This window comes from Panthera onca, chromosome X (genome assembly GCF_046562875.1).
Source record: "Panthera onca isolate mPanOnc1 chromosome X, mPanOnc1 haplotype 2, whole genome shotgun sequence".
Lineage (NCBI taxonomy): Eukaryota > Metazoa > Chordata > Mammalia > Carnivora > Felidae > Panthera > Panthera onca.
The window spans coordinates 118,793,670-118,865,758 of NC_138357.1; the positions used below are offsets into that span (position 1 = coordinate 118,793,670).

Here is a 72,089-nt window from a genome sequence, read left to right on the forward strand (position 1 = left end):
AGATAATCTTGGGAAACAAAGACTGCATGAAGCTAACATGTCAATCTGTATGTCTGGAAGATAACTCTGCAGTGGCTTTAGCAAAACACATTAAGATTCTGGCATTGCTACTTCTAAGAGGACGTGAGCAGAAAGTGGCTTTTTTGTTTTGTCTGATCAGGATAAGCTGCCGTGGTCATCAGGTTCCCAATCTCTCCTCCCAGTCACTGTCTCCCTCCCTGTTTCTTCCCTTGATTAAATGAAGTTGGCTACACTCTGATGGGCCATGGAGATTAATTCCGGATATGTGCAGAATCCACCTGGCAAACCCGATAAAGGCAGCTTCCAAGAGTGGAAACGGAACAAAGGCATGAATAATAACATAGGAGGATTTACAAAGGACAAAAATATGGGCCGCCATTTGAAAGTGACAGTAATTACTTAAGTAAATGTCAAAACGCTTGAAAGCAACAAGAGGAAGACAAGTCATGAATATTTCAAGTTGAAACATGCCATTCTATTGATGTGCCATTTGGAAAGAGATCTTTCTCATGTTAGCTCAGGTAGTGTGTTTTGGAAGCTCTCTGTCTCTATAATGGGCAAACTGACTTATAACTGATACAAAATCATCACACATTTTATCCGGTCCCTTAGTGCCTCGCTGCTCAAAGGGCTCTCCGTGGACCAGCAGCATTGACTTTAGCTGGGAACGTGCTATAAATGCAGGGTCTCAGACCCCATCGCAGCCCTACTGACTCAGGACTTGCATTTTAACAAGATTCCCAGGTGGTCTGTGTATGTTAAAGTTCGAGCTGCCCAATCCCGGGAACATTTTCAAATGGCATCCTTTTAGTGATTATTCCAGTCTTCTGCATTTAGAATGCTTTAGTGGATAGCAAAAGGGTTGCAGTTGCCTTGGAGAATACAGCTATGTATAATTTGCTAACCGACCTGGTCTGGTCATGAATCAACGCGTTAAGTTCCTAACTATCCAAACCATGGTCATTTATACGAGAGCCTCTGGAGAATATATAATCCCATAGAGGTTCACAGATTAGGTTCCAACAACAAACGTCTGCAAATTATTAATGCATTAAATATAAGATTCCTACTACATAAGAACAGTCTTCAATCTCCTTATTTTTTAAAAAACATTTGCATAGCATTTTCTTAAAATAAATTTAGACCCCAAATGCTGATGAAGAGGTCATCAAAATCTTTATGACCTCAAACGAGACCCTGAATCTAGTCAATATCAACAAAAGTGCAAAGTGCTCACGATCATCAACTATTAGACCTAGTGATCACTTTCAAAATAAACTAGTCTGCCACCACCCCATTTTTTGCCATGCAGAAGATAAATCCTCCGTGGTAAAATTACATGTTCACGACTTCAAATATAATTGACGATAGAGCCAGAATTATAGGTCCAGTCTTACGAATCAAATCAGTGCGGTTTCTCTGCTCAACAAACGTCTATGTGATCTGCCTGATGACTGAGTAGTGCGAGTTCAAGAAGCCCTCTCAGCCTTTCCTATCTCCGATTGCATCATGCAGTGCATTCAACAGTGCCTTTACCTGCTCGTTTGGAAACCGTTATTTTTAAATGAATTTCAAAGGCAGCGTCCAAAAATGAAAAGGGGGTGTAGCCCTTTAAAAAGGTTTCAAAAGGAGCCAGGTGCCTGTTTGAATGGTTAATGGATAACCCTAAGCATGTGATTGAAGTCAGCATTTATAACAATCGTGCATGCCAATGTAAGCTTCTTTGAAGAAAAGAAGAGATGGTTTGCGTAAATTACTTTCTCAGCCTGGGACTTGGAAAGTCACGAGGCCTGCTATTTTCCTCCTTGCCTTTGCCAACTGGAGGAAAGGACAGAAGGGGGTTAGAAGGGCAGGCAAGTTCTCTCCCCTGAACGGCGAGAGGGTATGTACTGAATACACAGCTAGCAGAGGGACAGGAGGAAGCCAGCCTCCTGCTCCGAGACCACAGAGGCCCGGGTTGGCAAGAGAAACAGTAAGAAAAAGCCCATAATACGTTGCTTTATCCAACTTTCGAAGACCAACAAGTTAATACCACAGTTAAGTCTGCTGTTAAAGTTGGTATTACTTTGGGGCACCCTGGATGGCTCAGTCAGCTGAGTGTCCGACTTTAGCTCAGGTCATGATCTCACAGTTCGTGGGTTCAAGCCCCGCGTCAGGCTCTCCGCTGACAGCTCAGAGCCTGGAGCCTGCTTCGGATTCTGTGTCTCCCTCTCTCTCTACCCCTCCCCCACTCATGCTCTGTCTCTAAAAAATGAATAAACCCTAAAAAAATTTTTTTTTAATTTGGTATCACTTCTCCCTAATCACCAATGAGTATTTCATTAGTTTTGTTCCCTTAAAGCATTTTATTTACTTTAAATGAATAAATTAAATACATTATGTGCTAAGCTATAATATTAGCCATCTTCAACAAGAGTAAGCCCTAACCACATCGACAAGTAACTGTTTTTATTCCCCTGGTGGTACTTACCTTAAATACGATATAAAGGAATAACTAACTTCCTAAGGATTAGTCATTTAAATTTTTGGTGACAGAATATCAAAATGAAACTGTCAGGTTGGGCTGAGAGACTGGAGCACAAAACTAGCGTTGACAATATTTCCCACCTTCCACAGTGGAGAGCCACACCACTTCTGCAGGACCTGAACAGGAGGAATCTGAAACCTCAGTGAGTTACCTTCCGGTCCAGCTGTCACCACTGACGAACTGGCCTTGCGCCTCAGAAACTGGCGTTTCCCATTTGGTTTGGTCTCCCGCGAGCGAATCCATCGTTACTGAAAATGGAACTCTTAGTCAGCCTTAACCAGGACGGACGTACATCAAAACCAGTGATAGAGTGACTGGATTTGGTTGCTCTGGTAGGGAGCCAGGTATCGGTCTTTTGGGAAAATACCGCAGTAGTTCTGAAACAAACTCTAGGTGAGAACGCCTGCCTTGGTCCAATGCAATGAAACTCTGAATATGGCTTCTCTGGTAACACAACAAAGGGAGATTTTTTTTTTCAGTTTGTATTTCAATTCCAGTTAGATGACATACAGTATAATATTAGTTTCAAGTGTAGAATTTAGTGATTCAACACTTCCATACAACGCCCGGTGCTCATCACAGCCAGTGCCCTCCTTAGTCCCCATCACCTCTTTCACCCATCGCCCCACCCACCTCCCCTCTGGTGACCATCAGTTTGTTCTCTGTAGTTAAGAGTCTGTTTCTTGGTTTGCCTCTTTTTTCCCTCATGTTGGTTGGTTTTGTTTCTTAAATTCCACATGAGTGAAATCATATGGTATTTGTCTTTCTCTGACTGACTTATTTTGCTCAGCATAATACTCTCTACCTCCATCCACATTGCTGCAAATGGCAAGATTTCATTCTTTTTGACCGCTGAGTACTATTCCATTGTATGTATATACCGCATCTTCTTTATCCATTAGTCAATGGACATTTGGGCTCTTTGCATAATTTGACTATTGTTGATAGTGCTGCTATAAACATCAGGTGCATGTATCCAAAGGGAGATTTTTTTTTTTTTTTAGAGAAAATGCCTTCACAGCATTCCCCAAGGCAAACAGTGTCTCCCACTTTCGTCAAACGGAGGAGAGGTTGTGGTAGATTGTTAAATAATCGATCTCACCAAGAAGTGTTGCCCTGGGTAATCCTCTCCCACTTGGATTCTGGACTTGGCCATGTGCCTCCCTTTGGCCGGTAGAACTTCAACAAATGCAATTCAAGTGGAGGCTTGATACATGCGTGTGCGTTGGGTTTTGCCTTCCCAGAAGCCTGAGACCGTAATGGAGAAGCCGACATGAAAGACCATGTGAAGAGAGAGGCCAAGCCATGCAGGCAGAGCCACAAGCTGTGCACTCTCATTAGGGCAGCAGAACTGCCCAGTCAACCCACAGATTTGTGAGAAGTAACACACCGATGCTGTTCTAAGCCACACGTATTTTGGGATAGCTTGTATGCAGAAACACATACTCACAACACAATGTGGGGAAATTGTTCAGTGCATCCATTTTAAAAACCAACTAGTCAGCAAATAAATAAAAATGGAAGTTTTTTTTTTTTTTGTGGTGAACACAGCACAACATATAGAGATGTTGCATCACTGTGTTGTACACCTGAAACTAATGTAACATTGCGTGTCAACTCTACCAAAAAAACATATAAGCTTTAAAGTTGATCTAAGAGAAGGAATATAAGATATCTAAACCTTGAGTGAATTTACATCTCTACGTAATGGATTCCCAAAGAATGAAAAAACAAAACAACATGCACACACATCACACACACCCTCTTGTTCGTGGATTTTTTTGTGTGTCAACTCTTTAATGCCTATATAAGACTCTGACTTCCAGTCTTTTATAAGATCATACAAAATTTTTTAATGTTTTTAGTATGAAAGGTCCCGCAAATAATTTTTAAAGTTGATTGATTTATTTATTTTGAGAGAGAGACAGGGAGAGCGCAGGGTAGGGGCCGAGAGAGAAAGGGAGAGAGAGAATCCCAAGCAGGCTCCAGACTGTCAGCACAGAGCCCAGCCTGGGTCTCAAACCCACAAACTGTAAGGTCAGGACCTGAGCCAAAATCAAGAGTCGGACGCTTAGCCGACTGAGCCACCAGGCGACCCCCCCCCAATATCATTTAATATGTATGTGTTTGTGTGTGTGCATGCATCCAGAAAGGTCAAGTTATTTACGAAGGTCACTTCAATAATTAGTGGTAGAACTGTTTAAATCTCAAGTCTGATAATTTTGAGTCAAACCTCTTTGCTCCCTATGCTTCTTAAACTGATATACATGTTTCTCAGAGATGTCAGGCAGAGTAGCAAGGGATATGAGGAACCACAAGAAAACCATGGTACATTTTTCTGGTATGTTAATTTCACTTGATAGACTTTAATCTGATGCTACTTTTTAAAGTAATCAAATATAAATATATTGTGCAAGTGTAATATTCGCAAAAGGCTTGGTTCAAAAAAAAAAAATAATAAGCCTGCTAATTCCCTGAGAATAGATTTTTTTTTTTTTTGTCACAATGGTGATCTCACATTATCATCATGGAAAAGAAAGAATTCCATGTGGAGACCCACTGGAATTGTGAACTTTTCCTTGATAAGTCGTTTGTCTACAAAGTATGTACATAGGGAAGGGAAGACTTGAACCAATTAGATAATCTGTGTGCAACACTGTGTATAGATTATCGCCAGTCATAACTCATTGCTTATTAAATATCCAGATTTGTATCAAGCACCTAAGAGAGATCAGTGGTTTTCACACCCAGAGATTCTGATGTAATTGCACTTGAGTGGGACACAGGCATTGGAATTTTTAAAAATTCCATTATTTTTTCTTACCCTTAGGGCAACATGTTTATGATTATACTAGATACTGAAAACAAGAGATCTTCAATTTGTTTATTGTCTTAACTAGGGGTGGCAGTAATTTCCAAATCTATTTTATAATCCTTCTTCAAGTCTTGAGAATACACAGCGTAAAAAAAAAAAATCACTGACATGGTCTCCTTTTTTATTGAAAATGCCTTTCTACTAATAGTGGGTGAGGCTTGAAAGTCAAGAAGTTTAACTTTTCATGACCCATCTGAAACATCAACCATGTCTTGAAGCTGCCCAGACGATCTCCATCTTCATTTTGTTTCCTACAATGCCTCCAATGGTATCTTTCTAAAAAACACATATTGTATTGTGATTGCCCATCTCAGTAGATAGTCATCTTCCAATATCCAGGACAATTCTTTAGTCATAGAGACTCCAAAAAGTCTATTAAATTGTAGATTTTGAAAGAGATAAAATTTACTTCGTTGGCGATATAAACCACCACCACCACTTTTTCCCACAGACAGATTTATCACATGTATTGTGCACTTTAAAACACAGTCTGAGTTATCTTGGTTGGCATGAGAATGGCAGATGGATAGGTTTTCAATAAAGGTATATAAGGGGCACAAAGAAGTCTGGGATGGGGGAGAGGCCTTGAGAGAGACTATTCGATGGCGTTAGATAAATTCTTCTTTCCCACAAGACACATTTAGGTAGCAGTTTAGTTAAATAGACTAAGTGACCACGTGTATTTGTGAAGGGCAAACAGTGAGGTCATCCCCTGTTTGGGAAACTCAATTATCCATGTTTGATGTTACTCCCATGAGTGCAACAAGCTGACCCTAATTGAAATTGCTAGAATTTCCACATTGACATTCAAAACGAGTTGGGCATGTATAAAACACCGACCATCACTCTGAGGAAATCAAACTTGGAAGAGAAAATTTTCTAGATACTGTACAGATCATGGTCTCTTCTGCATGTGGCATTTGAATAGTCCATCTGTCGTTTATAGTCATGACAATGAACCATGACACTTCTCCGTGCCAGATGTGCTAATTTAGGACTCGAAGAATAATTACTACTGAATACTGCCCCGAGGAGGAAAGAAGAATTTTAGAATAAGTTTTGATAGGAGAAATTCATCTAAAATTGAGCTGTTTAATGTATGTTTGTGTAATCTGTGATCTGTGTGTGTGATTACAAACAAACCACCTGAAAACAGAGACCAAACATTGAGTTTTATGGCTTCTTAGTACCCTTTAGCTAAATTGTTGTGCTTCAAAAGTAAGATACTTCACAGAATAAAACCACAGAAATCATCTTTCAAGGTTAGTGCTGTCCAATACAGGAGCCACTTGCCAAATGTGACTCCTAAATATTTGGAAGGTGGCTAGTCTGTATGGAGATGTGCTGTCAAGTGTAAAACAACAGATTTCAAAGACGTTGTGTGAAAAAATTATGGAAAATAACGAATTAACAATGTTTGATATTGATTACAGTTTGAGATTAACAATATTTTGGCTATACTGGATTAAATGAAAAATTATCAAAATTAATTTCACCTTTTTTTTTACTTTTTTCATGTGACTACTAGAAAATGTAAATTTTCTTAATACATAATTCATATCTTTACATACAACATAATATAAATATAATTTACATTATATTTCTTTTGGACAGCTCTGGTCTAGATAAAAGGCTCTGACTCCAGCATCATATTGTCTGGGTTTTTAAATTTTTTTAATGTTTATTTTGGAGAGAGAGAGACAGACAGACAGAGCGTGAGTAGGGTAGGGGCAGAGAGAGAGAGAGAGAGACACAGAATCTGAAGGAGGCTCCAGGCTCTGAGCTGTCAGCACAGAGCCCCATGCAGAACCATGAGATCATGACCTGAACTTAACTGACTGAGCCACCCAGGCGCTCCTTGCCTGGGTTTTAATACTGGTTTTATCACATGCTAGCTGTATGTCAGCAAATTATTGGCCTTCTCTGTTTCTTAAGTTTCCTTATCTGGAAATGGCGACAATAATGCTACCTCATAAGGTTTCTGAGAGGATGAAACAAGGTCATGTCCACAAAATGCTCCACTTTGTGCTTGGCTCATGGCGAAGGCTCAATGATGGTTAGGAATATTTTAAGCTTTCAGGAGTAGCATAGACACCAATCGTCTCCCTGTCAAGAACCCTTCTGTGGTTCCATTTGCCCACAGGACCCTAAGTACCTCAGTGTGGTTGAAAGGAAGAACCCCCAAAGGCTGACCCCAGCCCAGATCTCCAGCCTCCCGTCCTACTACACCCGACCTGGGAATTAACATTGTCAGCTCTTCCTTCCAGGTCTATTCTTCCTCATTCTCAGCCTGCAAAATTCCCTCAACAGCTGTGTTGGGGTTATTTCCCTTGGAAAGCTCTCCCTAATTTCCACCTTCACACTGCAATCTTGAAGAGTTACACATTGTACAAATGTAAATTGTGTGTGTGTGTGTGTGTGTGTGTGTGTATGTTACTAAAAATGTCATACTACATCATAGTTAGGAGTTTACCTGTCCACCTCCCTCACTCAACTGTGATGTTCTTCAAGGTAATAACCACGTTGTGTGTGCGTGTGTGTGTGCACACACCCACAAGCCAGCACAATTCTCAGCTCACTTGAGAGTCATCTATTGGTGGAATGGGTAATTCTCTGCTAGGATATATTGTAGATTCCTAAAATTCCCTCTGCCCCCCAAACATATCTCAGTTTGCTTTCTACCTTTTATGGCTGACATGCTTCTCTGTGACTAATCCTGGCCAATGCAGCTTGAGTAGAAGTGTTGTGTCACATCCAGTCCCAGGAAATTAAAAGCAGGTTACCTGTGTCATCCTTTCTCACTCTTAGGTCCACACAGCTAGAGGCAAAGGTTGCCAAGATGTCAGAGTTGCAAAATAAAAGTCACTAGTCCCTGAGTCCGCATTTGGAAGAAACACAGGCAAAGGAAGCCCCCGACCCACGTGAATTTGTGCCCTAAGTGAGGTATCTGCCTTTACTGTATCAATGAACTGAAATTTGGAGGTCTGTTTTTGTGGCAGAGCTTTGCCTGTCTTAACTAATAAACCCAGTATGGGAAACGTAATTAGAAAATTTCATCCCCATGATGTTCGCTTAATTGCAAATGCTCTTGGGAAGAGGAGTAATATATGAAACTAATTCACCCTGGTAACCATAGATCTGCCTCCCTCCCAGAGAAATCCAAGAAACAGATGTGTTAGATTTTTAGGGTGCTAAAAAGGGGGTTTCTAAAGGGAGTGGATTGGGAAGAGGGCATGGGAAATGATAGCTTGGGGTTTCCAGACACCAGAGACAGTCATCATCTACTTGAATGGTTAAAAATTACACCAAAGGAAAATAAGTTATAAGCCAAAAAGAATTAGTATGCACCACCCAGTTCACTCAGATATATGGTGTTGCTTCCTTCTATTTTATTTTATGCTAGATAAAGCTAGGCAGTTGTATAAATAGAAATGACTGGAGCCTTTACGTCTAATAGCAGAACTCATTTTTATTTCTTTTTGGCCTCTTGATAAAGCTAAAGGATAAAGTCTTTTTTGGAAACCTTTTATTTTGGATCTGTTAGGCTGTTCTACTGTAAAATGTCATCAATATTCTTTAAGGTATCAAAACTAATTTTAGCAAAAAGCCCCGGGAATTGACTGTTGCTGGTCTCATAATGGATACCAATTTTTTAAACTGAAAACAACTAAGAGCTCCTAAAAAAACCCCATAAACCAAGCAGACTTTTCTCCTCAAACAATGGGCTTCATGCTTTTATCACTTCCCACAGTTGTGCCTCTGCTTCTAAGCCACGAGGGCTATATCTGAACCCTGGCAATGGTATCATCTTTTTCATCTAGGACTTCTCACATTTCCCAATTCATTTGATCTGGCCAGAGGAGAGTGTAACCCCAAAACCAAATCAAGGTTCAGATTTTGATTCCAACAAGCCATATTGACATACGTGTATATACATGTGAACTTGTCAGCTGTGTTCATCTTCTACATCTTTCTATTCTAGGCATACTCTTTTCCCAACATGGTTGTGAGGAAAAGAATTTGGCATGGCTCAAAATGAAGGTCTGCCCTTAGTCCTCTTTCTGGGAGGTAATCTCTGGGCTCTTGTAATGCCTAATAGGAGTGTCATTGTTTGCCTGGGTGCCTTGACTATTAGTACTGAATAGTCTAACAAGTGATAGAGCGTGGAGGCTGGCCATACCCATACAGTCTTGAGGTGGGAGCTGGCCATGCCAGAAAGATTGACATTGTGACATAGGGTGTGGGCTTTGGGTCATATGGTATCAGTTGACCTAGAGACTGAGATCAACCATGTGGGCAAGCAATTGCCCAGTCATGCTTACATAATGAAGTCTCAATAAAAACTTCAAAGTTTGAGGTTTGAGCTGGCTTCCCTAGTTGGCGGTACTCCACGTGTATTTTCACATATTGATACCTGGAAACTAACATATCCTGACTCCACAGGGAGAGGACAATGGAAGTTTTGTGTTTGGAAGCTTCCCGGCCTCTGCTCTATGCACCTCTTCCATTGACTGGTTTTAATCTGTATCCTTTCCCTATAATAAACTATAGCCATGAGTATGATAGCTTTCAGTGAGTTCTGTGAGTTGTGGTGAATTATTGAAACTGAGGGTACTTTGGGGAACCCACTGAAACTTACAGTTGGTGTCAGCAGTATTGGAGACTGCCCTCCAACTTCCTATTTTGGCCTAAACTCTTCACAGTGATGTGATGTAATTAGCAAAGGATTTGGGGGCAGAAAATCCAGCTTCAAGGGCAGGTTCCATGACTTACCAGAGTGTGAATTTGGACAATTTGTTTGTTCTCTTTGTGCCTCAGTGTCCTCATCTGTGAAATAGAAATAATAGCATCTATGTACAAGAGGTCTACTGCAAAATTAAATAGGATAATGTATATAAAACGTTCAAAAATTGTAAAGTTTTATATGCATGTTAATTATACAAATGTGTCCTTGTTGTCTTTGAAATTCTTCCATGTGAAATCTTGCTCCCTGGAATTTGCCACTCTGTCAAAATTATTTTTTTTCCTAAACCAACTGTTTTCAAATTATGAGTGTTACTGTCAATATCTGTCATCGTATATCTTATTTCAAACTTATAATGCACTTAAAATGAAAGAACACTAATCATTTACTGTAGTCATAGGACATAAACCCTTATATGTGATGAGACAAACAATCCGGTAAAATTAGATGATCAGATTAGAGGCATTAGAGGGGAACCACACAGCCATCAATAACAGCACCTTAAACTTGTACAGTTATCTCTAGATTGAAAGTCTTGACAAACATACCGTTTGGCCTGTCCCAATACTTTTTGAAATTGTCAGAATTGTTAATATAACCTCATTTTGTAGCAACTTGAACCTAAAAAGAGCTATATGGCTGAAAGCTTCGTTTTTCATTCATTAAACAAATAGTTCTTGGGCAATAACTCTGTTGTGCAATGCACTGTTCTGGGTGTACTGTTCTACATTGGTAAACAAAATCCTTGCTCTCATGAAGCTGATATTTTAGGGATTCTGGTTTCATAAGTTTGCCATACAGCTAAATATCATAGAGGTGATGGAGACAGGACTTGAGTGTAGCTTTTCTGAAAACTGGTTTTGTGCATTGTCTTTTTTATCATTCTACTTCACTGTATGGCTAATATAGAGTTGATTTTCCACTGGCTGGCAGACCATATCTTTCATTTGTACTTTAACTTACACAATGAAAGAATGTCTGTGGTTTTTGACAAGAGACAAAGAAGTTAAAAAAAATCAAAATCTTCATAAATCCCATCAGACTGTAAATGAAAAAATATATAGCTTTTGAACCTAACGGAAATAACTATTTGTTTATAGTTCCAAATTAGTAGAAATGTATACAACCTTCCAGAGTTAGAAAGTTGGTCAGAAAAAGAGAAAGAAAAATAGATATGGAGTCATTGCTCATTTGGAACTAAGTTATGAATTTGGGAATTTGTGATAATAAATCATTCATTCATTCATTCATCGCATGGTCTCATATCAGGCTTTATGGAGACATAAAATTAAGAAAATTATGGACTCAGGGAGCCTGAGTGGCTCAGTTGGTTAAGCGTCCAACTTCAGCTCAGGTCATGATCTCACGGTTCGTGAGTTGGAGCCCCGTGTCAGTCTCTCTGCTGTCAGCACAGAGCCCTCTTCAGATCCTCTGTCTCCCTCTCTCTCTGCCCCTCCCCCACTTGTTCATGTTATCTCTCTGTTTGTCTCTCTTTCTCTCTCTCAAAAATAAACAAACATTTAAAAAAAGAAAATTACGGACTCTGACATTAATAACATTATAGTCTAGCGAAAGATGTAGTTTTCCCCTGTACCTCTCTCTGAAAGAATTTTTTTTTTGGTTTTATTTAAACTCCAGTTAGTTAACATATAGTGTAATATTAGTTTCTGGTGCACAATATAGTGATTCAACACTTCCGTACATCACTTGGTGCTCATTACAACAAGTTCACTCCTTAATCCCCATCACCTATTTAACCCCTCCCCCACCCACTTCCCTTCTAGTAACCATCAGTTTGTTCTCGGTAATTAAGAGCCTGTTTATTGGTTTGCCTCTCCCTGTCTCTTTTTCCCCCCTTTGCTTGTTTGTTTTGTTTCTTAAATTCCACATATGAGTGAAATCATGTGGCATTTGTTTCTCTGACTTATTTCACTTAACATAATACTTTCTAGCTCCAACCAGGTCATTGCAAATGGCAAGGTTTCATTCTTTTTGATGGCTGAGTAATATTCCATTCTGTATATACACCACATCTTCTTTATCCTTTCATCAGTCGATGGACACTTGGGCTGTTTCCAGCCATTGTAGATAATGCTGCTATAAACATCAGGGTGCATGTAATACTTTGAATTAGTATTTTTGTATTCTTTGCATAAATACCTAGTAGGGCAATTGCTGGATCATACAGTAGTTCTATGTTTAATTTTTTGAGGAAACTCTGTATTGTTTTCCAGAGAGGCTGCCCCAGTTTGCATTCCCAGCAACAGTGCAAGAGTGTTCCCCTTTCTCCACATCCTCGCCAACACCTGTGGTTTCTTGTGTTGTTGGCTTTAGCCATTCTAACAGGTGTGAGGTGATATCTCATTGTAGTTTTAATTTGTATTTCCCTGAGGATAAAGGATGCTGAGCCTCTTTTCTCTCTGAAAGTAATTTGACAGCTCCTACCAAAGTCACATATAGTGGCGTAAATTAAGTAGTAATTTACCCGCTCAACAGTTATCTGTGGAACATCTGTTATGTGCCAAGAGTGGTGGGAATGAGGAGCAGCCTCTACCTTCTTGAGTAATGCAATGATATTGGTAAGACAGAAAAGCCCCTCTGAAGAGAAGGAGAGTAGAGGAGGGAAGCAGGGGTTGGAGGTTGAAAAAAGGTTAGTGTGGACACATGGGTGTGGGGAGACAACAGTAAGTGTGAGAACATAGAAGCATTGGTGCACCCAAGACAGCTCAGAAAGGCTGAGCAGAGTGGGCAAAGTGGAAAGGTGAGGCACAACAGGCAGGCTGCAGCTAGATCATCGAAGGCTTCATGAGCCAAGTTTAGGCATAGGGCCTTGGTTATGAAGGATTTAGAAAGCTTCAAAGGGTTTTAAACAATGCTGATATGACCACATTTGTGTGTATGTCACTGGAGAATGGAGAATGTGCTGGAGGGAAGCCAAACTTCAGGGAGGGGACCAGTTAGGAAGCCATGACAGTAGTCTGTGTCACCAAAAAAATCACGGCTTGAACCAGGTTGGTGGTATATATGGAGTGAAGATAAAGTTGAGAGAAGTGTAAGTGGAAAAGTACACAGGACACAAATCAGTTGAACATGGAGCGTAGCTAGCTCACTTGGGTGGATGGTGGCTCATTTCTAGAGATATGAAACTCTGGAAGAGCAATATTTATGTGTACGTGTATGTGTGTGTCAGAAGTTGATGGCTCAGTTTTGGATTTATGTCTGAGACATCCATGGAGAGATGACATGACTAATGGGAATATGCTAATTTGTAGCTCACATGAGAGGCATAAAAAAAATTCTCAAACCACCCGAAGAAAGGGAAGTATTATATCCATTAAACAAACTAAAGTGGTCGACATTACCTCACCACTTGAATTATTTGTCCCCCACCCTCTTCCTGTTCTGATGAGTAACTCAAGTTGGTAGGCAATAGGAATATTCTCTTGAGTACATATTTTGTTGTTTGCCTTTTGTGAGTGTCAATCTGGACTTAATGCCATCCGCAGGCTCAGCTGATCCCAATTTAGTGTAATCATTGCTTACTTTTTGATGTCCAATTTGTCACAGCATGCCTGAGAGGGACCCTTTTAAGGGTCATCATCTCCACACATTTAAAAAATATATCCTCAATAAGATATTTTGGGTTCATTTTCAGTCCTCTTGGCCCAAAGAGATGGACACCTGGGTACCAGAGAGAGTACATTGTATTATTTTACCAGGAAACTCAAAGCAGAGCAACATGACACAGGAGCTTCAAACCACTGACATAAGGCAGAAAAAGTACTTTTTCTCCAAAGTTCAAGTATTCAGGTATCTTTTTTCCCTTTCCCTGGTATGAGAATTCATTAATCCATTTTATTTATCCCTTCCAGGAACTTCTGGCGTACCCTGCCACATTTTACAACTACAGACAATGCTTTTGATTTATACTGTTGCTCTCAATTTAGAAGTCTTTATTTTCTCTTCTGTCTCTTTTGCTCAGGCATCATGGAGTTGGCACCAAGTATGAAAGTCTAGATCAGGGGTCAGCAACCTACAGCCCATCAGCCAAATCTGGCTCATTGCCTGATTTTTTAAATAAAACTTTATCGAATTGCAGCCAAGCACATTTGTCTGCATGTGGTCTATGGCTGCTCTTGTACCGAAAGGGCAGAGTTGAATAGTTGTGATGAGACTACCTGGCCCAAAAAACCTGAACTGTTCATTATCTGGCCCTTAAGAAAAAAGTTTGCTATCCCTTAGTCTGAATGATCTCCCTTGTCTATACCTGTCATCACCAGTTGTCCAAAAAAAAAAAAAAAAAAAAAAAAACCCAAAATCCCAATATCCTTCTAAGAGAACACCAAAGAATACGGAGACACGGGCTACCCAGTAATTCAGCTAGATTCCCATAAATCTGCCAGCAGTAGCATGGAATTGGTCAATACAGATAATTATAAACGTTTAAGGTTTTTACTAAAGCTCTCTAACTTTTCATTGTTATGGGTCATAGTGTCATAATTTAGTATTTTTCTTGAGGACCTTAATATTGAACTGCAACTTTTTAAAGGCCTTTGTGTTTATATGCATTGAGCAGATTGATTCTGTCAAGAGTCCCAGTTTTTCACTTGCATTTCCCTTTTTGTGTCCATACCCTTTACCACATGACTTTGCAATTTCTGTCACCGAAGGAGTGGAAGGTATTTTTCCATCTTTTGTGTCTGACTTGGTCTCGTGACATGCTTTAGCCACTAGAATGTGGTGAAGGTAATAGTGTGCCAGTTTTGATCCTAATTCTCTAGAAGCCTTGTATGTTTCTGCTCTCTTCCGTGCATCTCTGCCATAAAACATACCCGGGAGAATGAAAGATACATTAAGCAAATATGAGTCTCCCCATTTACCTAGCCACAGCTAGCCAAAATCAACCAACAGTGAGCAATATCCAGTGAGTGAGCCTAGCCAAGAATGGGAGATCCACTTTTACCAACCACTCCAGATGTATAAACAATAAACACTTAATGTCTTATGCTACTGACTTTTTTGTTCATTGTATAGCATTATTATGGCAATAGATAACTGATACAGAGTATATCGAAATTATTTATCTCAGTGTCATACCACCTTTTCAAAAACCAACTAAAAGTGGTAGAAAATACAACCAAATTGATATTGAGAAATTTGAGACACATATAAAACTTAATCCCAAGAGTTCAAGTAGAATACTTTCTATGGATTGTCTAAATTTTACAAGAGTGAACTCAGAAAACGCGAGCTCATTTGGATTATGGCACATTTCCTCTGTAATTCTGTAATCACATTACATTTAAATATCCCAAAATCCCTGTACAATCAATTCCCCCAACATCTTTGGACATATTCCAAAAGTTTTAATCCACACATAAAACAAATATGAGAATTTAGCAAATTGTCGCTATAGAATATTTTGATGCAATTATTCAACATTTTGCAGGGATTTTAGCCCCTCTAATGTTTAATTCAGTGTATAATTACTATGGACAAGGAATAATCAGTCACTTTCTTCTAGAGAACTTGCTGAATAGGGCATAATAAGATCTCCAAATGGGAGATATAACTTTGCCCAAATCTAAACAAGACTGTTGCATGTTGAGAGTCCTACTTAGATCTAGAAGAAGCCAGAAGCAAGTAATTTATTTTTAATAGTTTGGTAGTCTATGTGTTTCAGAATTCAGGATCCGCAGTAATTTTTTAATGTTTATTTATTTTTGAGAGACAGAGACAGAGTGTGAGTGGGGGAGGGGCAGAGAGAGAGGGAGACACAGAATCTAAAGCAGGCTCCAGGCTCCGAGCTGTCAGCACAGAGCCCGATGCCTGGTTGGAACTCATGAACTGTGAGATCATGACCTGAGTCGGACGCTCAACTGACTGAGCTACCAAGGCACCCATAGGATCCGCAATAATGTAAATGTTGGATGCCTACTTGCTTGGGATATGGTAAGAGATTTTCATACTACATGATTAATTAGCATATGGATTTAGGTAAGGGCAATACCAATACCCGAGAGCCATGTGGCTTCACTCACGCGTATCCTGAGGTATTACAACTGTTAATCGCCACTGCTCTGCTGGAGGTTGGGATGAAGGTTCTATCTTCAGTCTATCTTGCAGAAGGGCTTCATCCCACTTCCCTTTGGGGGATCCAGTATCCTCAAAAAATTCTTATTTGAGCTGTATTTCCTGTTTGCCTTCCCCTCTCCCAGGATCTTTCTTAATTTGTCTAAGGAAGCTAGAGAACTTTTCTTTCCAAGTATTTTTAAATCAAATTTCACTTAGCCAAAGTTCTCTTGGAGAACTTCCCCAATTTTGAATCACCTCTCATTGAAAAGGTAGAGGTAGAGGCAAACCATAAGAGACTCTTTTTTTTTTAATTTTTAATGTTTATTTTTATTTTTGAGAGAGAGAGAGAGAGCACAGGCAGGGGAGGGGCAGATAGAGAGGAAGACACAGAATCTGAAGCAGGCTCCAGGCTCTGAGCTGCCAACATAGAGCCCAACATGGGGCTCGATTTCACAAGCCATGAGATCATGACCTGAGTCAAAGTCAGATGCTTAACTGACCGAGCCACCCAGGTGCCCCAAGAGACTCTTAAATACAGAGAACAAACTGAGGGTTGCTGGAGGGGACATGGGTGGAGGGCTGCACCAAATGGGTGATGGGCATTAAGGAGGGCACTCATTGGGATGAGTACATATGTGATGAATCAATGGGTTCTACTCCTGAAACTTTTCCTACACTGTATGTTAGCTAACTTTAACTTAAACAAATAAATTGTGTACCCTAAAAAAATGGGAAAAGAAAGAAAAGGTGGGGGTAGAGACAGAAGCCCTTACCCACAGGCTCTGCCCCCACACCCATTCACCTCTTACAGTTTCAAGTCACAATTCTAAATGTTCCAGACAGGAAAAAGGACTTGATCTTATCCCAAGATTTGAGATCTGGGCTTTGTGCCAGTGTCTTGTTCTTTATCTCAGTTGGTTCTGTCCCAAGAAGGTCATCTTTTCTTAAACAAAATTTTCTGCAAGTATCAGTTGCTAAATATTTTGATTGGATTGTCTTGAGACAATTTCAAATCAGTAAGTATGCTTAGGGACCATGTCTCATCTTGGACATAATTATGAATATAGTTTGCAGCTTCTCAGACATTCTTAGCACTGTATTTCACCAGGTTACATGCACATCTCTTGAATAGAATTTTTACAAAGTAATCATTTTTCTAATTTTTATCATTGACAGTTTCGTCTTAATTAAATCCTTTGATTTCCACATGGAATGTATCTAGCTCACCTAGAAAATTATTTCTGAGACCCAACTTCTGTATGCCATTAAAAAATGTGGGGAAGCTCAAATCACATAGCTTCAAGTTCATAACACTTTTTCAGGAGATGAGTTTCAAAAATCCAGAATACAGAGATGAGTTTCTACACATAAGAAACTCATCCTAGCTTAAAGTAATAACAAGATTTTCAATGTTATTTTTCCCCTTTGAGATGTGCCTCCTTGGGTTAGTGACCATAAGCATATCTCAGCTCCTTTCTTCCCGTCTCACATTTAAACCCAGTTTTTCCTGATAAAAGTTTTTCATCAGTCTGCAGGATGCTTGGTTGGGAGGTACTTCCCTCACGCCAGATGTTACCGTTCCTAATGGATCTCTTCTGGGAACAGTATCATGACTTCAGTGTCAGTTCTCCTTAACAGCCAGACACTGAGTACTGATACATGCTACAATTTCCTCATTTCCTCCCAACGCCCTCTGCCTTAGGTAACAACGAATCTTTCTATATCCGTGGACTTGCCTGTTTTCGATATTTTATATAAATGAATTAACCCAGTTTGTGATCTTCTGTGACTGGATTCTTTCACTGAGCATAATGTTTGCAAGGGTTGTGCAAGTTGTAGCATGTATCAGTCCTGCATTCTTTTGGGTTTTTTTAAATTTTTAAGCAATATTCCATTGTATAGATATACCACATTTGTTTATCCATTATTCAGGTGATGATGGACACTTGGATTATTTCCACTTTTGCCTATTCTGAATAATGCTGCTATGAACATCAGTGTACAAGTTTTTGTGTGGACATATGTGTTCATTTCTCTTGTGTATATGCCTAGAGGAGAATTGCTAAGTCCTATGGTAACTCCACATTCAGCACTTTAAAGAATTGCCTGACTTTTCTCCAAAGCGGCTGGACCATTTTATGTTCTCACCAGCAATGCATGAGGATTCAAATTTCTCTGCATCCTCAGCAACACTTATTATTTTCTGTCTTTTTGATTATAGCCATCCTAGTGGGTTTAAAAGTGCTATCCCATTTTGGTTTTGATTTTGCAATACAATTTTAACGTCTTTGTCAGTTACAACCTGGAATGCAAGCATTGAAGTGGGTGCACAAATCTAATACATAGGACCTCTATAACTTTGTGTGGTCGTTAGCGCAGCTCTGTACTCTTCTGCCTTCCAAATCCTAAGTCACATTGCATTTTCTGAATGTTGGTGGGTAGGTGGGACCAAGTGAGTAGCTCTGGCAGATGAGCTGTGAATGGAAGCATTTAATTGCTGGTACAAAACCATCCAGAGCCCTTTCCCTCTACCTTGACAACCAACAACTTTCAAGTTTGTGACATCCTTGACAGCTTGGGTCATGGGGTAAGGGGACATTTAACAGAACTGACCAATGATGCACATGCCGTATGAGAGTGAGAAACAAACATGTGTTAGTAAGAGATGGGGGTTGTTTGTCAGTGCAGCCTAACTGGGCATATCCTGACTGACAAAATGATCTTTATTTGTTTAAGATATTAGAGTTCAACAGATCTGGCAAAGCATTTAGCAGCTCTAAGACTCAGCCTCCTCCTCTATAATATGGGTGTCATAAATTTACCTCACAAAATTGATTGAAGATAGGCAAGACCATGTATTGTTCAGTAATGTGTAGCCCAGTGCATGGTACATAGCAGGTTCTTAGGAAATGATTGTTATCAACAGGAAGGAAATGAATCAAGGTCTATAATATTGGAGTTAACTTTACATAGAAGATGATGGGTTAGACTTTGAACCACCAACTCATAGAAGCACGGAGGCAGGGAGAAGGGTCATAATTTTTTCTCTGGGTAGTTAGTTTGAGCCTTGTGGCAAGCCTGCCTAACAAACATTCTTGTTCACGTACGGATGCATGCCATTATTACAGGGTGGGAAGACCTTTTCTGAGTCTTGATTTCTCTTTCCAGAAGAGAAGAAATGGCTATGCTATTCTGACTCATTTCACAAAGCACACAATTTGAAATGTAATTACATTTAAAATATGCTGGAAAGTGATTTCATGAATCCACAATTATCAATCACTCTTCAGAATGACAGGCAAAGGGGAAAATGCTAAAACAAGTTCCCTGGGGAATGTTTAGAACCAATATAAAACATATTTTTCTTTATGTGCATGCCTTCCTTGAAAATAATGAGGCAGGGACCTGGTTCAGCCTGGCAAAAGACAATCAACGGAACCAGTTAATACCATGCAAAGGGTTCTATACAGGGTGAGGCAAGGAGAATTACATAAACCGGAAGAGTCATTTCCACCCATTGGGTACTAGTGGCAATGAATTTCCCCTTTCTTGGCTTCATTTCTCTTCTCTTCTCAGATGCTTGTCTGTTCCTCCTTGTTCTTTAGCTGACTTGCTCTCCTACTCTGCCTGCACTTTAAATATTGATATGCCACCAGTCAAGTATCAGTCTTACACTTTCCTCATCCTACAAACCCTTTCTCAAAATTCTCATTCTCTGCCATGGTTTTACTTGCCCCCATGGATTGACAACTTCTCCATCTGAGTCCTTGTTTCTGGGTGCATGTTTCGCTCTGCATAGTGGAAACCTCTGCCTACGGTATTTAACCTGCCTCGTGCCTTCTATTTGAAGCACTATTCTCTGATCTTCTTCAGCCTAGTTACTTCACATTTACTCTTAAACTTTACTTATTCAAGGTAGTGTTTCCTGAGCCTGAGATCTACCTGAGTGCACTATCCGAAAACCCTTTAGTTTTACCTTAAGCAATTCAGAGCCAGTTGTTGTAAATTACACATTTATAAGATTATCCACTTTTCTCTCTTCCCTACCAGACTTTTTACTCTGTGAAGGCTATCATGGTATCTACTTTGATCTCCATCAGATTCCCAGTTCCTAACCTATGGAAGACACTCAGTAAAAATGTGCCGAATAAATCAATCAATGATACAAGCTGAGCTCTTATGACTCCCCATGTATCCTGTTCCAATTCATACATTCCTGGACATAATGCGTGTGCGTCAAAATCATTCCATTATTTCAACCAGAATCTTGGAGCCATCCTATATACCACCATCTCCCTCACTCATAACATCTAAACCTTAACCAACAGCTACCAGTCCTCTTAAATATTTTGAGAGTCTGTTCCCTCCTCTCTATTTCCCTGCTATTACTGCTTTGCTTAGGCTCTTGTCAGTCTTTCTGTATTCATTATGCTCTAACCCTTCACTATCACTGCAGGATATTCTCTTAAAATGCAAATCTGACCATTTTACCCTGATGCTTAAAACCGTTTATCAGACTCCCTATTGCTTTGAAGATGCACAGATTCTTAGGCCTAATCTACAAAACTTTCCACAGTCTGACAAGCTAGTCTCAGCCTTCCTTGCCTTACTGTTTTTCATCCTCCCTTGTTCCCTCTGGTCATCCGGAACCCATGATTCCCAAACCCACCTTCCTGCCTTTGTAGAGATTCTCTGTCTAGAATGTTCTTTTACAGATGTTCATCACTTAACCTAACTCTTCACATTTCAAAACACAGCTTTAAGTTCCTCTCATCTGGGAGATCTTTCCAAGCTCTCTCAGGGTGAAATTTATCATACTCTCCTCTACACTCCCATGGCCCACTGCAAAGGTCTTGATTGTAGCTCCCATAGTCTTCAGTGATTACTGTTTATTGTCCTGACCTCTTCATTGAAATGTGAGCTCCTATGAGCAGCATCTACCTCTTATTCACCTATGAATCCCATGAAGTGCTACCTCTGTATTTACAAACCCTTTCTCTAATAAAAAAAATTGTACCCAAAATATAGTTTAAAACTCCCAAACTTAATAAAAAGTAAATATCTCAATATAAAATAGGCAAAAGATTGAACAGATACTTCATGAAAGAAAACACTTCACACAGATGACAAATAAGCAATAAAAATGTGCTCAATATCATTTGTCATTAGGAAAATGAAAATTAAAACCACGGTGAGACACTACTACTCTCATTCAATGTCCCAAATATCAAAGACTGAGCATGTCAAGTGTTTGCAAGGATATGGAGAAACAGGAATTTTCATACCCTGCTGCTGGGAATGTAAAATGCTACAGCCACTTTGGAGAACAGTTTGTGACAATTTCTTAAAAAGTTAAACACCTACCCTATGATTTGACCATTCTGCTCCTAGGTATTTATCCAATAAAAAAGAAAGTATATACCTATACAAAGACTACCATCAAAGCATTATTTGTAATAGCCAAAACCTGGAATCAACCCAAATGCCTATCAACAGGTTAATGTATAAACAACCTATGATATACCCTTATATTGGAATATTACTCAGCAAGAAAAAAGAATGAACACACAACAGCATGGATGAATCACAATTATGCAGAGTGAAAGAAGTCAATCAAAAAAAAAAAGTACAAGGGGAAGGAAAAAAAAAAAAGAGGTTAGAGTGGAAAAGAGCCAAAGCATAAGAGACTCTTAAAAACTAAGAACAAACTGAGGGTTGATGGGGGGTGGGAGGGAGGGGAGGGTGGGTGATGGGTATTGAGGAGGGCACCTTTTGGGATGAGCACTGGGTGTTGTATGGAAACCAATTGGACAATAATCTTCATATATTGAAAAAAAAAAGTACATATTGGGACACCTGGGTGGCTCAGTTGGTTGAGCGGCCGACTTCGGCTCAGGTCATAATCTCACAGTTGGTGAGTTCGAGCCCTGCATTGGGCTGTGTGCTTGCTGATAGCTCAGAGCCTGGAACCTGCTTCAGATTCTGTCTCCATCTCTCTCTCTCTCTGCCCCTTCCCTGCTCACATGCTCTCTCTTTCTCTCTCTCTCTCTCTCTCTCTCTCTCTCTCCCCCCCCCCTCAAGTATAAATAAACCTTAAAAAAGTACATACTATTGGACTCTATTGATATAAAATTCTATAAAATGCCAACTAATCTATAGTGACAGAAAGCAAAACAGTTATTTCCTGGGAATGGGGGATGTGATGGGAAGGGCAGGAAGAGGGATTACCAAGGGCCACAGGGAAACAGTAGTGACAAGTATGTTGATGGTGGTAATGGTTTAATTCATTTTACAGACTCACTAAACCTACCTCACTTTGCACACAAGACACCCATTTGTCTGCCCACCTAGGCAAATGAACTTTGGGCCAGCTTCTCCTACCTCCCCCTCTTTACCTCCACCACATTCTCCTCTCCACCCTGCTAGAGGGAAATTTGGATTTCCTTTTTGATTGCTCTCATTATCTTCTCTGCAATGTCTTGTGCATGATTAACACCCTACATCGCGCTATACAAGTGTTTCTCAGCAATGTGTGCATAGACTTCGGGATGTCATATTGCCTGGGATGGAATGGTTATGCTCTCCCAGCTGATTAAAATGGACTAACTCTAGGTCAAGAGGCTGGTTTTAATCCCAGGTGTAGAAACACACTGTTTTACAACCAAAGGATAATTGAGTCCGTAAATGAGAGAATGTTCCTGATGTAGCTGCAGTTGATACTGGACCAAGTTCCTCAAGAAAGTCAATTTTTCTGTCATTAGCAGGACAAACAAGACAGGGGAGACTAGAGAGAAAGGATGAAGTGTAGAGCAGAAACAATTCTAAGAAGAGATTATTTATGAAGCAAACTTTTAGAACTGTAGCTCACTCATATTTATAGAAAGAAGATGAAATGTGAGAACACAGAAACTGAGAGATTATTTTCCTTAAAATAAACATCAATCATGTTTACAACCAAGTGAAAAAGGAGCAAATGAACAGCAACTAAAGGCAGCACTGGAACTAGACAGCCTTCTTTAGGAAACACAGGCAGCCACTGCTTGGCATGGAGAGGAAAAAAACTCACACCACCGTTGACCTCCCCTCCAGTAGCTCCGGCCAGGCCATTTCTGAGCAGCTCCTTTCAAGATGAAAAACTACAATATTCAACCTTTCTGATGAAGCAGTAGCTTCCTCCCCAAACTCTGATGGCAATTTTTTCTTCTCTGCATTTCCCCAGCCTCAACTTGACTTTATTTTTGTAACTGGTAGCAAGCCAAGGGTGAGAAATGATCTCTTCTCACCTAACTATCTGGGAAGAAAGCCCACTTTATCATTAATTACATTATCCAACAGCCTCTTGCTACTCAAAATGTGGTCCTTGGATCAGCAGCATTGGCACCATCTGAGAGCTCTTTTGAAATGCAGAATCTTGGGCCCTTTCCAGAATTCCTGACTCAGAATCTGTATTTTAACAAGATGCTCAAGTGGTTTGTGGACACATTCAATTTGAGAAGTGCTTGTCTAAGCCTCGGAACATCCTGTATAAGGTGAGGGTTATCACTCTCATTACTCATTTGAGAAAATGAGAACATGGAAGTAAAATTACTTGACAAGGATCAATAACTAAAAAGTGCCAGAGTTGAGATTTAAGGTAGTTCCCCTAATTCTAAATGCAAGCGCCTTTTCCTTCCACCATGCTTTTCTCCATATGAATTTTTTTCAAATGAATTCTGTAAGTTCTGGTAATAACCACCCCACTCTCAACCTCATTTGTTGACTGATTGCTAATACCCAAACTCCTACTCTCAGACATGCATGCTTTAAATTAAACATTTCCCATCCCTTGAAATATTTTAAACACCTATATCTATGGGGAGAGTGACTTCATAAATGCCTTAAACCTTAGTGTTAAGGAGTTTGATCAGCCTTTATCCATTGATGGGAAGAGCAAAGCACTTGAGGTCCATATTGCACCTTGAAGAGAAGGAGGGGGGAAAAGAACTGATGGAGAAAGAGGAAGGGAAGATAAAGGCAAAGTGTCTTGGATTTATTGTTCAGCATAGATCAGCCCTTCCAAGGACCTTGACACTGTCCTTGAAGTTTGCTGTCACTGCTGGCTTCAGCTTGTTCCACTGCTTCTGTCATGGGCTTCTGGATACTCTGAATTGGGGCTGTGTCCTTTCATTATGGTATTTCTAGAGAGGTGAGCACAGAAACCCCTGCAGATGTTTACCACTGCTACGCAGACTCAGAGAGGAAATGTGGAACAGCTGTGTCTACCAGTGCTTAAGGCAGCAGCAGCATAAAAAAAATACTCTAAGACTCTAACAAATATTCCCACAATAGTCTTGAAAGTACGTGTTATTTAGTAAATGCCACTCATGAAGAATGGAACCTAGCTTATTTATTTATTTATTTTTTAAATTTACATCCAAGTTAGTTAGCATATAGCGCAACAATGATTTCAGGAGTAGATTCCTTAATACCCCTTATCCATTTAGCCCTTCCTCTGTCCCACAGCCCCTCCCGTAACCCTCTGTTTGTTCTCCATATTTGAGAGTCTCTTATGTTTTGTCCCCCTCCCTGTTTTTATATTATTCTTGCTTCCCTTCCCTTATGTTCATCTGTTTTGTCTCTTAAAGTCCTCATATGAGCGAAGTCATATGATATTTGTCTTTCTCTGACTGACAAATTTCCCTCTAGTTCCATCCACGTAGTGGCAAATGGCAAGATTTTATTCTTTCTGAATGCTGAGTAATATTCCATTTATGTATATGTACCACATCTTCTTTATCCATTCATCCATCGATGGACATTTGGGCTCTTTCCATACTTTGGCTATTGTTGATAGTGCTGCTATAAACATTGGGGTGCATGTGCCCCTGAAACCTGGCTTTTAAGCTTAGGCCTATCTGAGGCAAGAGTGTTTTTTATCATTACACATGGCTATGGCATGCATAAATTAACCTTCTACTCAACCTTCAATCTTTGGCTTAAATCACCCCTTCACTAGGCAGTTCTCTCTCAGTGACCTTGGTGATATCTTCCTTTTTTTAATATTTATTTAATTTAGAGTGAGCATGCATGAGCGGGGGAGGGGCAGAGAGAGAAAGAGAGAGGGTGGGGAGAGAATCTCAAGGAGGCTGCTCATTGTCAGCACAGAGCCCAACATGTGGTGATGATATTTTCTTTCTGCAGCCCTGATTTGGCACTTTTTATATGATAGCTAGAACTCTTGTTCATTTTTTATTCACATACCTTCTACTCCAAGCTGCAATTATGTTTGCACCTGTGTCCCACCTCCCATCCAAAACCTTGAGCTCTTAAATGTTCTTTGGGTCACCAAGCCAACATCATAGCAGGAATTCGATGGTATCATCAGTTGACCTATAAATCAAGTTAGGCACAAAGTCCACCCTCTGGAAACCTCTGGAAGTCAAGCATTTGTTATTGGTTGAACCACTTCATGTTGTTTACACATAGCCTCCAATAGCTAACAGCCCCTGTCCCTGCAGGAATGGCTTACCCTTGGAAAATTTGTACCCATTTACGAGTAGCTCTTGCACTGGCTTTGCACTGCTTTTATTTCCCCATCACTCTCTTCCAAGAGAAGAACGTGGCTTGGGTTACCTTTACAGTTAGCTACTCCTCCCTCTCTGGTATTCTTTACACTTTGGATTCTAGGAGAATAAAGGAAGAAAATAAAACTTCTGGTGACTCTCTTCCTGTCTTGCGTACTTGCCCTTGCTCATTCTCTCTTTAACATTTGACACATTGTGCTAAGAATTTTACATATATCATCTGGGTCCTTCCTATACAAGAAACCCTATGAAATATGCACTGTTCTTATTCCTATTTTGTTCAGGAGTGTCCTCAAGTACAGAGGGGTTAAGTAAGTTGTCCACAATCACACAGCTAGGAAATGGGAGAAGCAGAATGTGAGTGTAGACTGGGTGCTGCTCTCAATCACTTAGCAACTATTATCAGTGGGAAACACAAGTAAAATGTGACAAATGCAGAGGTGTAGGCCAATATGCTTGTGAGTACCATGTGCAATACCAAGGAAACTAGAATCTCTGGTCTTTCCTTGTAACCACTTCTTGATGGGGCTTCATCTTCTCCCCTTCTGTTATAGGTGCTCAGAGAATATGGATGGATCATTATTAGTTTGAACTAAGCTATGAAACATATAATGTCCTAGTCAGTGTTGATGTTATTATTATTTTTTTATAAATCATTTATTAGGGAAAGAATGTAGCTGCCACTGATATCTTGTAAAACTCAATATAAATGATTTTTGAATAATTCACATGTTGGATTATTCATATACACTTGACCTTCTCCAGTAGCAGAAATCTTTGAGAGTTGATGGTTTGCAGGTATTTGAAGAAGCCATTATGCAAATGAAAATATCCTATCCACTAAGATATTTTTTGTGGGCATTATGGCAGACACAAAAAAAGTACAATGTATTCTCTCAAAGGTTCACTGTGTTTTTTGAGAAAATAAACCTGACACGTGTTTCTCATTAAATAACAATGACATTTTTAAATGGCTCTTTGAGAGGATGATGATAATCACATGCTAATGCATGACTATACCAACAGCAATAAAAAGAAGTGATATATCTCAGGCCAAAATGAGTGATCTAGAGAGGTTTGGTGGAACAGATGGGTTTTAAGCTAAAGTTTGAAAGGTCAATAGAATTAAAGTAAGACGCAATGAAAGAAAGAGCAGATAGGGTTGGACAGAACAGCGCAGGAGACTAAACAATCTGTAATAGAGAATGTGCTTATGCAAAAGCAAAATGGCGTCATTAGTTTGGACTGTGGGCTTGAGTGAAGAGAGAATATCTGTGATTCAGTTCGAATTCTGTGACTCTCAGCCCAGGAATCTTTGCCTAGTTTCTCTGGTACAAAGTTCAACACTACGGAGGAAGCAACAACTATCATTGCCTGCTTGGTGGGCTCTCTTGGGTCACAGTGGGACTAGGCTTCAAGACGCAGCAGATGGAGTATCAGCTTTGGACAAACACCTCCTAGTATCATCCAGTCTTGTTCCACTAGGCCCTCTGAAAGACTTTCCACTTATTGCTAAAAAGTGACACTTCTGGGCAGAAATATGCCACACAATGGGTCAAATTTGATTGCTCCTCAGGGATACTACTTGGGGCTGCCCTCTAAAGGGACCAAGAGGAGCCACCACTACCAACTCTGGAAAACAGTATGGAGGTTCCTCAAAAAGTTAAAAATAGGAGTAACCCATGATCCAGCAATTGCACTACTAGGTATTTACCCACAGGGTACAAAAACACTAATTCAAAGGGATACATGCCCCCCAATGTTTATAGCAGCGTTATCAACAATAGCCAAATTATGGATTATAATTATCAACCCATGGATGGATAAAGAAGATGTGGTATATCTACATAATAGAATATTACTCAGCCCTAAAAAAAGAATGATATCTTGCCATTTGCCAGGAGTGGATGGAGCCAGAGAGTATCATGCTAAGCAAAATAAGTCAGTCAGAGAAAGACAAGTACCATATGATTTCACTCATATGTGGAATTTAAGAAAGAAAACAAACAAGCAAAAGGGAGAAAAGAGAGAGAGGCAAACCAAGAAATGTAGAGAACAAACTGATGGTTACTAGAAGGGAGGTAGGTGGGGGGATTGGTGAAATAGATGATGGGGATCAAGGAAGGCACTTGTGATGAGCACCGGGTGATGTATGCAAGTGTTGAATCACCATATTGTGCACCTGAAACTAATATTACACTATATATCAACTGGAATTTAAGCAAAAACTTAAAAAACAACGAAGATATGGAGCACTTGGAAGAGGGTTTTATATACCTATATCTATGTAGATACAAAATCATGTTAAACTCTCACAAAATCTCTATGAGGTAAGAATTATGACCTTTTTTTTATAGATGACAAAAGGCCCAATAAGTTGCCCAGTGACAATAGGAGATTTGAGATTCCACGTGTCCACCCCACCTTAAGCTGCCAATAACTTTGGCCTATCAAGACAAACAAGAAGTGATTAGAGGTCTCAAAGAGGTCATCTACTTGTCTCTGGGTGTAGCCCGCGCACTCCAGACATCAGAAGTTGGTAGAAAAATCCCACAAACCTAGAACCTGACAGCCTTTCAAGTTGAAGAGAAACCTTAAGGTAACCCCACGAGTAGAAGCTACTGAAGGAGCACCCAGAATAGAGAGCTCAACTGTGAACAGCCTTATAAGACCATCCTCAGTCTGCTTAGCAACATGAATTGTAGCTTGTCCAAAGTAAAAAGGAATATACTGTCTTCTTGCTGAGGTATTGCTAGGAAGATTACCCAAGGGGAGACTACCTGGAAAGGGCTAGTTGAGCCTTCTGGCCAAAGAGAAAATAAACTGCCTTCCAATTCCCAGTGCAAGGTGTAGCTTTATAAAAGAGGGTTCCAGGGCACCTGGGTGGCTCAGTCGGTTAAGCATCCAACTTCGGCTCAGGTCATGATCCCGCAGTTTGTGGGTTCAAGCCCCGCATCGGGCTATCTGCAGTCAGTGCAGAGCCTGCTTGGGATCCTCTGTCTCCCTCTCTCTTTCTATCCCTCTCCCACTTGTGTGTGCTGGTGTGTGTGCTCTGTCTCTCAAAAATAAATAAACGATTTTTTAATGTTTATTTCTTTTTGAGAGAGAGAAAAAGACAAAGCACAAGTCGGGGAGGGACAGAGAGAGAGGGAGACACAGAATCCAAAGCAGGCTCCAGGCTCTGTGCTGTCAACAGAGCCACCCAGGTGCCCCTTTAAATAATTTTTAAAAAAGAGGGTTCCAAATATATTGGTGCTTCCTAGGAGCACATTATGTAACTTTCAGCAGCCATACTAAAATGGCCCTTTCCCTAAATGAGTGGTACATGTGTCTAACAAGATGACTATCGCAGAGGGAAAAAAGAAGGAAAGATAGGTCAATTCCAGGCCTGTTTTCATATAAGTCTTTTTTTTTTCACCCAAGTAGTAACAGATACTGTGCATATCAAAGGTCTGAGAGGATCTGCATCCCAGTATCTGCTTTTTTTATATACAAGGGTAACTTTATTAAAACAAAGAAATGAATACAATTTTAAAGGACATAAAACACTTCCCAAATCTGCCTTCCATCCTTGTGCGGGGGCCTTGCTAATCTCTGTATCGTTCCAATGTTAGGATATGCGCTGTCGAAGTGAGCACCCCATTATCTGTTTATGGATAGCATCTCAAGAAGACCTGAAAGTCACCCATTTATGCTAAGTTTTGCTTTCTGTAATTCTATTTCCAAAATGGACACCTGATTGGAAAGTATATGCCTGATTTGCACGTATGCCTAAATTATTTGAGTACTCTTTCTGCTTCAGTTTTTTCCCTGATAAAAATAAAAGGATTTGGAGAAATCCATACTTTTAATAAAACAATTTCTATCTGATGATACCATCTGAAGTTTGAGCTTGTGGCTCAATGGGCAGGGAAGATGAGAAATGCTTTTTGCACACGTACCTCAAGAAGCAGCACTGTCCTATGCTCTCAAGGCTTAAAAGGAGTTGCCATCTTTCTCTTCTTAATGGAAAAAAAGAACCTCTCACCAGAATTTTTGACATAAAAGGTGCACATATTTGACTGTAATCTGGCACATACCTGCTGTCTCAGAAAGGAAGAATGAAAAAAGGGAAACTAATACAGTTCAGATAGAAAATTCGGTCCAATGGTAAGACACCGACAGGTGAAGAAATTCACCTGAGAAGGCTTTAGAAACAAAAACAACAGAGAAGAAAACATTCTGTTTGGAAATGATTTTTGATTCACAGAACACTTGCAAAGAGAGTACAGAGAGTCTCCGCATACCCTGTCCTCATCTTCCCCCAGAATTACCACCTTACCATGTGAGAAGGCTTTTGATGTCAAGTTGGCCTGGCGCCTGATAAGTTGATAATAAAGTAGAAGTCTTAGGGAAATGTAACAGTAAGATTACTGATACACAAAAGACTGCAAAGTTTTAGGAATCAAAGAAGAATGTGTACTTTTTGAAGTGAACACTCGAGATATTCTGAAAACTCAACTTTTAGTAACACAGTTTTAACTTGCCTCTTTATGTGGTCAATAGTGTGGTCCATGTTTTGTGGAAGAAAAGGAAATCTCTTCACCAGTACCATATCGTAGCAGCACATACAATAAATGTAGTAGGTGTGTTTCTTCTCTTGGATGGTGATATATCTCTTAAAATTTAAATGTCAGCCTGCAAAGATAAATACCTCTTGAAATTTATGGCCATCATCACAAAGTGATTCACCAAAGCACTTGTTTTCAATTATTTTATGAGATCACATTCTTCCATGATAGAAAAAAGAAGGGAGACAATGGGGGAATTGTCTTGAGACGAGAGCTATGAAAAGGGCAAAGAATGGAAGGGTAAATGTCAAGGACAAAAACATTGAGACTGCTTTCTTAGCCCTGCAGTATTCAATGTTTCCCCCTTCCTATCTTTTAACAGGAAACTGCCTTACCTTGGCTGTAATGACTTGGAATTTGTATACCCTATTTCCACAAGGGGATAATGGCTCTCTGTCCAGATATCATCAAGCTTAGCCTCGTTTTAACTGAGTTCCCTGATACATTTGACAGACTATGCACTGAGATCTGGGATATTGACTATTTTGTATTTACCGATGATGGTCATGTCAGTAGGTAATTGTAGGGAAACCTTGGTTGCATCCACTTACTAATTTTCCTAAAGCAGATCCCTGAATTACCTTGTGTATAATGCACATTTTTGCAGGGTCTTGTTGTTTTGGTCTATTAATAAATAGGGGACCAGGTAGAAATTTCTGGAGCATCACAAATTTTTGGAGTATCAAATTTCTGGAATATCAGTACTCTAGAAATTTCTGGAGTATCTGCAGAGTGGAGCAGGCATTACATTTATAGAAGTCCAATGTCTGCCCAAGTCTACCACAAGCAGGTGGTAACCAGTCTATCAGCCAAGCAGCACCTCATCCAAGTAGCACCATATTTGACCCCCAGGGAAGACTGTCTTCTCTACCATATTGCTTAGGCTCCTCCGGGGTCACCTTCTTACAAAAAGGGACAGATTCTAGCTGGGCCTCAGGCACAACACCACTGGGCCCACTCACCTCTTTCTCCAAAAATGACTAATTTGTGCAAGTCTAACCCCTTACTCTGTAAATGAATGAATGGTCTTTCCAAACACTGTAGAGACACGACAAAAATTTACATATATGCCTTTGGGCTTTTCTTTTTTGAGTAGTAATGGATAAAATCAACTTATATTCTATGGGCTGTGTTCATTAAAATTCAAACCAGCACTACTCTCTCATCCACTCCCACCTCTCGTCAGGGATTCTCCCTTTGATATCTGGCTTTTAACTAATGAAATAAATTAACTAGTATGGCGTTTTTGAGGGCTATTTATAAAGCTCAAACATACAAATAAAAACTCACAACTACCAGTTTTGTCAGTGATACATCCTAAAATAGAGCTGTTAGTGGAAGGCTTCAGCTGGCGCCGAAGTAACAGAACAAATAGTCCTAGCACCAAGACAGTGGGCTTTGCCTTCTAGCCATTTCTCCCTGCTCACATAGGCAGAAAGGACATGAAATCAAATACACTGTTCAGAGTGGCATTCCCTCTGTGCCCCTCTTTATTAGCCCCCTTAGGACTAATCAATGCATCTGCATGAGAAAGGGGGGTATGTTATTGATGGTTTAGCTTCTAGAAGTGTACTGTTAAGGGAATAAAAGGATGGACAGGAAATTGATGGATTTATTGACAATAAGAACAATTACTATAATAATGTTATTATCATAAGCATTTGGTCCTACAGTAAATCACCCTGTACTCCTGAGCTTTTGCAGTTTGTTTCTGGACAATGTATTATTTTGTCCTCTTCCCTGAAGCTGCCTGTCACTTATTATAGCCATGAAAATGCATACTTATGGTATTTTTCAAAGTATAATATACATGCCTTTCATACATGAATGTTTCTACCTTGGCTACTAATGAGTGTGCAGGTAAGTGTCTATGCGTGTGTGTGTGGGTGTGTGTGTGTGTACCCATTTGTGTCTGAATATGTGCATCTTTCCACTTCCTGAAATTCAGCTTGTTTTCTATTAGCTGAGGTTAGCAAGTAATTGAATTTGGGGAAACACAACTCTATTGTCATCTTGATGATATTCGTTGAAGGGAATTTTGGCTTTGGTGTGAGTTTTTGTGACTTAGTAGTAACCAATGTTTTATATAATTGTAATATGTAAAATAATCTCCCCACCCAGTGTGGGACTCAAATTCACAACTCCAAGATCAAGAGTCGTAGGCTCTACTGAATGAGCCAGCCAGGTGCCCCTAATTTTATATATTTTTAATTTATATAGAAATATTTCAGTCATACAAAAAATTATTGACATATATTTATAACATCTACATTTGTACATCTCAGCCAATTTTTAAAAATGATATATTATGAAAAGAATTAATGCTTCTTGCTGATACCTCTCTGATAAAAAGTAATGCTCTTCAAAGGTAATCACAGCTTAGGATTTGGAGAATTTCTTTGGAGTTTTATTTTGTATGTATCTTTGAATAGTACTTAGTGTTTTAAACTTTATATAAATGGTATACTGTTTGTCTCCTTGTGAAACTTGCTTTCCTTATTCAGTATTAAACTTGGATTTTCATCCATGTAGATACATGCAGCTCTGGGCCAGTGGATCTTTTTTCATTGCTGTATATTATTCTATTGCATAGATAAGCAATAATGGAAAGATTCTCTTTCTTGATGATGAACATTTGGATTCTTCCTAATTTTTCTATCCTAAAATTGCTTCCAATGGTAGTGTTGTATTTCTGTCTGTATGTGTGAGAGTTAATCCTAACACATAGACCTAATGCATAGAATTTCTGGGTAAAAGGACAGACGTAACATTAGGTATTGCCAAGTTAATCTCTAAATTTTTGTACAAATTTATACTCCTAGCATCAATATATTCTTATTATAAGAGATATGAACCGATTTTAATTTGCATTTCCTTGATTACTAGTGAATATGAGAAAATATTATACATGCACATACATACACTTACAGGCTTGTCTAAGTTCTGTGTGAGTTGGAGGGTAGAGCAGCCTGTGCAAGCACAAGGTGCTGACTGGCCGCTACCGTGGGATAAGCAGGAAACCTGCCCGTGTCCTGGACCCTTCTCTAATGAGAGGCCAAAACCATCTGCCAAGGAAATGGTGGGGTGGAATAGGAGGGGAGGTGGCATGGCCAGGATATAGATACATTCTCTCTTTTTTTTTATTCAAATTTTAATTTAAATTCTAGTTAGTTAACATGTAGTGTACTATTGGTTTCAGGAGTAGAATTTAGTGATTCATCACTTACATATGACACCCAGTGCTCATCCCAACAAGTGCCCTCCTTAATGCCCATCATCCCATTTAGCCCATCCCCCCCACCCACCTCCCCTCCAGCAACCCTCAGTTTATTCTCTGTCTTTAAGAGTCTCTTATGGTTTGCCTTTACCCCCACCTTTTCAACAAGCGGTGATTCAAAACAATAATCACGATAGCAGATTTTCCTAGGATGATACCCTTCGTGCTAGTTGAATTATAGCCTTATCCTTCAAATATTATATGAATTCAGTGAATATAATATCCCTAACCACTTAGTGCTATGAGGGTGAAGGGAAAGAAAGTGGAAAAGAATGTGTGCAGATAGTAATTCCTAACTCATAAAATTGAGTGAGATATAATTAATATATAAAATGCTCAGCCCTAAGGTTGGAAAAGAGTATGCACTCAAGAAAGGTAAGCTTCAGAAGGTATTTTAAGGAAAATTAAATAAACAAATAAAGATAAATTATCTTAAAAGTATTATGTCACCTGTAATGCTCCATGAAGTTACATAAGGACCTCTTCCCATACACCCCTTAATTCACTGCCTCCAGACTATTTTGGACATGGAGACCAGACAATTTAGCTTACTGGAAGTGTATGTAAAGTAAAAGTAAATAAGAGTTGAAATTAGTCCTAGTAGTTTTCCTATGAGTAAAGAGCAGGGGATATTTGTACTTTGGTCACTCAGAGCTATTTTTATAACTTATTTTTTGTTCTTGGCAATGTTCCTGATAGGTGACAACTTGAGAACTGAAAAAAATGAGGATTTTTCGCTTTCTTCCTTATAAATGTCAGTAGACTCTAACAGCTTACTCTCCAAAAATAAGCATTAGTCTGGAAAAGTACTGGAGAGAGGTTTTTCTCTCCCCAACCAAACAAAGAGTGGATATGTTAAGATTTTTTTTTTTTTTTTTTACAAATTCAAAGAAAGAATAACTTATAATTAAGCATCTGGGTTCTTACTGTATCTGGCCTCCTCAAAATTTATATTCCAAAGTGATGTGATATGATGCACATAGCAACATAGGAACAATCTATAATATCAAAAATGTGATTAGACATCAAGATTTGAATCTCAAGGAATCTTTCTGAGCTCAGAATATCTTTTCCAATAAGTATATTTAAATGACAACTAGGTCATACAGGTAGCGCTAAAAGACTGTATAAACCATGAGTTAGCCAGACCCTAATATTAATAGTATATGCCTGAATACTGGATTAATTTGGGTGTTAGGAGGAAGAAGAAAATCCCCTTTTACTTTTACTTTCCCAACTGTCTTTATGAGTCTTATATTGTCTTTTCTGACCCTCTCTTAAGGAGATCTGTATCTTCATGCTGTCCCCAATCTCCTGTCCCTTCCCCATCACAACTCTGAATTTCTGAGTCATTCAGTGAAATTGAGATAATATGAAAGCAGTCTGATTGAACTAATTCACACTAACATGAAAATGATTCCTTAATCCTTCCAAAGGAATTGGAATGCTCAAAAGATAGCTTCGATAAGCTACTTGAATCTTCAGTATCAGAATTTCAGGCACATTAAATAAGTAGAAAATTTAGTCAGTATTTGATGAGATATTGGGAGACAATTTAGATATCATCACTGCCATGGGAATTACTTTTCATAACCTATTCTCTCCCACTAATAGAGAGTTTTTAAATTTTCTAACAACATCTATTTCCCATAGTAGTAATAGATATATCTACAAAGAGCTTTTTAAATGGTCATATTTTTATATCAAAGACTGGTGTATCAGGACTTCTTTCAGAAGTTAAAAAGAATCATTTTTCAAATGTTTGTGATTTATTTTTATCTTTTAAAATTACTTTTTGGCTTTGTTTTTTTTTAATCTTCCTGATAGAGTTGATGGAAAGGATAATTAGTAGACCCTGAAAAGAAAACATCTCATTCTTTCAGTTCCCTCTCATTCTGCCTCCACCAATAAATAAAAAATGAATGAGAAGAGGATGATGAAAGAAAAGAAGCAAAGGCCACCCACATTTTGGAAGTAATTGTTCATCCTCTATCTTGACATAGAAGGAAAGCTTTAAAAAGAGGCTTGCCTCTGTGTCCTGCAGCAAAAAATGAATATTAGCACGAAAGGATGTTATCTGCAAAAGCAGTGAATGATTAACCTTAAAGTTAAAAGAAAATAGAATCAAGTTTCATGTGGTCATAAAAATGTATCAGACACAATTACAAATTCTGGTCTTCTAGTCAATGACTACCCGATTCTTAAAATAAATGGTTTTGAAGATGGCAATGTAAGGAGTATCTTGACATGATGGTGATGAAATCTAAATTGTATTATTGATTCATAGCCCAGTGATTCCAAGCTTACTCTGCACTTGATGACAAGATGGCCTGCTCTTTGATAACATGACAACGTGTGTCCTAAGCCTTTTCTAAGTCCCACTGGGGGTCACTGAACCAGAAGAAATAGAAAATTATTCTTGCTCACCTTTTAAAGATTCCTTTGTCTCATCCAAGCATTCTCATTGATTGAATCTCATTACTATGCCTGTGCTCAAGTTTTGTAAACCATGCCTGTCTTTCTCCCTTCTGGCCTGTTCAGGTCAGAGCCTTCTTTGCACGAGACTGAATTGAGAGAGGAGCTTGGGTTTCTACCTCACTTTAGCCTTCGCTTCTCAAGAATCAGAATTCTCCCAATACACCATATGTTTTTTAAAAAAAGAAACTTCTTTTTTAATTTTTTTAATGTTTATTTATTTTTGATACAGAGAGAGACAGAGCATGAACAGGGGAGGGGCAGAGACAGAGGGAGACACAGAATCCGAAGTAGGCTCCAGGCTCTGAGCTGTCAGCACAGAGCCCGACGCAGGGCTCAAACTCACGGACTGTGAGATCATGACCTGAGCCGAAGTCGGACGCTTAACTGACTGAGCCACCCAGGCGCCCCATAAAAAAGAAACTTCTTTAAAGAGTTGTTCTCTTCTCAAAAACTGATGGCAGCAATCCGGTGTCAAGCAAAGCTTCAGTCAGGGGCTCCATTCACAAATGGAGTGCTTAATCTGTTCATTTGTTGGTTCACAAAGATTTATGAAGGCCTTACCATATGCCAGGCACTAGATTAATTGCTAGACTGAAAGCAGTGAACAAGATAGACAGTCTCACTTCTTAGGAAGCTTAGCACCAAGACAGAAAGACAGATCTTGAACAATAATTACAAGATTAAGGATATTATAGAGCAGAAAGTGCACCTGCCAACAGGGTGTACATAGTGAAAGCTTTTTGGAGGCAGTGGCATTTAAGCAGAAACCAGAAGGAACAAGAAGAATTAGAAATGCTAAAAGTGGGGAAGGGTTATGCAGAAAGAACATCTTATGTGAATGCTCTGAAGTAGAAGAGAACATGACCCATTTGCAGAAAAACAGTTCTTTAAACACCAACACATACAAAATGAGATCAGGAGTGGTAAGGGTGAGATTTGAGACATAGGTGTGATTCATATCATGGGGAACCATGTAGCCATGCCAGGGAGTTGGTCTTTTTCCTTAGGGCCGTGACACATTTTTAAGTCAGGGAGTAACATTTGCATTTCAAACTAATCTCTCTGGCTGTAATTGTAAAAAGTAGATCTGCGAATCGTGAGATTGGATGTAAGGAATCCAGTTATGAAGTTATTACAAACTTCTGGTTCCAACAACATGGTAGCCTAAGATAGGGGGAAAAAATCTTGCTGAAACTATCTGGACATTCTGAAAAGAAAAAGTAGTTTAAGTATGTGGTCATAAATACAGATGACAGAAATGAAGGAACTAAATCCCAGAGAAGCCAGCAAGTGAGCCTGCAGTGTGACTGCCTGGTGGCATTGATATGACTCAGTCATTTTCAGGCTTGGGTTCTAATGCCTCAGTAGGGACAAAACTGTTGTCCTGAGCCTGAATGAGGTGAGAAGTTGAAAGGAAGATCTTGAAGGGCTGTCGCCTCGATGAAAGGGTGAAACAGATAAAAACTCCACCCATCAGCAGATAGATACAAGAAGAAACTTTGAGTCATCATCTTTCTTAGGCTGGTCTTGAAAAAAGGTGCTGTCACCTGAGAGTTTTCGCTTCTGGGCCTCACTATCACAGATGTGGAGTTCATATTTGTACACCAACTTGAACGAAGAACACCCAGGAAACCAAACACAAAATTCATCTTGATAAATGTTTCCATAACCCAACCACTCATCTACTTCCTGTTTCTAAGGATTTTCTAATTCTGGACACTTCATCTAAATGGATCATATAATGCATGGTGTTTTGTGTTTGACCTCTTTAACTTAGCATAATGCTTTAAGATTCATCCATGCTATAGCACATATCAGTATTTCATTTTGTTATTCCTGTAACTCATTCAGAAAAATGAAATGACATTCTGAAAGGGAATATGAAATTAGTAGGTATAAATAGCGTAAAAGAAGGAATGGATTCTAAGGAACAGATACTAATAAAAACTGATAGGGAAAATTTGAGGATAAAAGAATGTCTAGAAATGAAATATGGAGTCACTTAAATTAAGTCAGTGGACAGGTCAAAAATTCTATTAGAAATAGCTAAAGAGAAAATTAATTGACTAGAATTTGGGTCTGAGAAAATTACCCAGAATGCACCATAGAAAGCTAAAGAAATGAACGACATAAGAGAAAAGTTAACAAAAACAGAGAATAGAATAGGCAAGAACAACATACTCAACAGAAATTTTTGAAATGATACACAGGACAGACAATATTCAAAGAGAAAATTGTATGGACTCTTTAATCGATGAAAACCATGATCACCCAAATTCAAGAGCCCTGCTCCTTCAGGTTATAAGCAGAATAAATGAAATTAATTTCACCTGGATAAATAATCGAGAAACTGCAGAAAACCAAAGCCTTTGGGAACATCTTATAATCAACCAGAAATAAGACCCCTGAAATAAAAAGCAATAATAATCTGTCGGTAGACTTCTACTAGTACCAACGAAAGCTATACAACAATTGAGAGAAAACTGCCAACTTAAAAGACAATTGGTCATTTTTCAGGCTTTTACTCAGAAAAAAAGGGAGGGCAGAGGGAGAGGGAGAGAGAGAAAATCCCAAGCAGGCTCCACCCCCAGCACAGAGCCCGACATGGGGCTGGATCTCATGACCCTGAGATCATGACCTGGGTCGAAATTAAGAGTCTGACGCTTAACTGACTAGGTCACCCAGGTGCCCCAGAAAAAGAATTTTTTAAAATTTCTATAAGGCAGAAATTGAACACAGAAGGAAGGAGTGACATAGAAAAAGTAATGGTGATGCCAAAAGACATTGGTGAAAAAATATGAACATATTCACTCTAACAAAACAGTAATCCCGAATGGAATGATTTGGGAAATAGCAAAAGCAAATTATACTTTAAATCCTAGACAATAATATGTAAATGGAAGTTAAAGGATAAGGCTGAATATGATTTAAGCAGCCTTAGTCCATTATATTATTTAGAAGGAAAATAAAAATAGTAATTTTAATAATATTAAGTTAACATACACCAGTTAAATACTAAAAACTATTAACAACTATTATATATTAGAGATATTTCCAAAGTAGTAAAAGGTGGTTTAAAAAAATAAAGAAACCCAGGGCACCTGGGTGGCTTAGTTGGTTGAGCATCTGATTCTTGATTTTGGCTCAGGTCACGACCCCATAGTCGTGGGATCAAACCCCACATCAGGCTCTGTGCTGAGCATGGAGCCTACTTGAGATTCTCTCTCTCTCTCTCTCTCTCTCTCTCTCTCTCATTCTCTCTCTCTCTTCCCCACCTTCTGCCCCTCTCCCCAGCTGGTACTCTCTCTCTCAAAGATAAAAAGAAAAAAGAAACATGAACAATCTAATATAAACAAAAACAGAGAAAAAAAACATGCAAAGAAAAAGTAAAATATAAAGCACAAAATAAGATAGTTTGAATAAATCTAAATGCATTAATAATCACAAAAAAATACAAAAACACTAAATTTACTAAGTAAAAGCAGAGATTGTCAATTTGAATTTTTAAAGTCTAAGAGCACCTAGACTCAGTTGGTCAAGTGTCCGACTTCGGCTCAGGTCATGATTTCACTGTTTGTGCGTGTGAGTCCCATGTCGAACTCTGTGCTGACAGCTCAGAGCCTGGAGCCTGCTTCGGATTCTGTGTCACCCTCTCTCTCTACCCCTCCCCCACTCACGCTCTGTCTCTCTGGCTCTCTCAAAAATGAATAAAGGTTAGAAAAAATTTAAAAAATAAATAAATAAAAATAATAAAGTCTACTTTATATGCATACCCAGTAGAAAAATAGAAATATACCAGGCAAATGCAACCTAAACAAAGACAATAAAGCTATATATCAATATTAAACAAAATATGACTTTAAGAAAATTAATATCATTAGGTTTAAAGAGAAATATTTCATAATACTAAAAAGAAACTTCAACAAATGACATAGCAATTCTCAACCTATAAACACCTAAAAATCTGTGTCCAAAATATGTAAAGTAAAAAGTGAAAAACTTATAAGAAAAAATGTTAAATTTCACAATCACAGTGGAATATTTTGACACATTTTCCTCAATAATTGGTAAATCAAGCAGATTAGAGAATTGTAGAAAGTAGACATTTTGAGTAATACTGTTTAAAACGCAATCCACTGTAGAGAATTTAGGGAATGTGCATTTTGTTTAATGTGTGTGGAGCATTTACAAAACTTTACCAAAAAGTGCCACAAAACAGGACTCAGCAAGTATCAAGGAATCAATTTCATATGCCTAGGTTCTTGGATAATATTGAAATATCATTAGTAATCGCTAACAAAATTTCCTCTTCCGTACATTGTGGGAAATTTAAAAGCGCTGTTTCATTTTTTTTTTTTAGTGAAGGTAAATAAAGGGATGCCTGGCTGGCTCAGTCGATAGAGCCTGCAACTCTAGCTCTCAGGGTCATGAGTTCAAACTCCGTATTAAGTGTGGAGTCTAGTTTATAAAAACAAATAGAGGAGCACCTGAGTGGCTCAGTTGGTTAAGCATCAAACTCTTGATTTCAGCTCAGGTCATGATCCCAAGATCGTGGGATTGAGCTCCACATCGGGCTCTGCACTGAGCATGGAACCCGCTTAAGATTCTCTCTCTCTCTCTCTCTCTCTCTCTCTCTCTCTCTGTCTCCCTATGCCCATACTTGCACTTGCATACTCTCTAAAATAAAAACAAGTTTTTTTAATAAAAATAGATAGATAGATAGATAGATAGATAGATAGATAGATAAAATAAATAAAAGCACTTTTTAAAATACAGGGCACCTGGGTGGCTCAGTCGGTTGAGCGTCCAACTCCAGCTCAGGTCATGATCTCACAGTTCATGATTTCTTTTTTCTTTTTTTTAATGTTTATTTATTTTTGAGAGAGAGAGAGAGAGAGCACGAATAAGGGAGGGCCGGAGAGAGAGGGAGACACAGAATCTGAAGCAAGCTCCAGGCTCTGAGCTGTCGGCACATAGCCCATTGCAAGGCCTGAACTTATAAACCATGAGATCGTGACCTGAGCCGAAGTCAGCTGCTTAACCGACTGAGCCACCCAGGCACCCCTCAAAGTTCATGATTTCAAGCCCCTCGTCGGGCTCTGTGTTGACAGCTCAGAGCCTGGAACCTGCTTCGGATTCTGTGTCTCCCTCTCTCTCTGCCCCTCCCCCATTCATGCTCTGTCTGTCTCTCTCAAAAATAAATAAACATTAAAAAAAACTTTGAAAAATAAATCCTGCATCACAGAGCTCAAAATCTGAAAGAGCAAAGCAAAAACATGTGTCATCACAATGCCCTGTGGTAACATTAATTCCACAGAAGTTATGAGAGCACATGAGGCTGAGAGGAGGGAAGCCTTTTTGAAGGAGTTGGTGCATGTGTGGAATAGTAAATTGCAAATAGGCGTTAGCCAGGTAAGACTTTTCTTTTGCCTTTTTAAAAATTATTATATAATTTACCTACCATAAAATTCACCCGTTTAAAGTATACAACTGAGTGGGGTTAGTATATTCACAGGATTATTCATCTATCTCTACTGTCTAATTCCGGAATATCAAAAAGAAACTGTGGACTCATTAGCACTTACTCTCCATTCCTTCCCTCCCCTAGCCCAGGGCAACTACTAATGTACTTTTTGTCTCTATGGATTTGCTAATTCTGGACATTTCACGTTAATGGAATCATATAATGCATGGCCTTTTCTGTCTGACTTCTTTCTTGTGGCATAATGCTTCAAGATTCATCCCTGTTGTAGCACGCATTGGCATTTCATTCTTTTTTTACTGCCGAGTAATATTCCATTGTATGGATGTGCCACATTTTGTTTATTTGTTCATAATTCAAATGGATGGGCATGCGGGTTGTTTCTACTTTGAGGTTATTATGAATAATGCTACTATAAACATCTGTGTACAAGTTTTTGTGCGAACACATGTTTTCGATTTTCTTGAATATATGTTTAGGAGTGGAATTGTTGGGTCATATGGTAACTCTATCTTCAAAATTTTAAGTAACTTCCAAAATGTGGAAGGAGGGAAAGAGAAAAGGAGGGAGAGAAATACTCATATCAGGGAAATGACAGTGGCTGAAAGTGAAATCAATGGCATTGGAGTCAGAATAGCACAAATAACACCCCAAAGATGACCAGTTGTATTTTGTACTGAGGGAAATAGAAATCGTTTTGTAATGCTGCAGCCCCAAATTGCAAGGTGGAGGCCTAGAGGATCTGGGGACTTGAAAACCTGGAAGATTGTCACCACCTGTTCTCTCACCTTGGGCAATTCAGGTAACCTCTCTGAGCCCTGAATTATTTATCTGAGAAGTTGGATTAACATTTCTTATCCTGTCCACCTCCCAGGATTATGGGAATCAAATAGCAAAGAGGTTACAAAAGCCCTCGTGAGATCTAGGGTGTAGTGATAGCAGAAAGCTACCTAGAACATAGGCCTAAGGAGGTTGAGACCCAGCTCATACAGTTTTGATCTCTGATAAACCCATAAATTCATCCTGTTTTTTGCTTCCCAAGTGAAAAACCAATGCATACCAAGCATACTGCAGAAAACAACCCATATAACCTTCTGATAGCAGGTAAACATCAGAAATCATTATTTATTGATTTACCATCAACATTACAATCCATTTGGACATTCTAATTGTAAGAACTATGTACTTTTCACAGTGACTTTCTGCCTAATTTTTTCTACGATACTTACATTTAGTGTTAAATACTCTAATAAACCCCAAACCTTAGAGGTTTCACACAGTAACAGTTTATAATTTGTTTATGTAAGAGTCCAAGATGGCCACAAGGGCGAGGGGCAATGTGGGGTACATGGGAAGGCTCTGTTCTATTCCATCACCTTGGGACCCCGGATATAGTCCTTTCTTGCTAAGAGGTTCTAATGCCATAGGAAAGATGAGGCATAAGAATCAATAATGTCAAACAAGTATAGGGGCTCCCACGTAGTGCTGAGGTCTAGGAGACTGCAATAGAAGAAGGCTTGGAGGGATCTGCGATAACTGCCGGTGCAAAGATGGATAACTGCTCATAGTGCAGAGGTATCCCGTGAAGCAGAAACGAGAGGAGCAAAGTTTTAGAAGTGGAAAAATGAAATGCAAGGTGATTTCAAATAAGATGAATATTTGTTAGTTTTTATGTGTGTACCATGGCTGTGTGAGATGTTAACATTAGAGGAAGCTGGGTGAGGGGTATACAGGAACACTCTGTGCTATCTTGCAACTCTTATGTGAATCTAAAACATAAAAAAGTTTTAAGTAATTGTGTGTGTGTGTGTGTGTGTGTGTGTGTGTGTGAGAGAGAGAGAGAGAGAGAGAGAGAGAGAGAGAGAGAGAGAAGTTTGTGTGTGTCTGATGAAGGACATACCATGAAAGAGGAAATGAGAGAATCATCGCAGTTTTCCTGTTCCCATTGAGGCAATTGATGCAGAAAGAACAGGGGTGTGTCCAAAGTCACACAGCCATTTAGAAGCTGAGATGTGACTAGCCCATTCTGATACTCCCTATATAGAATAAAACAAGAGGCGTGGGCCTGAAAAATGGAAGAGATCTGTAAGTGGAGAATATTTGGGACCAAACACATTGTGGTAAATTTGTACTTGTTATGGTTTCAAACTATACAAGTTGAGTCATGGGAAGCAAACTTCTAAGAATGATTGATGTCAAATGTAACAAATTAAGAGTTAAAATATTCTCTTCGATCTACAAGATGATTTACTTCACCGTATGCTAATAGTGTTCTGGTTTTAATCAGCAACATATTGCATAGCGAATGCTTACCTGTGACCTGATCCATTAAAATTAATTGGTAAACATGACTATATTTTTAGAATGTAATTGCAACGTTTATTAATGAAGGTGTGAAATGGCCTTTCATAATTTCATGTATGCCAATGGAGATTTTATAAGGGCGTTGAATAATATTACAAGGTCAGGGTTGAGCCCTGATAGTGTGTTTTATTTATTTTTTTAATTGAAGTATAGTTTACATACAGTGTTATATTAGTTTCAGGTATACAACATATTGATATGACAACTATATACATTACTCAGTGCTCATCACAGTTAAGTGTAGTCACTATCTGTCACCATATTTCTTTGCAATACTATTGACTTTATTCCCTATGTTGTACTTTTCATCTCTGTGACTTATTGTATGACTTGAAGTGTATACCTCTTAATCCCCTTCACCTATTTCCCTCACCCCCTGCCCACTTCCCCTCTAGCGACCACCAGTTTGTTCTCTGTATTTATGAAGCTGCTTCTATTTTTTGTGTGTTTGTTCATTTGTTTTGTTTTGTTTTGTTTTGTTTTGTTTTTTTTAACGTTTATTTATTTTTGAGACAGAGAGAGACAGAGCATGAACGGGGGAGGGTCACAGAGAGAGGGAGACACAGAATCTGAAACAGGCTCCAGGCTCTGAGTGGTCAGCACAGAGCCTGACGCGGGGCTCGAACCCACGGACCGTGAGATCATGACCTGAGCCGAAGTCGGACGCTTAACCGACCAAGCCACCCAGGCGCCCCTCATTTGTTTTGTTTTTTAAACTCCACATGTAAGTGCAATCATGTGATATTTGTCTTTCCCAGACTGACTTATTTCACTTAGCATAATATTCTCTAGGTCCATCCATGTTGTCATAAATGGCTAGATCTCGTTCTTTTTATGACTGATTAATACTCCATCATATATATATAAATATCTATGTTATATATACATATCCCCCACTTATTTTTATTCTCAATTAACATACAGTATAGTCTTGGCTTCAGGAGTAGAATCCAGCCATTCATCACTTACATATAACACCCAGTGCTCATCCCAACAAGTGCCCTCCTTAATGACCATCACCTATTTTCCCCACCCCATCAGCCCTCAGTTTGTTCTCTGTATTTGAGAGGCTCTTATGGGTTGCCTCCCTTTCTGCTTTTATTTTATTTTTCCTTCCCTTCCCCTATGATCATCTGTTCAATTTTTCAAATTCTACCTATGAGGGAAATAATGCGATGTCTGTCTTTCTCTGAGTGACTTATTTCACTTAGCATAATACCCTCCAGTTCCATCCACATTGTTGCAAATGGCAAGATTCCATTCTTTTTCATTTCTGAGTAGTATTCCACTGTATGTATATATGTGTCTTAACCCATCAGCTGATGGACATTTGGGCTCTTTCCATAATTTGGCAACTGTTGATAGTGCTGCTATAAACATTGGGGTGCATGTGCCCCTTTGAATCAGCACTCCTTTATCCTTTGGATAAATTCCTAGTAGTGCAATTGCTGGATTGTAAGCTAATTCTATTTTTAAGTGACTGTACCATCTTGCATTCCCAGCAACAGTGCAACAGGGTTCCCCTTTTTCCACATCCTTGCCAACATCTGTTCCCTGAGTTGTTAATTTTAGCCTCTCTGACCAGTGGTATATCATTGTGGTTTTGATTTGTATTTTCCTGATGATGAGCATTGTTGAGCATCTTTTCATGTGTCTGTTTGCCATCTAGATGTCTTCTTTGGAAAAGTGTCTATCCATGTCTTCTGCCCATTTCTTCACTAGACGATTTGTTTTTTGGGTGTTGAGTTTGGTAAGTTCTTTATAGATTTTGGATACTAGCCCTTTATCTGATATGTCATTTGCAACTATCTTCTCCCATTCCGTCAGTTGCCTTTTAGTTTTGTTGATTGTTTCCTTTGCTGTCCAGGAGCTTTGTATCTTGATGAGGTCCCAATAGTTCATTTTTGCTTCTTTTTGCCTTGCCTTCAAGATGTCAAGTAAGAAGTTGCTGTGGCCAAAGTCAAAGAGGTTGCTGCCTGTTTTCCCCTGTAGGATTTTGATGGTTTCCTGTCTCACATTTAGGTCTTTCAAGCCATTTTGAATTTGTTTTTGTGTATGGTGTAAGGAAGTTCCCCCACTTCTTTATTCACTCATCTATTGATGAACAGTCTTTAGAATAGGCTTGTCAAGAAGACCTGGAAGTTGGTAGAGAGCAAGCCTTGAGAATACTGAGACAAGGTAGAGGGAGCAAGATAGGAGCTGGTCTCGTGTGTTGAGGGAACACCAGTGATCCACGGTGAGGTCGAGGGGTGGAGGAGGCAGTAGGGAGAAAAATAAGAGAATGAGTCAGTTGTGGAATGGTTGGGGGCCATCTGGGGTCTTGTAATATACTGTAAGGACTTCCATTTTTATCCTGTGTGAAATGGCAAAACCTTGGAGAATTGTGAGCAACGCAATGATGTGAACTTGCTTACATTTGGCAGGATCGCTGTGGCAGTTCTATTGGGAAATGAGTATACAGAGGCAATGGTAGAAAAAGGGAGATCAGTTAGACTACTGGAAGCAATTACAAGAATCTGGCAGGAGATGGTGGAGATTCTACCAAAGTAGCAGTTCACAGGTCAAAGTGGTTAGATTTCCTGAAGGATGGGATGTGAGGTGTGAGAGAAAGAAGAATCAACAGTAACACCAAGACTGTTGGCCTGAGAAACTGGATGTATTAAGTTACTATTATCTGAGATGCGGTAGGAGAAGGTACTGGGAAAGAGATCAGGAGCCCAGTTTTGCACATGTGGAGTTTGAGATGGCAGACATTCAAGTGGGAATTAGGAGCAGAAAGCTGAGAATGGAAGTAGAGCACCTGTAAAATGGTGGGCAATCTTAAAGCCTTGCAGGGTGGCCAGAATTCCCCAAGGAACGACTTTGCTTTACATACCATCGAATTGACCGAACATTTGGGAACCAGGTATGACAGTCTTGAATAGGCTGCTGAAGATGGGCTGGAAGTTTCACGAAGACACAGGGACCTAGAGAGAAAGGCAAGTAAGTGACAATGGAAGAGCATCAAAGACAAACTCCAACCATTTTAAATATTTCTCTGAAAGAAAAATTTTATAAGTCCCTCTCTTGCATCTCCCCTCTGAGCGCATGGACTCCTCCGGACCCACGCAGCTTTCCAGAATTCACACTAATACCATTAGTTTAGCTTCTGGGGATCCTTGGTCTCCCAAGAAACCAGTCATCATTTGTGACATTATTTCTATGGATAATTCCAAACAATGTCCAACTCACTTGAAAGTACAGCACCGCCTGGATTTGAAAAACTAAGCCATTTCTCATTAGGCAGTTCAGTTCGAATCTCCAATTGTCTGGGCTCCTTCAGTACTGCTTGCGGCTTTTTCCTGTGGAGCTGCCACTCATCCTTAGAGGGCATATGTTCACTGCAAGCAGGAAGGTCATGGGGCTTCACCATGGAGTTTGAGAGGTAAGAGTCTGTCATTCCCAGCAACTCCCAGTCTCCTGGGAATAGATTGCTCTGCCATTGCTAGATTTTGTGACAACTCAAAGTCCTACCTCCTCTCTGACTGTCTCCAAAATTCCTATTTTTCATTAATGAATTAATTAGAATTTTGTTTGGGAAGAATGTTGTGACACCTCTTGAGATAATTGGAGATGTCCTGGGGAGTTGCAGAGCCGGAGTCGAGAGTCACTTCTCTGAGGTATTTTCATCTGAAAACAGAAAATTGACACAAGAAAAATAAATGACATATGGAGTCTTAGGCAACTGGGGCAGGGGGAGCTCTCTATTGAGAAGCCGAGTGAAAGCACAGACAGTTAATGATACAGAATTATCAACCCAGTTCTGATGATCAGCTGCACAAGTTAAGATGGAGGTTCCGGTCTCAGAGTTGTATATGGGCTGAACTTTTTCCAGGAAGAACACATGGAGACAGGATCTGAGAGGTATTGTGCAGTTACCTTGCCCTGAATATATAAGTGCTAGGGAGGCACAGTAGGGAAGGCCCCCAATTTGCCGGTAGAAATGATGGAAGGATGGTTATTATCAACCTAGTGCTGCTTCGCTTCTTCTCAAATGTAAATATGGATCTCCATTATTCATGGCAGTCTATTAGGGCTTATATTTCACTCCACCACAGCACCAGCCAGAACCCCATACAGAATGAATAATTGCTAAACTGGAACGTGATTTGCAAAGCTGTAGCCTTTTATTTTGATGGCTTCTGGCAAATGTCAAAAACTTTAACAATTTAGACTGTTATGAGGGTTTCCTTTAGCTATGACCTCAACCTTGTACTTGGCCCACCAGATTTTCAGTCTAGGCCAAAAATCAAATAGCCTAAGACAGGTCATGAAGCTAATTTTGGTGCTAGGAGAAAGGAAAGGGTGCCGTAACTCAAACCCATGGCTACCCCAATAGTCATTCATTAGATATAAAATTCAGGAGAAAATGTAATCAGACATGATCAGCTCACTGCTCCCACTTCCTGCCCTAACCTCCTCTCCTACCGGGCTTGTTATTTCTGCCTTTAGCCTGTGAGCAGATTGGACGAGAGAAGAGCGTGAGCTGTTTTACAATCGTAAAACGATAACTAAGGGGAGATGAGAACCCGTAAAATAAAAATTTCACAATGGAAACAAAATGTTAGAGTCGTTCAGTCCAACTCCCTCACTTTACAGATGAGAAAGTAAAGTCAAGAGAAGCAGAGTGGCTTGCCTAAGATATAAAAGCTGGTTAGATGAGTGCTGCTGAGCAATAACAAAAAGGAAGCAGTGAAAGAAGCCAATCCCCCAAAGGTTGCATACCATGTGAGTTTATTTATACAACTGTCTTAAAATGACAAAATTCGAGCGATGGAGAATAAATTAGTGGTTGCCAAGGATTGAGGGTGGGAAGTAGGTATCTCTATAAAAGTTCAATAGGAGAAATCCTTGTGCTGACAGAAAGTTTGTATCTTGTATCTTTTGTATCTTGACTATATCGATGTCAATATCTTGGTTGCCATATTGCACTGCAGTTCTGCAAGATGTTACTAGAGGGAGAAACTGAGCAAAGGGTATATAAAAGGTACACAGGACTTCTCTGCATTATTTCTTAAAACTGCATGTAAATATGCAATTATTTCAAAATTTAAAAGAGTAACTTTCAAACCAAAACCGATGGCTACACTTATAATCATTCATGAAAATGTTTCCTATATCTTCATTAAATGATAGTTAACAAAGTTGTAAAGCTTTGTCAGTCTTATCCAACTGTATACTTAGTGTCTGGGAACTTATTATGTACAAATCTCACTAAAAGGAGATAGAACTATGAAAAAAATACAGTAAAACCTTGGTTTGCAAGCATAATTCATTCCAGAAACATGCTTGTATAATCCAAAGCACTTGTATATCAAATCAAATTTCCCCATAAGTAATAACGGAAACTCAGATGATTCGTTCCACGACCCCAAAATATTCATATAAAAATGATTACAACACTGTCATATAACACAAAATAACAAACAAAATACAAAATAGAAAGAAAAATAAACAAATCAACCTGCACTTACCTTTGAAAGCCTTCGTGGCTGGTGTGAGGGAGACAAGAGAGAGGAGGGTTACTGTGTAGGATGACTTTCACTCTCACTAACGGAATCATGCTATCTATTGGCTCAATGGAATCTTTTTCTTTTCGTGCAACTTTAACAAAGAACTTATCCAATGACGCTTGCTTTTGCCTCCTTTTGAGGATTTCTCAGAAATGTGACAATGCATTGTCGTGAAAGAGATTCCTCGCTCGCACTGCTGCAGCCTTATTCGGGTGGTGCTTTTCTACACAATTTCGCACTGCTTCCCACATTTCACACATCTCCCTAATCTCGTTTGAAGTGAGGGATTCCTCCGCCTTTTTCCCCTCCTCCTCTGCAGACGAGATCTCCTCCGTAACCTCTTGCTGTAGCTCTCGATGCAGATCCGTCAGTTCGTCAGTGGTCAGCTCCTGGCCATGTTCCTCCACCAGCTCCTGAAGGTCGTCCTTGTTCACCTCCGGGCCCCTGGCCTTCCCCAAGGACACACTTTTAGTGACAACTGGCAGCTCCTGTTCATGAGCAAGCCCCTCTACGTCATGCCCAAGAACACATTCAGGCCAGTTTTCTCTGAGCAGAATTGAGGGTTCTCTTGGTGACCCATCCCTGGCTTTATCCATGATCTGAGGCAGTTCGCGATGTCAAAATGATCTTTCCAAAACTCTTGGAGGGGAAGATTCGTTCCTTGAGGCGTTCCTTTGGTCGCCTCAAAGCATTGCTGAAATAGTGCTTTGGGGTAAAGCTTTTTAAAGTTCAAAATGACCTGCTGATCCATGGACTGAAGGACTGGAGTGGTGTTGGGAGGAAGGAACTTGACCTTAAAAACTCGAATTCCTCCAGGAAGTGGTCCTCAAAGCCTGGATGATAAACAGGAGCATTATCCATAAGCAGCAAGGCTTTGAGTGGCAGACTCTTTCCTAAAAGGGATTTCTTCACTGCAGGACCGAAGGCCTCGTTGATCCACTCAACGAACAAGATACGAGTCACCCAAGCCTTGCTGTTGGACCTCCACATAACGTTTAACTGGCTTTTCTGCACCTTGCATTTCTTGAAGGCCCGTGGATTCTCGGAATGATAGACAAGCGGGGGCTTCACTTTAAAATCCCCGCTTACATTAGCACAAAACAGGAAGGTGAGATGGTCTTTCATGGGCTTGTGACGGGGCACTGCTTTCTCTTCTTCTGTAATGTAGGTCCTCTTTGGCATCTTTTTCCAAAAAAGCCCCGTCTCGTTGCAGTTAAACACTTGCTCCAGCAGGTACCGCTCGGAAACCATGAGCTTCTGGAACTCCATAGCGAATGCCTCAGCTGCCTTAGCGTCCGAACTCACGGCCTCTGCATGCCTCACAGCACTATGATGATACTTCCCCTCTTAAAGTTTTCAAACCGTCCCCTGCTTGCCTGGAAGCCTTCTTCCTTTTCTCTTGACATGCCCGTCAGTTTGCTTATGAGGTCGGTGTACAAGGCCTTTGCCTTCTCGCAGATACAGTTCTCGGTCACAGCGTCACCTGCTAGTCGCTTCTCATTTATAGAAACCAGAAACGACTTTTCTACATCTTCCAGAACACGTGGCTGTTGCTTTGATATTCTCATGACTCCTTTGGCTGCATCTAGCCCCCTTTTTTCTTCGTCTTTAATAGTGTGCGAATGGTCGACATAGACTTCTTATAAAATCTTGGAATTTCAGCCACTCACATATCTCGTTCGTACTTCTTGATGATTTCATTCTTAATTTCCACCATAATCATCTCCTTCTTACCGCCTTTCTTTTCAACCTTTTTCTGCATGGGGGCCATTGTATACACTCACATGGATGTTGACTACAGTACAGTATTAATCAACTCTTATCACAGACTGTATTTAATGTAACTGGCAATAAGGCAGCAGAGGAAAGGGTCTCTATCTGCAGGCAGCCTGACCTAGAATGAAGCAGAGCATTCCTAAGCTCACTCTTGTCTGCAAAAGCAAAGGGCTGTCCATAGGTGCTTTGAAGGGACAAAAAATACACTAGTGCCAGTTGTGGGTACCTTCCAATGTTCTGAAAAATTACTGATTTCTGCCGAACACCAAAGCCTGAGACTGAGCATTTGAGCATGGGAGATGATCACCCACAATCTTGCAGAGAGAGAGAGAGAGAGAGAGAGAGAGAGAGAAGGACCATTGGCTCAGTTGTGATCATGTGACGTTCAGTGTCACATCCTGCTTGTATTGTGAGATATCATTCGCTTCTCAAGTTAAAATTTATTATAAATGTTTACTCATCTTGCAGCACACTTGTAGAACAAGTTACTTACAATCCAAGGTTTTACTGTCCCTGCAGCACAGTTGTCGCTCTGACCTTTGGACTTGACAGGTAATATGTATAAACCTTTATGAAAAGATAGTTTCCTCTGACTTGCCTTCTTAAGACCAATAAACATCATGTTTGTATCCACCACCACCCCCTCAAAAAAAATAAAAATAAAAAACACCAGAGCTTGAGGCAGAGTGAGATCTACAGCATAGATAGAGTGACTCTTTGTGGAGTGTCTGCTCCAGGGCTAGGATGAGGTTTGTCAAAACTGACATGAGTTATACTCTACAGGGTTGCAGATTCTGAGTGAAAGGATGGTAATATCCTAGAATAAAACAATAGGGTGGAACAATATAAATATGAGACCAAATTGTGGTAACGAGCAAAGAAATAGGTTTTGGGTAGGTCTGAAGTTTGGGACTGCTACGAGGGCAGCTTGCTCATGACACTGACCTTCGATTCGTCCAGGCTAGCCTGAGCCTCAGTGTGTTGGTCCTGTTCCCAATTATTTGCGCCAGTGCCTGGGCAGATATGTGGTCGAAGACTCCAGAATAGTTGGGAGAATGAGAAACAGAAATTCTGCAAGGATGTGAAGAAATACAACCTCAATCGAGTGATCTTGATGGAGGGCCGTAGGCCACAGAAGCCTTTTCCCTGGGAAGCTGCTGGGTCCCCCATTCTGTGTGCCCATGTGTCCCTACCTGTGGGCAGAAAGTGTCTCCTTTTTCCTCCTGCCCCTCACATCACTACTTCTTCCTGACAACTGGGCCAGGATCACTGCTGCTGTTCAAACAAAATGGTGCTGGTAGAGTGATCACATAATGCTGGTTTTTCACTGTCTCAGTTTGAATATTGAGTATCCTGTGTTCTGGGAGCCCTTCTCAGCCCCAGGCATTCCAGAGACAGCTGGTTAAAGAGGTGGTCAAGGTTGGAGGTCACCAGAGAAATTCATGTTTCACTAAAAGGTTTCCCACTGTGTCATTTAAGCTGATGAATTCATCCCAGCCAAGACTGAGAAACTTGCTTTTTATTCCCCACACTGAAAGTATCCCCACCTTAAGGGAAGACTCACACCATTCATGTTCCCTGAAACTGACCCATAAAGCCAAATACCACTGGAAGCCTGGCTGTGGCAGATTCGAACAGTCTCTCCTCACAGGGAAGCTTCATGCAAAAACCAGTAGTTGTCAGGAATTTGTCAGATGAGCAGGGAGTCAGAAGAAGCAGCCTAAACTTTATGGTCCATGACAGCATATGCCGAAGCAGAGAGAAAGGTGCTGGAGTCCAGGGGTAGACATTTTCACCCTTGCAACACAGGATGCCCTCAGATATTTTCTAGTTTATTCTGTCCTATTGCATTTTTAAAATACTGGTCATTTAAAAATGTTTGAGAAGCACTGTGATCAAACCTGATGATCCTATGTCCACAACCTGTCCCCAAACAGGTTGAATTACAGTGGATTAGGTGTCTGGTCCATAAATTACACTCACTTGTCCCACTCAGCCTCTGTGTAGTCAGGTCCCTGCAATTGAAATTGTGTGTCCAACTCTAAGATCTGACATTTTCAGATGTGGGTTCACCCCTAGCTTGACTGCTGCATGTTCTCTGCGTGTGAGGTGTGTGTGTGTGTGTGTGTGTGTGTGTGTGTGTGTGTGTGTGTGTTACTAGATTAATGCTCATTGAGATACATTCTTTCTGAGTTCTTGGGGAGCATGTTACTCATGCCCCCAAGGAGCATCTTATAATAGTTAACTAATAACTCATTTTCAGGAACTTGACAATTAGCCAAGTGGTTTTACCATATGTTATTTATTTGCATATCCATGAAATACATAAAGCAAGGACTGTTGTCTTCAAAGTTTACAGGTATAGAAGCTAAGGCTTAAGGAGATCAAGTGACTTCCAGAAACAGCACAGAGCCTGTGAATGAAAGACATTCTCTCTAGTGATAGGGCCAGCACCAGGCTGGGGGAGGAAGACTTGGGGAGACTTTGTATTATTTTACCTCCCAATAAGCGTCTATCTCGGCAGCCTCTTCAACCTCCCAATAGGTGTCTATCTCGGCAATGCTCCCCACCTTCCTCCGAAGAATACCCCCTTGTTCATCAGGCCCTCGTTCTGTGGAGACATGGGAGGAAATGCTAGCTGGTAGGTATCCTTCGTGGGGCAGCCTCTGTTCCATGTCAACCATCCCCCTTAGTTGCCTTATTTTTTATCTCTTCCACTTTACCCCTTCCCTGCAGTACCCAGCACACTCCCTCAATTCTCCCCTGCTTCACTGCCACCAATCTCTTCCTTTCTGCTTTGGAATCTATTGCCATCAGTCTGCCTTATTTATGTCATGGTCAGGGACAGCACTTTCTGGTGCCAAAGAAGTTTCAAGTTCACTGCAGAGCATCATTAACTTATAATCTATGTGTCAGGGACCACATGGGATTTTTAAGGTGCCCCAGAGAAATGCCACATGGACTACTAGGCTGATTAAACAAAGGCCAGCCAAGATGGCAGGCAAGCCATTCGGTGAGTTATGCTGAGCCACCCTCTCCCACGCCCTCTTCTTGTCTGTGATACCTGGTCATGATCCCTGCCTTGCAACTCAGTTTTGCTCTGGACCTTCAGGTTTCTAGTTTTCTCCATCAGAAGGGCCTCCCCTGGGGACAGTTTGTTCCTGCCCATCCCCCATCACCTCCAGGAGGTAAGACAAACATGTTCAACTTCATGCCCTGTTGGCTAACTGAGTACATCCCAGAATTTAATTTTTGCACCTTCTTTTGTGCTTACCACCCTGGCTTTCTGGTACCACAGGATACCTCCAATTATCTTGAGAAACAAGAAATCCAGAAAGTAAGGTTAGCTTTAATATATAAAACTATAAGGCATTTTCAGGAGAAAAGAATGATGTCATCAAATCAAATTACATTAGTCCTTTGCAACTTCAAATTGGTTAGCAACCACTCTTTTAGAGGACCGAGACTATACAGCATTTGCCGATTAGGGACCCTTGTATGGTGAGTCTGCACATATATTCATAATAAAGTAAAAATATCTGTGTGTGGAAAATACACAGACTGAGTACTAATGTGTATGGGGATCTTTTGAGGGCCAGAAAGCTTTCTCAGTGTATTCACTTACATTGTCAGGGGATTGATTAAGTAACAGCATTTTTAATGCCCAAAGCAGAGAAAAAAAAAAAAATCGCTCCCCTGCTTTGGTTTCAAAACGGTGACGTTGTCTGAAATACAAACTGTGCGTCCCCAGGAAGGCTTCTTTCCTGGTGTGGCGTCAGCTCCGTAAAGAGAAGACCAAGCTGAAACTAAAGAAAACGGAGTCTCCAGGGATGTGGGAAATGCAAAACATTGAGGCACGTGATCTCAAAATGTTCTGCGACATGGCTGAGTCTTCCCACACAAACAAGGCTACAACTAGAACTTCCAAGACTGCCTTAGTCGGAGCACACCCAAATCAGCGATTTTCGTCTGGAAGCTCAGAAATTTTAAAACAAACCAACAAAATAAAACAAGAACAACAAAAGCAGCAGCAAAACCCTTCATCTTCTCGGTGTCTTGTTGTAATTTATGTTATTTTCACGTGTCCGATAGATCACAGTGGCTAAGTGTTGGGTTTTCAGTAGAAATATATAGAACAATTTTTCTCCCTGGCTCCTGCATTTACTGGCTCTTCCCCGCCCCCCCGCCCCCCTCTCTCTCACATCATAGTTTCTCTGTCTTTAAAATAGAAGTGATAAACCCCAATCTGAGAAGTATTGCAAAATGGAAATGAGCTGATCTATTTGTGACTCCTGGCTTATATAAGATGCTCAAAAAATGGACGTTATGATTATTTTCCTCTGTGTGAGAAGACGATTTATAAAAATAAGCTTCCTTTACCCCCTGAAACTACTGGAAATCTTATAGTCATCACCCTTCATCTTGCAATCTTTAGTCTTCTTTTTTTTTTCTTCTCTCTTTGGACCAAACGTGTTTGGCTTCTTTAATTTTTCTTATACAATTTACGTCCTTATTAACACTTTTGAGTATACTTACCCCTGATCCTAGTTTAGTGGAGTGAGTAGTTCATAGAAGACTCATCCTGGATTCCACACTAAATAGACTGCTAACTTTAGGCAAGTCCCTTTAACTCTTCGACCCTCCTGCCTTTTTTCTTGTTCAAAGTGGATAATTGTTGAGAACAATTAAATGAGAAAGTACGTAAAGTGATTTGTTTGCCAGCAAATGGCTTTATAATTGTTAGGAGGGGTTAATATTATATGACAACTGATTTAATGGCATTTTCAACTCTAGAAATATATTCATAAAAATAATAGTGATTTCTTGAAACACTGTTTACAAACCTTACTTGACTTCTGGTCCTCTCCCATAAAAATATATAATAATCCCATAAACCTCTTTGGGACATTTTCTAAATCACTTAGGCATTTTTGCCTGGTAAGAGGTAAAGAAATTGTTTGGGGGGGGGGGGTTGTTTGTTTTATTTTTACTTTTTTTAATGTTTATTTTTGAGAGAGAGACAGACAGACTGTGAGCAGGGGTGGGGCAGAGAGAGAGGGAGACACAGAATCCGAAGCAGGCTCCAGGTTCTGAGTTGTCAACACAGAGCCCGGCGCGGGGCTCAAACCCACAAACCGTGAGATCATGACCAAAGCCGAAGTCGGCCTCTTAACCATCTGAGCCACCCAGGCACCTCTGAAGAAAAAGTTTTAAGGAAAAATGAGCACATACAGTTTACTTAAGATCGTTATACTGTCAAATAATTTAATATAAAGTTTAATTAAAATATAGTAATGATCATAATTCTTAAAGACAAATTTTACTTTTCACTGCTTATGGGTGATACAGGCATTTGATGTATTTTAAATTAATTTTTAAAGAAAAGTGTATAATTTACTAACACATTAAATTCAAAAGTGACATGAATATTTGGGTGATTGAATAGACAAAGCATAGATTAATACTCAACAACCTGTTAGGGTGTGTACAATAGGTAAGAATCATTTTGATGGCCTGATATTTAGAATTCTTGCATTCTGTATCTCAACACCCACTGTGCTTATTTGTATGACTCGGAGGCTTGTTGCTAAGTGACAACCAGCAGAGGCGGCCACCGCGCTTCACAATTGCAAGCGTGCAAACAATGCTTGGCAGGTGTGGATGGATGGTCTTCATTCTCAATGAATGAAAAGTCACAGTTGTGTAATTTTCACCACTTAATTTTTCACACCGTCTTTGGGCATCCTAGAGTAATCTTCATGTGCAAATTGAGAATTTGGACCAAATGGATGCAACTCATGGCTCCGACAGAGGTCGTCTTCAGGCTCTCTCATAGAGCTGCGTGTGGTCCCTTCTGTGCCCCCCACTGACCGGTGTTTCAACAACAGCCTGCCTTTCCCATCAGTCTGTCATTAAATTAAATTAAATTAAATTATATTTAATTGAGAATAGAAAGAGTTTGAAACTTTATAATGCTGATAAGCTCCTTGGGAGCTTTATAGGTAAGTGATTAATTTGAGTCACTATTGAGTGTGCCCATATACTTTCCATTAATTGTCCTACGTAAAAATATCATTTACGACCGTCATTATAAACTCAGGCAATCTCAAATACTTCTCTTTCAGAGGAAAAATTCATATAATGATTTGATTTTTTAATTGTCTCAAGAAAGAAATGGAAACCCATACTCCGTAAGCCTGGGCTCGGTTATGCTGCATTAACAGCCTAAAACCCTCATGGCTTAATACACCCAAAAATGATTTCTCACTTATGGCATATGAGTAACACGGGTCAGCAGCGGTCTCTGCTCATGGTGCTCACTGAGCACTTACTTTGTAATCACTGCAGCAGAGACGGGATGATGGCAAATCACTGGCTTTTAAATCTGGCAGCTAGAAATGGCACAGATTACTTCTGATCACATTTTGTTGGCTGAAGCAAGTTACGTGGCTGCTTCAAGGAGGCAGGAAACGCAACCCTATCGTGTTCCTCACCAACACTGGTACCTACTACAGGGAAGATGGGTGGAAAGCTTCATAAGCTGAGAATGGGAAACGATGCCCTAAAGGACCACTCTTCTCAGCCTGGCAGGTGTGGACACTCCTATGCTGGTATTTTGCAGTTACCAGCTTCTTTTCCTGTGCCCTTCTTTTCTGTGCCTCCACTAAGTCCCCAGCTTCTCCTTCAACATTTATAACAGCTAAACATTAGCAAGTGTATCACAACTTCTCCAAGCTTTTCAAGTTACTTTTTAATGGGCATACACTCTCTAATGAGGATTCCAGCTATAAACTTAAATCATTAAGTTTGAAAACAGAGCTGTCTACACAGACATGACCCACTTTTCTAGTAATCACTGATGTCTTTGGCTGATTGTCTACTACTACCTGACCCAAGAGACATTGTTAATAAGGATTTGGCATTTGAAGCTTATTTTATGGTCTATTATCTTTCTTTTCCTGGCTTGCTAAAACTAACTGCACATCCATGCAGCATAATTCCATTTATATAAAGTTCAAAAGTCAGCAGAACTAATCTATGGTGTTAAAAGTCAGGACAGTCGTTATATCTGGAGAAAAGCAGCCGGGACTGTCATGGGGGTGCAGGATTCTGCGAGTCTTTTGGATAATGTTCTGCGTTTGCTTTCAATGTGGCTGCTGCATACACAGGTGTGTTTATCTTAAGAAAATGCCTCAAGTTGTATCTTAGTCATGCATTTTTCTGTGTGATATTTTGCCTCAATACACGTTTCCCCTTAAAAGATCTAAGTGAACTTCAGTGACAGTTCTATAACTTCTAAGGATCTCATTCCATTGAGAACAGAGAGAGAGGACAAGGGTCTGGGCCCCTCCCTCAGCTGCTGTTGTCCCCTCTCCCCACCTGCTCCACAGAGGACATCTTCTTAATGCTTTCTCTAATCTATTGTGTGTGCACCTGGGGGTAGGGTGTGGAGAAAAATATTGAAGAGGGCTTGGACTCCCCACATTATGCAGTCCCCAGACACTTCACACTCTGTCATCAGTGCCCACAAAACCTCTGCAAATTTGCAAACTCTCCTGGTTGAACTCTTCTTACCGGTGTGTGGTTGGGTCTACCCCAGATAAATCGGGGCTTGCTTCTTATTGGCCCTAAAAGCGCCTGCCTCTTCATGGCTATTGGGTCAACCATTGCTCTAAAAACTCAGCTTTCCAATGGCTCAAGAAACTCATGAATTTACAGTTTTCCCAGCTTTTTGTCATTGTATAAAGGCACAGTAGCAACACTTTTTCCAGTTCTCTGTATCCCCTCTTTGTCCCTTTTTACTCCTGATATTATTGAAGATACAAGCCAATGATCTTGGAGAATGCCCCTCATGATGTTTCTTGTGAGTAAATTCCAGGTTATTCTTTATTGGCAGGAACACCACTTACGTGGTGTATGATATCAGAAGGCACATGAGGTTAGTTTGCCCCAGTATAGATAGTGTTTACTTTAACCTTGAATAAGGTGGAATCTCCCAGGCTTTCCACTGTGAAGTTACTTTTCTTCTTTATAATTATGAGTAATTTGGGGTAGATACTCTTCCTTGTCACATGTTCACCACCAGTTTAAACATTCACTGATGATTTTGTAACTCCATCATTCTGTATTTATTGGTTGGCATTTTTCTGTAAGGAAGAGTTTTTTTCTTCCCCATCATTTATTTATCCATTTAGTGTTTTCCAGTAGTATAGACTCGTGGACTCTTAGTTTATTCCATCAGCCATCCATTAATCTCTTCATTTATCTTGATGCTCAAATTATTCTAGATTTGACTGGTAGGAGCATCCTCAAAGTGCTACCTATATCCTTTTGGAATATCCCATAAATGTTTTAAGCACTTGTTACTTCCTGATGAATGAGGTATTTCAAGCTAATCTTGTATTTTCCTGTCCTGACCTTCATCCAGCCTTTTCTCTAAGGAGTCCTGGTTCATTTTATCAGAGAACTGTATTTTAAAACCAAGATGTAGGTACTACACGTGCTTATTTCTACTGATTATATATATTTGAATTCACACACACCAATTCCACTACAATAAAGTACAGCCTAAATTTCCCCCTCTATATTAATACCTCCTTTATCCAAAAGTGAGAAACCTGGCTGCAGTTATTTCAATGTATTTACTTATAGGATCAGTTCTCTGGTATATAACCAATCCTCCCCTCAAAACCTCTGCTCCCACCAGGACAATTTTCTTAACTTACTCAAGGTCTGACATCACACTCTGGGCACCACACCTCCTCCACATGATTGTCCTTCTCACCTGTACGGTTTCCAATTAAGGAAGACAGGCAGGCAGGAAGGCAGGAAAGAAGGAAGGCAAGAAGGAAGGCAGGCAGGAAGGAAGGGAAAATAGCTTTCATTTTAAAAGGGTATTTAAATAGAATTCTGCACTGACTTTTTTTTATCGCTTTAAAGATTTCAATTCTATGTCTTCTAGCCTCTATTTCTGATGAGAGATCAGTCATTTGAATCATTGCAGTGTATTACATGTATCATTTGTCTTTGAATGCCTTCAAGATTTTCTTTTTATCTTTGGTTTTCAGCAGTTTGAGTATGATGTGCCTGGGTATGGTTTTCTTTGTGCTCATCCTCTCTTGGGTTCAGTGAGCTTCTTAGATAAATGAGTGAAAATAATTCACAAAATTTAGAAAAAAAAATATAGTAGAGACTATAGATTATATCACCTTCCACTGAAAAGGGACGATTTTCATTCTAGTAGGCAATTAATTTGACTGGACTCAAATACAAAATTCTCTTGGTGGTCAGCAGGACTGAGCCTACTCAGATCTTGGCTTTTCATGGGAATCTTGGGATCTCACTCACACATGTGCAGTTCACAGGATTTGGGTGGAGTTAATATGCAGGTTTCACTCTCCCCCTTCTTCGGCCCCCTCCCCTAGACCAGGGCCCCTCACTTTCCCACTACTCTAGAAGCTCAGAACTCCTCCAATTCCCTGAGCAGATGAGACTGTGGCTTTGTGCTGGAGACTGCTGAAAGTGCCCTTGGGCAAAAAGGCATATAAATGCAAATTTAACCCAGTGCAGTTTTCTTTCAAAGGTCAATTTCTGTCTAGTTTCCTCCTGCTTCTTTCACTCACCATACTTCCAAAACAGTTTTTCTTAAAATATGTATTTCCAGGTTTTAATTGTTATCTATGGGACTCCTAGTTGGATATAAGTGATCCTGCCATTGCCTGAACAGAACTCTACTCTGTGTTTCTTATTTTAGTTTTCAAGTCCTTTCATTGTGTGGCATTGTGCCTGATCTGTTTTAGTCATGTGTTTATTTATCTGGATCCTAGTTTATAGACACATTTGTTTTCAATACTAATACATTCAGATTTATTCTATACTATGGCCATTTTTTTTTTTTTTTTTTTACTATAGCTACTTTTTTGATACTCTTTTTCTTTCTGGCTCTTTGCTGGTTTGAGTTTTATTGGCCCTACTCTGACCTAAAGGAAATCAGTGTAACATATCCTTCCCTGAATAAGCCAAAAGAATTAGCATGCTCAGATTTATCTTCTGTCATCCCCTTGATGTGGAGATGTGTTATGGAATATGTTTTTGAAATCTATCATTAATGCTTATTTTGACTTAACGAGAAGTCTCACTAATTTCTCTGCTTAGCATTGTCTTTTGAACCACACTATCTCCCCCGTATTCATTTTTCTTCTTGCTCGAATACATTTTTTATTAATTGTTTCAGAATGGATTAGTTTCTGTAGCGTTTCTGAGTCACAATATTATTTTTGCTGTCACATGCCACTGATATTTTAACTTGATGGAAATTTCTAATGTGAAAATGACTCTTTTACTCTGCACTTTGAAGATACTGCTCAATTACTGTGATCCCACAATTTCTAACGTTTATTCTCATATTGATGGGGTTTTGGAGAGGTGAGGTTCAGAGTTGACAGCCAAGAAGAATTCTTGAAGACATCTTTGGTGCAAAAGGGTGATTTTATTAAAGCACGGGGACACAACCCATAGGCAGAAAGAGCTGTGCTGGGGTTGTGAGGAGGGACTGATTACAGACTATGGAGTTGGGGGAGGTAAAGACAAAAGGGAAGTTTCCAAAAGAACTTTCCTATGTTAAAGAAGACTCACAAGATACCAGAGGCCTCACTATTGTCCAGCTAAGGTGGTTTTCCCTCTAGTAAGGCATTAGCATTAAGACCAGACAGGTGGGAGTACAGCGGTACAAAGGGTCTGCTCCTATCATCTAACTGTGATGTTAGGGCTCCAGGAAACTGAGTCTATGGGTTTCTGGAAGTTAGGCTATTGATAAGATTGCCTTTTTCTTGTAATTTACTAAGACATTTGTAAACTGAGGGAGACTCATGTCCTGCATGACCGTGATCTCTCTCAGTTAACCATTGGTTTTCGTTCCTTTCCTTTGTCCTTGGGCAGCCAGGAAGTCCCTGAAGAATATCACACATATCCCACTTGGTGGGGGAGGCATTTGTGGGGTGTCAGCTTGCCTTATGCTCGCTCCCTCGTCAGTATCAATATCATTTTTATACTTTCATGTATTTTTTGATCTACTCAATCATCCAGGATTTTCTCTTCATTGCTGATGTCCTAAAAATTCATTATGATATGACTAAATGTGTACATGCACGTGGGGTATGTGTGTGAGTGTGTGTGTGTGTGTGTGTGTGCGCACGTGTGCAGAGGGAGAGTATTGTTCAATTCATTTTGCTCAGCAATTGGTTGGGCCATTTAATCTCTCGACTGTTCTTGATTTGCCCTTGGAAACTCCTCACATATTGAATTGTACTTCCGTTATATCTGTTGTCTCTCTCTAAAAATATTTAAGGATAATTGAAATTTCTGGAACTGCTATATAGTCCTTCTGTTGAGATTTTTATTTTACAATTATTATTTTTAATATCTAAGATTACAATTTAGTACTTTTTGATGACATTCTGTTCCTCTGCATAGGTACAAATCCTTTTTACTCTTCTTACTCCATTTCCTTGGATGTAAATTCTTTCATGTGCTGGGTTTGTTGTCTCCCTTTCATAATTGGCTTTCATTAAATATATCGACATTTGGGCTTGTATACTCAACTTTGTCATCAAGATCTCTTGTTAGACAAGAGATGCTATGGTGAACGATGATGTAGACAGCAAAGGCAAAAGAAATGTAAAAAATATTAAATTTCCTTACAACTTGCAGCCCATTGACATGTACTTAAGACAGGCAGAGTGACCTTCCTCCAGGAGTTTAACTGTCTTCATGTGAATACTTTGCTAGAGGCAAAAGGCAACCTTAGCTTGACATATGCCCGACCTCCAGGATCCTGTAAATCTCCTTGAACTTATAAAAATCCCTTTGGAAACTTCCTTTATCTCTACCCCCCAAGATATATATTAACAATCATACTCCAAGCATATGCCCTCACTGATATACATCTGAAGGGTCTCGTGATTGAGGTTTTACTAGACACTAATAAATGACCTTATCTCAACAGCAGCTAGCCTCTCAAGGTCCTGGAAGCCTTGCTTCCAAATTCCTTAGAGACTTATGCTATCTCTAACCCCCTCCCAACTGAAGAGTATATAACCAGTCACTCCTCACAACCCCAGTGCAGCTCTTTCTGCCCACGGGTCCTGTCCCTGTGCTTTAATAAAACCACCTTTTTTGCACCAAAGGCACCTCAAGGATTCTTTTTTTTTTTTTTTAAATATAATTTATTGTCAAATTGGCTAACATACAGGGTGTAAACTGTGCCCTTGGTTTTTGGGGTAGGTTCCCGTGGTTCATCGCTACATACAACACCCAGTTCACCCCCAGACCCTAACATTTCACATCAGGTTATGTTTTCAGTGCATTTTAAGTCAAACTAGAGGGCGGACGGGTGAGCAGCCCAGCACTGAACAGCAGCAGCTTGTCTTCTATGATTGGTTTCCTGTCCCTCTCAGGAGTGCTCCTTCATTCTTTGACTCGATATCCCTTGCTCATTGCTCCCACAGGAGAAGGACAGCCATTCCCCTTTGCTAACATGGGGCCCAGCTCATGCAAGAATAACCCTGGCTAACCTTGCTGCTGTGTCTCACTAACCAGCACACAGGAGCTGACCCTTTGTACCGCTGGTTTCAGGGACATCCAGGAATGCGGAATTCGCGGTGCTGTTCTCTCCTTTTGATACAGGTGTTCGATTCCAAGTATTTGGGCCTGTTGTTTCCTTTTCCAATATAATCCCCTTGGTTTTCTATCTTTCAGAACTTTCTCAGAGTTTCTGGCTTGCCAAGGTTCCTCTTTTTAGTTTTGTGATTAATTATGCACTCATCAATTTATCTCCTATCTTTTCTATCATTTCTAAGGATTTTATTAAGGAAGGAGAGACTCCTTAATTTTGAAACCAATTCCTCATTACTTTTTTCCCTCCAGGTTTAATGTATTTTATATTATATAATATTTATTATCGTATAACATTAGCTGATATGAAATCACTTAATAGAAAAATGACTCATTTTACAAAACGAGTCTACACATCTGTCCCTTCAAAAGAGGCATATTTTCTTTCTTTTTTTTTCTTCCATTTTAATGGCTGTATGGGAGCCATGATTTTACCTTTTTCTGAAAATCATTTTTTTAATATGAAATTTATTGTCACATTGGTTTCCATACAACACCCAGTGCTCATCCCAACAGGTGCCTTCCTCAATAGCCATCACCCACCCTCCCCTCCCTCCCACTCCCCATCAACCCTCAATTTGTTCTCAGTTTTTAAGAATCTCTTCTGGTTTGCCTCCTTCCCTCTCCGTAAATTTTTCCCCCTTCCCCTCCCCCATGGTCTTCTGTTAAGTTTCTCAGGATCCATATAAGAGTGAAAACATATGGTATCTTTTCAACTGCTAACATATCACAAGAAAGGCGTTCCCTGTTCAGGTCACCGGCTAATTTTTTTGTTAGCAAATTAATGTAATGAGTTAATGCTACCAGTACAGTAAGAACTCCTTAATTTTCAAAATTAATTGAAGCTAAACATAATCATGGAATAATCAGGCAAGGTACATTTTGAGATGTTGTTTCATTGATTCTTCATGGTGGATTCTCATTCCCTGAACTTAATGATAAAATTGAACCGTTCACAGGGTGCCTCTCAGCAATTAATTCCAATTAGTCAGATTCAAATCCTGTCATGAGTCATGTACCTTGTTTCTTTACTTACACTCTTCCAGTGTGGTCTAGCAGTACTTAAGAACACGTACCCATTAATTAAGAAAATCACATTTAATTGCCAAAATACACATGTCAATAATTTTAATCTTGTCACTTATTATAAAATATTTGGCGAATATAAATCAATATGTATATAGTATAAAATATTAATCAAATAAGCTCCTGTGTACCAGTCACCAAGCTGAAAAACTTAATGTTGCCAAAATCCAAATGCCTCTTTCTGTCCTTTCTTGATTCCTTCTCCCTTATCGCTCCAAAGTACTCATTCTGCAAATCTAGTGTTTGTTATTATTATGTTGCTTCTCTTTAAGAGTTTTGTGGCACATATGGACATACATATGCATTCTTAAGATGCAAATGGTTTAGTTAAACTGTTTTTTTAATTCTTATAAATGGTGTTCTTCTGCAATTTGCGGCTTTTTTTAGTTTATTTATTTATTTTGAGAGAGAGAGAGAGAGCATGCACTTGCACAAAAAGGAGAGGGGCAGAAAGAGAGGGAGAGAGAGAATCCCAAGTAAGCTCCAGGATGTAAGGGCACAGCCTGATGTGGGTCTTGATTTCACGAACTGTAAGATCATGACCTAAGCCAAAATCAAGAGTTGGACACTTAACCGACTGAGCCACCCAGCACCCATGCAATTTGCTTTTTATTCAGTGTTATGTTTCTGTGATTAACACATTTTGATGAATTTAGTACTAGCTAGTTAATTTTCACTGCTATTATTCTTCCAGAATGTTCTTAACCATTATCCTATAACAGGCATTTATATTATTTTTCCCGCTGTCATTGCTGTTATTAGTTTTTGTTTGCTTTGTGTTTTCTTCTATTGAAAAAAATGCAGCTAAGATTTTGTTTCCAGTGTGCCCATAGAAGAGATTGTTTAGGGTAATAGCAAGAAGTAGAATATCTGGGTTATAGATTAGATTATCTTTAAAATTACTGAGCAGTGCCAAAGTTTTTCAAAGTGCTGATTCCACTAGGAATCTATAAGATTTCTCCTCACTCATGCATATACCAGTTGGTATTGTCAGACTTTAAAATGCTTTGCCCATCTGGTTGTCTTAGCTTGAGTGCCAGAACAAAATACCACACACTGGGTGGCTCAAACAGCACAACTTTATTTTCTCATGGTTCTGGGGGCTTCAAGTGCAAGATCAGGGTGCTAGCGAGGACTCTCTTCCTGGCTTGCATATAGCCACCTTGTCACTGTGTCCTCACCTGGTGGTGGGGGGCGGGGGGAGCAGGGAGAGAATGAGAGAGGGAGAGAGAGAGAGAGAGAGAGAGCTCTCCATGCATCTTTTTATAAAGACCCTAATTTTATCAGATTAGGGCCTCACCCTTTTAATTTATTTAACCTTAATTACTTCTGTTACTCCAAACACAGTCACACTGGATTACTTCAACATATAAATTTGTTGGGCGGTGGGGGACGGGGGGTGGGGGGGGAGGGGGGGGTGGGCAGGGAGACACAGTTCCTCCATAGCACTGGTGGAATGCAAAGACATCTCATTGTAAGTTTCCTTTACATCCCTCTGATGTGGAATGAGCACAAGCATGTTTTTATAGGTTTATTGGTCATTGAGGTTTCTTCTTTCTGTAAAGGTCTCTAGATCATTTTTCTTGGTTTGCTTATCTTTATATGGATTTACATGGATTTTTATTTCTTTATATGGATTTTTATCATTTATTTTTAAAATTTTTTTATGTTTATTTATTTTTGAGAGAGAGCGCGCGCGCGCGCGCACAAGTGGGGGAGGGGCAGAGAGAAAGAGTGACACAGAATCCGAAGCAGGCTCCACGCTCCCAGCTGTCAGCACAGAGCCCAATGCGGGGCTTGAACTCACAAGCTGTGAGATCCTGACCTGAGCCAAAGTCAGATGCTTAACTGACTGAGCCACCCAGGGACCCCTATAATTTCTTTTTTTTTTTAATTTTAACTTATTTTCTTTTTAATTTTTTTGTTTAATTTACATCCAAATTAGTTAGCATATAGTGCAACAGTGATTTCAGGAGTAGATACCCTAGTGCCCCTTACCCATTTAGCCCATTCCCCCTCCCACAACCCCTCCAGTAACCCTCAGTTTGTTCTCCGAATTTATGAGTCTCTTCTGTTTTGTCCTCCTCCCTGTTTTTATATTATTTTTGTTTCCCTTCCCTATGTTCATCTGTTTTGTCTCTTAAAGTCCTCATATGAGTGAAGTCATATGATTTTTGTCTTTCTCTGACTAATTAGCATAATACCCTCCAGTTCCATCCACATAGTTGCAAATGGCAATATTTCACTATAATTTCTTAGTGTATTTTAGATACTAATTCTTTTTGGCCATCTAAATTGCAAATATGTTCTCCCAGTTTGTGGCTTACTTTTTCCACTTCTTTATAGCATATTTTGATTACTAAGAGTTGTTAATTTTTTGAATGAAGTCATATTTATCAATAGTTTCATTAATAGCTCATACCTTTATATGTAGTTTATAAAATTATTTTCTACCCCTAACTTGTAAATATGGTCTCCTATTTTTTTTTTTTAAGAATTTTTAAAGTTTTGCTTTCCTCACTTAAGTTTCCAAATTATGTAGAACTGATTGTGTGGATAATCTGTGATTAGGAACCAAAGGGTTTTTTTTTTTCTTTATAGATTGAGTAATTGTCAGACCACTATTTATTGAGAAGCCCATCTATTCTCCACTGATTTGGAATGTTGTCTTTGTATCTGTTTCTAGACATTCCTGTTTTGTTGCTTTATTTGTTCTATCCCAGTATAAATTCTTCACTGTCCTAATTGTCTTACTTTGGCTTTATTAAATAATGATATTCCCCTAGAGTAAATAAGCCCATGCTGTTTTTCTTCATGAATATATAGACAGGTTTGACTCTTGTCCATATAAACCTTGGAATTCTAAAGGATAAATCTATTGGGATTTTCATTGAACTCGCGTTGATTCTATAGGCCAATTTGGAGAGAAGTGGTATATTTACATTGTTTGGATTTTCTGACCATAAATATTTGTTTAGGTGTCCTTTAGTAAGTTTTAATAAGTTCCCAAAATTTTACATATATAGGTTTTGTACAGCTTTTATGTTTGGACCTGTAATCTACAGGGGCCAGGAATTGTGTTCTTCAGTAACACTCTGATTTAAAAAAACAAACAAACAAACAAAAAAGGACCTAGGTAGACAATGGTTGGGGCACCAACACACAAGATCTTCCCAATAAATTCTCAGTTGTCCCATCCACTAGAGAAACAGTGAGGGGTGGGGCACCTGGGTGGCTCAGTCGGTTAAGCAACCGACTTCAGCTCAGGTCATGATCTCATAGTTTGTGAGTTCGAGCCCTGCGTCGGACTCTGTGCTGACAGCTCAGAGCCTGGAGCCCATTTTGGATTCTGTGTCGCCCTCTCTCTCTGCCCCTCCCCCACTCACGCTCTGTCTCTCTTTCCTTCAAAAATAAATAAATAATAAAAAAAATTTTTTTAAATAAAAAAAAAAACAGTGAGGGAGCCCTAGACAAAAAACAATTCCATCCTGGTTTTATAATTAAACCACTCTGTCTTTAGGTTAGTTGCTTTACATGTTTGAACCTCAGTTTACTCATCTGAAAAATGGGAAGGTGAGAAAGATGGTTCCCCAAAGTGTTTTAGTCTAACATTATGTGAGTCTGATTAGGAGAAGATTCATAATAAAGAGAAAAACTAACAAGGTCATGAAACTTTCACGGATTATCATCTGACATAACTCTCTTGCAGTAACAAACTGCCCCTCATTTAGTGGTTCATAGGAACAAACACTTTTTTCTTGCTCACATTACAAGTCATTAGCTGTGAACCGGCTGTGGCAGCTGTAACTCCATTCAGCTCTGCATCTTTTGAAACCGTACCCTGGAAATCACCCTGTGAAATGTTGTCCCAAAGCACAACTTCCTAACTGAACAGTTTCTGACATGAATTGTCAATAAAAATTTAAATTGTTTAAAAACCCATTAAAGAAATAAAATTGATTTAGCGACAGTATATTTGTTTGGCTTATTAAGGCGATATGTGCTTATTAAAGAACATTTGAAATCCATAAAAGAAGTAAGAAGATAGTGCAAGTGCCTCATAAATCCAATACTAGACACGATGAACACTTATTTTTTGATATTTTTCCTTTGAGTTTTCACTTTGTGTCAATGCATATATATAAATTTTAATAAAATCAGGATATTGTGAAAGTCATTCTGTAATCTTGTAACAAAAGACAACATATATTATAATCATATATTTCTTTGTCATTTAATGGACTTTGAAAACAGGAATTTAAACATCTGCATAATATCTCAGAATATGAATGGTCCATAATTTAGTTAACCCTTCCTTCATCGTTACAGTGTTTCCTTTGTTATGCTACTATAGGTAAGACTTCAAATAATGTTATTATAAATAAGTCAGAACATTAATCATTTGTCACATCCTCATGAAAGATTTCTGGAAGAGTAATATGAATTCTGGTGTTGGGGTGAGTTGACATCAAATATCACATAATCCTGACATCGCAGGGGTGCCTGGGTGGCTCGGTCGGTTGAACGTCCGACTTCAGCTCAGGTCATGATCTCACAGTTTGTGGGTTCAAGCCCCGCCATGGGGCTCTGTGCTGACAGCTGGGAGCCTGGAGCCTGCTTCAGATTCAGTGTCTCCCTCTTTCTCTGCCCCTCCCCTGCTCGTGCTTTGTCTCTCTCTGTCTCTCAAAAATAAATTTAAAAATGTTAAAAAAATTTTTTTAAATAAAAATCCTGACATTGCAATGTAATGGGGGATGAATATACTTGCAGTTTAAGTCAAGAGAGCTTGAGTTATCTTGTTGTGGAGAGCAAACCCAAAGGCAGGTCATGTTCAGTTGACTAGGAATGATGACTTTAGTTGGAGGAGGTAGATAGTTATGTAATGTAGAAAAGAGGTCTTGCCCTGAATAGACTTTTCCAAAGAAGACATATAGATGGCCAACAGACATATGAAAACTTGCTCAACGTCACTCATCATCAGGGAAATACAAATCAAAACTACAATGAGATATCACCTCACACCTGTCAGAATGGCTAAAATCAACAACACAAGAAACCACAGGTGTTGGCGAGGATGTGAAGAAAAAGGAACCCTCCTGCACTGTTGGTGGGAATGCAAACTGGCATAGCCACTCTGGAAAACAGGATGGAGTTTCCTCAAAAAGTTAAACGTAGGACTACCTTATGATCTAGCAATTACACTACTAGGTATTTACCCCAAAATACAAAGGTAGTAATTCAAAGAGATACATGCATCCTGATGTTGATACCAGCATTAGCTACAATAGCCAAATTATGGAAAGAGCCCACATGTCCATCAGCTGGTGAATGAGTAAAGAAGATATGGTATACATATATATATATATATGTATATATGCACACACACACACACACACACACACACACACACACACAATGAAATATTACTCAGCCATCAAAAAGAATGAAAACTTGCCATTTGCAATGACATGGATGGAGCTAGACAGTATTGTGCAAAGCAAAATAAGTCAATCAGAGAAAGACAAATACCATATTATTTCACTCACGTGTGCAATTTAAGAAGCAAAACAGGGGCACCTGGGTGGCTCATTTGGTTCACCATCCAATTCTTGATTTCAGCTTAGGTCATGATCTCAGGGTCATGGGATCGAGCTCTGAGTGGGGCTCCATGCCGAGCATGGAGTCTGCTTAAGATTCTGTCTCTCTCTTCTTCTGCCCCTCTCCCCCTCTCATGCTATCTCTTTCTCTCTCTAAACTAAAAAAAAAAAAAATTTAAGAAGAAGAAGGAAACCAGAGGATCATAGGGGAAAAAAGAGAGAGGCAAACCAAGAAACAGACTCTTAACTACAGAGAACTGATGGCTATCAGAGGGGAGGTGGGTGGGGGGATGGGTGAAATAGGTGATGGGAATTAAGGAGTGTACTTGTGATGAGCACCAGGTGTTGTATGAAAGTGTTGAATCAGTAAATTGTACACCTGAACTAATAATACACTCCATACTAACTGGAATTTAAGTAAAAACTTAGAAAAGAAAAGAAAAGAAAAGAAAAGAAAAGAAAAGAAAAGAAAAGAAAAGAAAAGAAAAGAAAAGAAGAGGAAAGGAAAGAAAAGAAAAGGAAGTCTTGCATCATGGAGTCCCATTTTATGCCAGTCACTGTTCTTGTTTCTGAGTGCTCTTTTTGCCTTCCTGCTAGCATTAAGTCCTCCTTTTGCCTTACCCATTGCATTAATATTTATAACATCTGACCTGCCAGTCACATATGCTCAGTGGGCACACACTTATGACTTCTTTATCTTTCATACACACACACACACACACACACACACACACACACACGCACACTGTTCTGCAGCACTGCCTGTCTTCCATCAGTTCCTAAAATCATCTCTTTTCACCTTCAGCCACATGCTAAACTCAGTCAGCTGCTGAGGACAAGCTTAAAATTTTCATTTTTTAGCTGGAGAGATGTTCAACCTTTATAAAAGGAAAAATATTCTTACAGACTTCCAGTATTAACTTACATTCATTGGGGAGGAAAAATTTTCCTCTACCCTCCAAAATTCTTCTGGCTGGCCTAAGAATCACATTGACATGAGACAGACTAACAGGAGACAATCAAATTTAACTACATAGCTATGGGGAATTTACATAAACTTGTGATTCCAAAGACAGTGAAGCAAAATAAGGTATATATGTCAAAGGGCTCAGAGGTCTGGGGCTCCAAAGGGAAGGAAGACAATTCACAGGAAGAATGCAAAGAGTAAGTGTTTGATAAACAAATGTTTGCTGGGCCTTCCAGAAACAATGGAACATAGAGAAGAATTTCATCAAACAGGCCTTGCTAAATTCCTCCCTGTCTACTGTACCTAGTTCATATCGTAATGTGGTTATCGATGGTGATGGCTCTCTTCCTGGAGCAGGTCTTCTACCTAAATTCTTTCACACTGTTAGAGGGAATGTCAAAGCTTTTTCCTGAGTATTTTTGG

At 39.6% G+C, this 72,089-nt stretch overlaps 1 non-coding gene across 1 annotated transcript; it reads right to left on the reverse strand.

Annotated features, from left to right (window-relative positions):
* Nucleotides 1-29,339: 29,339 nt before the first annotated feature.
* LOC145714738 (U6 spliceosomal RNA) lies at nt 29,340-29,443 on the reverse strand. Its single transcript, XR_014136955.1, has one exon. It is a non-coding gene; the product is annotated as a U6 spliceosomal RNA (small nuclear RNA).
* Between the last annotated feature and the right edge of the window lie 42,646 nt (nt 29,444-72,089).